Source organism: Trachemys scripta, chromosome 8, assembly GCF_013100865.1.
Source record: "Trachemys scripta elegans isolate TJP31775 chromosome 8, CAS_Tse_1.0, whole genome shotgun sequence".
NCBI lineage: Eukaryota > Metazoa > Chordata > Testudines > Emydidae > Trachemys > Trachemys scripta.
In genome coordinates, this window is record NC_048305.1 from 61,087,814 (window position 1) to 61,159,902 (window position 72,089).

At 39.3% G+C, this 72,089-nt stretch overlaps 1 protein-coding gene across 1 annotated transcript; it reads left to right on the forward strand.

Annotated features, from left to right (window-relative positions):
- The first annotated feature begins 19,101 nt into the window (after positions 1 to 19,101).
- On the forward strand, positions 19,102 to 37,033 carry RGS21 (regulator of G protein signaling 21). Its single transcript, XM_034779632.1, has 4 exons — positions 19,102 to 19,112; positions 24,676 to 24,752; positions 30,922 to 31,088; positions 36,830 to 37,033. Exons 1-4 carry the CDS (start codon positions 19,102 to 19,104, stop codon positions 37,031 to 37,033), a joined length of 459 nt encoding a protein of 152 aa, XP_034635523.1.
- The last annotated feature ends 35,056 nt before the right edge of the window (positions 37,034 to 72,089 follow it).

The window sequence follows — 72,089 nt, forward strand, 5'->3', positions numbered from 1 at the left end:
CTCGACAGGCTAAGATTGTGCCTTTAGAACAGTTATGCTATAGATTAATTTGGACTAATCTGTCTGTTAAGAGCTGATGTAAAAAAAAAAAATCTGAAATCTCCCTGGCCCTCTTTCCTTCTCACCTCTCCATCAAGGTTTGTACCTTCATTATTCTCCCTGAGGCTTACAACCCAAGAATCATATTTTCCTCTTATCATTCAGCCTCCAATCCCAGGCTCCCCCTACAATCTCCTTCCTTTCTATCCATCCCAATTACTAATAGTCTGGTCCATACCTTGATTGACACTTGCCTTAGCTAATTATCTTCTCTTTTAGATTCTTTGCCTCTCATATCTCCAAACTATCCAAATACCTTAGCTAAAATAAAGAAATCACTCATCTCATGATGGTCTGTCTTGACTTCACTCTGAAAAAAGATGTGTTCTTAATTCAAGTTAACTAACATGAGGCAAAATTCTAGGGAAGACAGGGCAGGTTGTAGTTTTCACTTGAGTGAGCAGGTCAACATTAGAACACACCAAAGACAAAGCCTTTACAGTTTATTTTCAAAGATACATCTCTACCCCGATATAACGCAACCCGATATAACACGAATTCTGATATAACGTGGTAAAGCAGTGCTCCGGGGGGGGCGGGGCTGCACACTCCGGCGGATCAAAGCAAGTTCGATATAACGCAGTTTCCCCTATAACGCGGTAAGATTTTTTGGCTCCCGAGGACAGTGTTATATCGAGGTAGAGGTGTACATGTAAAGGGACATGAGTAAGAACCCTCCCTCACCACACACACACCCTGCATAGACTACTTGGTTCTGGGCCCACAAGAGAAGTCAGGAGTTATATACGCACTGTTCCTTGGCTCCGGAGCACATGGACGGGGAAGGGCAGGGAGTGGGTGGAACCTTGGCTTTACTCTCCCATATATTAGCTACTACAGCCTGGCCTGTATAGACCATCTGCAAGGTACTACCCCTGGAGCAAGAGAGAAGCAGGGAAGGAATTGTGGCTCAGCAAGGTTTCTAGGGCACAATGCTTCCTACAGCTACGCCTGGGTTGGTGTAGTTTTCATCTTGCTCAGAACTGCACATTCTGGTCCTAAATATTTGTATTGTGTTGAGGTTTCTGTGCAAATTGCAAGTATTGTTAAATGACATCCTATATAAATAACAGGGTATATATCCTAGGCATGAGCTGTGCTAGCATTTTGATAGTTGAAACTCAATAAGAATTCTGAATGACATATGTTTTCCTGGGAAATTTTTCAAATTCTTTTTTAAAATGTGTTTGAAGAAAAGTATTTTGAAATTGTTTATTTTATTTATACACAGAGAGAAAATGCTACGCTATTTTTTTGAAATATTTTACTTGAAACCAGAGTTCTTTTCATTTGGCTTTCAAAACATTTTACCTGAAGGACATGCATTACTTGAGTCCAAAATAAGCGCTCATTTTCCTATGCAAAAGTACTTTGTGACATACTGAAGACAGGCAAATTATGCCTATAGAAAAAAAAATAGTTTTCTAAGTTGACCTTGCTCTTCCCAATCTGTGCAGTGCAACTGCAACGTGGAGATTTGCATAGGGTTTTGACAAAAATGTATTTGAATGCCACATGGCAGGTGGCTCCACATTGCTAAGATGCTAACTGTGTCCTGAGCATCTAGTGCCACTTTACTTTTCAATGGCATAACAAAGGCAGTGAAGGTCTCATGGTTCACTTGATCAGTCTGGGCAAACAGAACATTTCCTTTAATGTGAATCATAGACAAAAACAAAAATCTAAACAACCCTGGGTATGGAATGGATTCAGCTCTGGTTAAATGTTAAACTTGAACTAGATGGTTTATAAGAAGGCAAAGCTGACCTAGGCAAGAAGAGCACATTTGGACCCAAACCAAAAAAACAAAGTATACAGCAGCCTTGTAACCAGGTAAAGAATCAAAGCAAAGAGTAGAGAAGTGCAGATCCTGTCTCCAACATCTCATCTAGGTGAGTACAAAAGTATTTTTAGACATGCAATATAAATGCACTTGACTTAAAATGAAGATTTTTTAAAAGTAGTTGAATATTATACAGTAGTTGTTAAGTGGAGCAAGTTTAGAAAAGCTAAATATTTCATAAAACATAAGCCACCATGTTTTCAGAAAATAATGAATTATCGGTTGATATACTAATATCACTCTTTCTTTCCTAAGCTTGGGTTTTCCAAGGACATGAGACTCAAAGCAAAGAGAATCTCAAGCACACCTAGCAATGCTATAGAAATTCTTCTAAATCTTACTTTCATTTTAAAATATGATTGAGTTGGCATATTATAGATGGGCCTCACCTGAAAATTACTCCAAAGAACAGGGGTATTCAGAGCTGGGATTTGAATTCAACACATCTCTACTATTATATATTCATATTTTTATTTACCTTCTTTCTCATCTGACAGGCTTGGCGGGGTGGGGAGGTGCGGGAGGGGCGTTAAATCCTGATTGATCAAGCTATTAGCAAAGATACTCAGGGACATGACCAAATGCTCGAGTATCCCTAAAAATCTGACTGCCAGAAGCTGGGACTGGATGACAGGGAATGGATCACTCAATAATCGCCTTGTTCTGTTCATTCCCTATGAAGCATCTAGCACTGGCCACTGTTGGAAGACAGGCTACCGGGATGGATGGACAATTAGTCTGACTCTGAATGGCCATTATTATGTTCTTATGAACTATTGCTTCATAAATGTAACTTTATGAAGATACTGTGTATTATAAACAGGCATTATTCTCTTGCATTATTTCCATGCTATTCTACTAATAACAACAGTTGGGTTCTGCTTCATAAAGAATTTCAGTAAAGTCCTTTTCTGAAAAGTATTCATTAAACTCTGAATGGAGCAAATACATAACAAGGATTGTTAATGTTACTCTTCTAGGTTTTTGGATTCTAAATGTAAATAAATTTCATATTACTGATTACTTTTTCATGGGAGAAATTGATTAGAATTAACTTTGTCACTGTACACATAAGAGTTCTACTATAATAAAGTAGCCATATTATCTACTATGATATTTGTGACATATTAACTGATGCTCCATAGAGGAATTACAGGATCACCAAGAAAAGTAACTGAAAATATTCCACATTGCTATTTACCCTGAAACGCGATCAGATTTCTGCTCGTGGGTGTATTTCTAAAGCATAATCAGATACTGTACTACATTTTATAAATAATGGGAACTTCTGATGACTGTTTGGCAGCCTATGTGAATTGAGACTAGGATCCCAGTCCCAGTGGTGCTGGAACTGGGAATGCTGCTGCACCCCCTCGCTTGAAGTAGTAATAACAAACACGACTCCTGGGGGAATTCTGTGCCACTGCACATGCACAGAATTTATGTTCCCCAGAGATTTCTTTGTTTCCCCACAAAAAAATGACTTTCTGACAGGGAAGCAAAGGGAAGCCACAAAAGCAGTCATGCAATCCTCCCCATTAGTATGTTTCAGGTACCCAGGGCAGCCGGCAGAGAGGTAAATCACTGTGGGGCAAGGCTGGGACTGGGGAAGACCCGGCTGATGGTTTCTACACTGTACTGGGCTCAGTTGCTAGTCCCGGCTGGGGTGGGGAGTACGGAACTCCTCTTCCCCTGCATGGAATCCGGGGCTGTGTCAGACCCACCCCAGATTTCTCCCCCAGCTGTAGGATGCTCTGCAAACTCCCCCACCCCCAGCGCTTCCTGCACCCATTGCTCCTCAGCTGCAGGGGGAGGGATCACATACCGGGGGCTGCTCCCCCATCTGTCCAACCCCTGTGCATCCAGACCCCCTTATGCCCAGACCCTCCCACCAAGCCTCACCCACCCCACACCCAGAACCCCCCCCCAACAAGCCCCACTCCCCCTGAACCTGGACCACCCCGACGAGTCACCTGCACCCGGATCCCCAGCCTACTGACACCCAACCAGCCGCACCTGGATCCCAACCCCACTGAGCTCCACTCCCCCAGCATCTGGCTCCCCCTTTTGAGCCCCCCACACTCAGACCCCCACTGCTGAGCCCCAACCACCTTCTCCTGGACCCCCCCTGCAGGGTCCCATTGTTATGCTCATACAAAGCACATGGGATCTTTATAGAGGAAGGCAAATATGCAGCATTTATTGAAAATACAACAGTTAGCATATACTTTTCATTCACACACACATACACATACACATACACACAGAGTCCTGCCAGTGATGTTTATAGTTACCAGTCTGTTGTAGTTCAAGTCAATCTAATGGCCAGTTAGATTGAGCATGAGTGTGCAGCTGGGCTCTTGTTGGTCGTGAGCCGATTCTCCGAGGCTTTGCAGGCCTGAACCCAGAGTTCCATGGCAAAACACCCCAGCTTTATAGTTGTAAATTCGCATTTGAGTCCATGCATTTTGCAATGTCATCCTGTAATCATTAGTCCTTACGTGGTGTTATCATTTGATGGTTATTGTCAGGCTTCCCATCGTTATCTTCTATTTGTTGTCTCACCTTCGGGGGTGCCTGCCTCACCTTGAGGTCATCAATGCTGCTAACATGTTTTGCATCTGATACAATGGATGTTTTCTGATTGTCTCCTGGTCTTTCCAAATCTCTTACTTTTCTTGACTATCTGGACATTTGTGATGGCTTTCACACCTTATCTTTTCCTGATGCATGCATTCCTCATTCACACAAACAATCTCTTACAGAAACCTTCAAAAGTATACAGAGAGCATTGTATATTCAGCAGAATACATTGTAAATCAAGCCTTGCTAAATTTTATAACTAAAACAATTCACATTGGGGCTTCAGGCCCTCAACATTCCTCTAATCTCCTTAACATAGATACAATGCAAGATCCTGTCTCTTACTTACTAAAACCTTAAAACAAAGAAATGTATATTTAACTAGAGTGCCTAATTTGTAATACGTATAGGAAACCATAGTAGACATTATAACTTATCCTAAAACAAAAAGGTGACCATAATCAGTCATAAGGATTGTTCTGGTCTGTCATTCCTTTCTGCTATTCAAAAAGGTGGCTGACAGGATGAAATCAAATCATACATTAATTCTCATGGGACATTATAAAATCCTGCTCCTACACCATTACCGTTGCACCAAGAACCCCACAACAAGCCCCTGGCATCTAGATTCCCCCCGCACTCAGATCCCCCCACACAGAACCCTCTCAACCCATACCTGGATCCCCCCACACTAAGCCCCTCCACACTTGGATCCTGCCTGGTTGAGCCTCCCTGCCCATACCTGGTGCATCTGGTAAAGAGGGCGGGGCTCTGGGGTGTTTCTGGGCCAGGCCCAGTCCTTGCACTGTGTCAGGATTCGGTGCAGCCTCACCACTGTGTCCATGTCCTGGGCGGGATGGGGAGCTGCACAGTGAACTTCCACCTCTGTGCAGCCAGTTTCCTGTGCTCCCCAATGCCATGCTGGAGCCTCCACATGTATTTGACAAATAAAATTTGCAGAATTTTGCAGAATTTTAAAATATTGCAGAATGTAATTTTTTGGCGCAGAATTTTTAATTCTTTGGCGCAGAACATCCTCAGGAGTAAAACACTGAATGCATGGTTTCCATCATCAGCACCCTCACTATAAAAATTGTTCCAGCACCTCTGCCCAGTCCAGTTCCTGGTGGATTCGTACCTACTGCCCTAAACCACCACCACAAATGGTACTATTGCCGACAATCAGAGCAGGGTCAAGGACTAATGGGCTATGGATTCTGAACTATCCTCTTCACACCAGAAATGTCCCTCCACAATCAGGGCTGAGGCGCTTAGCACACTGGCAGATAAGATGGGGAGGCTTTCACTGTGCTGCCCCTGCTATATCTGTGGAGTGAATAAGTAAAGTACTTTACTCTCTAGAGCAGTCAGGAAGGCACCACTCACCAGCACTAAGTACACTATAAAATGTAACAGTAATCTGATTATATACAATGTTGCTAAATAACTAGTTGTACACTATACAAAGTGTTTGTGGTTATTAGCATCTCACCATGGCAGCTATGATGATTTGCTGTGCAATTAATTTCATTCACAGTGGAAGGTGATGCTTAGTGATGCTTGGAAGGTTTAAAAACTATGCAAAATCATGTGATGAGAAAGAAACAAAATTAACATGTCTAAATGCTTTTAATTCCAAAATATCTGAAAAAAATCCATTGTAGGCATCTTGAATTATAAAGCCAGTATTTTAAATTGGGGTAGGTGATGTGGTGCATTTAAATCTTGCTACAATCCCAATAATCATTAAGACTGAGTTTGAGAATTTACATACTTTTAAAGACTATAAGTAATGCTTATATCTCTACCATTATGGCTGTAAGATCTCTTTAGAAAAAAGACATTTATAGTGCTTGTGTCCATTTTCTTTAATTCTTCCAATTCTTTCAATTAAGCGTGTGTTCGCATTTCTTTTTTTAAAAAAAAGATAGGGGCAATTCCTGCAAATTCTTCCTCACATGAATAGCCTCTTTGAAGTCAACAGAAATACTCCCATGAGCTAAAACTATTTACATAAGCAACCATTTGCAAGATTAAGCCTGGCATAGCCTGTTTGAAAATTAAGCTCTCAGTTGTGCCTGCACTGGGATTGGGAAGAAGCACATTCACTGATTGCCAAAGGTATTGTGCCTTTCAGAGGCATAATACTTCTAGAAGCCTGGGGGGGTAGCAAGGGGAAGGATACCTCTTGCTACAATTGAACCACAGGTATAATCAGCCCTTCACCAATGCAGACATCCAGTGTGACCTAACTCAGAGGTCTCCCCTCTCTGGCCACTCAGAACTTAGGCTGTATATCTGCACCTTTGAATGCCACATTTTGGATCATAATAAATATCAACTGCACTAAATCTAAAAGATCACTATTAGTGCCAAAAGTTTTTCATTCCTCTTTATTTGGATTTCCATGTGTTTCCCACTCTTAAATGATAATTCATAAAGAATGTGCAATCTGTTACATTGTTATTTGAGATCAAATAATATGTCTAGATTTTGTAACAAAATACAAGATTTTGTTCACTGTCCATCAGCTATTGAAACCAGGTATAATACAGTGCACATCCTCAAAAACACCAAATTAATTAATTTATGGTGTTATTAAGACAGGTGAATAATAAACTCATAATGATTTGACACAGTGGCTGAAATTACATTCAAATGCATGGAGAGGTGTATGAAGCAAGACCACAATTGGACTGTAATTTACATAGGCAAATTGGAATATACAAATATATAGGAATTTTGTTAATTTTTGCCTATTTCCACATAGGCTCTGTAAGACAAAATCTTGAAAATCAGTGCTTCCCATCTAAGCAAAAAGTTTTAGTTTCCTTTTGATTATGTTCCTTTTTTCTTTTCTTTTTTTACCTTGTGCCATCAACATAATAATGACTCTTTAAATTAAAAACCCTTCATTCTCCAAAATTTCAAGTCCCAGAAATTTTGTAATAACCATTGCTACTCAGAGCAAAAATGTAAAACGCAGATATTTTCAACAATAAAACCACTAATCATTGGTTTGAAGAATGACTATTGATTTTGGGTACCTTTGTTTTTGGTGTTCAAATTGAGAGACCAAAAACAGGCCCAATTTTCATGAAGTATACAGCCTCTACCTTCTGGAAATCAGGGCCTTTTAAGATGCTGGAGCTGGGTACCCAAAAACTAAATGATCCAAGATCATTCATAATTTGGAAAATATTAGCCAGGGAATTTGATTTGTTAGAACTCACAGGATAAAATTGATTATTTTTATGCATTTGGACAACTGCCTATGTATGCATGAAAATATTGTAGTCCTCACTGTGTCACAAATTCCAGCACAAAACAATTGTTTCACTGGAAGGATATTATTTGTTAGTCACTATTTGCTATGCTCCTGTTCAGAATACTTCAGACATCTGACCAGGGAGCACAAATAATATCATGCATTTTAGAGTAAACAACCACATAAGACTAAGCAAACAGTTTCAATGTGAGCAACTAGTGGATGATCTGCAGTCTGAACATTATTGATCCAAATTATTCAGCAATGAAGTTTATAAATTTGAATAAAATCAGGATCAGTTCACAAATGCGTCTAACCACACAAATCTAGAATTTTTAACAGATGTTATTTGTAAATAATAATAGGCTGGCAACCTCTAATAACAACCACTAAAACATCTCTGTTACTTTCCTTTAGTCATATATCTACAATAAAGGTACAGAAAATAATTAAATGGGAAAATAACATACAAGCAAAAGACTTACTGTAACAGATCTAACCATTGTTCAACTTGTATGGCATCCTGCATACAGCAATGATCAATGCCTTATGCTTTATAGAAAGGCAAATGCAAAATAGGCCCTAAGTGAGCTCATTTCTCACATTTCAGAAGGGTCGATGAAGCTTGTGACTTTATGGAGAAACTAGATGGCTAAAGTTATGCACTTAAATCCACAATGTGAACAGAGTTTCCGAGCACAGATCATTCTCCCAGTCATGGTGTGATCTCAGCATCTTTGGTAAAAACAGGCCTTTCATCTAAATACAATGGATCACATCCTCAGCTGATGCAAATCATCTTAGTTTGATTGAAGCCAATAGAGCTACGTCAATTTATTCTAGCTGTGGATCTGGCCTAATGTTTTAGTTCTTGATTTGCAAAGTTAGTCCATCTTCTTCTACTCCCCACTCCCATCCCCTGACTAGATACACGTTGACAACACCACATACTCCAAGTATACATTAATAAGTATTGGCAGATTTAAAGCTTACTTTGAATCCTGAAAGCCTGATTAAAGACATCAATGCTGCAAGCTTTTTCATGCAAGCATAGAGAAACCTGTTCACCAGATCTTAAGTCTCTGGGGAACAAGCTACACGAGCTACTCTGGTTCGATTAATTTTACTTAAGATGACCTAATTTGGTGGAATGTGGATATCCACTCACATTATTGGCCTGATTTTATTTCTTAAAATACATGTTAAAGTTAGACTGATAATTAACAATGAGACAGCCTAGATTCAGTTAGAACATATAACAATGCATACTTAACATTGATGTGGCACACAATTAAGGGAAATGACCATAGTTTTTAAAAATGGTGAAATATACCCATTTACTGTCATCAGTAATAGCAGTAGCATCATAGCGCCAAGGAGCGCCCATCATGGATCAGGACCCCATTGTGGTAGGTGCCGTACAAACACAGAAAATGAAAATTCCTGTCCCAAAAAACAATCTAGTCATATGTTTCTGTCATCTAGCTGTGATATTCAAAATGAAGTGTATAAAAGGTGCCAGAAAACACTATTATATTAGGAATTATATAGCTTGCTCAGGTATAAATAGCTGTTCTCTAGGTGAAATTCACCCACATTGGTCCTATGTACCATTTAAGACCTCAAAATAGGGCTTATATGGGATTTATATGGTACACAGGACATGTGCAGATCTTTTGAACTGGGATGAACATAAGAACGGCCATACTGGGTCAGACCTAAGGTCCATCAAGCCCAGTATCCTGTCCTCTGACAGTGGTCAATGGCAGGGGCCCCAAAGGGAATGAACAGACAGGTTATCATCAAGTGATCCATGCCCTGTCACCCAATCCCAGCTTCTGGCAAATAGAGGCTAGGGACATCATTCCTGCCCATCCTGGCTAATAGCCATTGATGGACCTATCTTTCATGAATCTATCTAGCTCCCTTTTGAACCCCATTATAGTATTGACCTTCACAACACCCTCTGTCAAGGAGTTCCAGAGGTTGACAGTGTGTTGTGTGAAAAAATACTTTCTTGTGTTTGTTTTAAACCTGCTACCTACTAATTTCATTTGGTGGTCCCTTGTTCTTGTATTATGAGAAGGAGTAAATAACACTTCCTTATTTACTTTCTCTATACCACTCATGATTTAATAGACCTCTATCATATCCCTCCTTAGGCGCCTCTTTTCCAAGCTGAAAAGTCCCAGTCTTATTAATCTCTTCTCATACGGAAGACATTCTATACCCCTAATCATTTTTGTTGCCCTTTTCTGAACCTTTTCCAATTCCAATATATCTTTTTTGAGATGGGGCAACCACATCTGCATGCTGTATTCATGGTGTGGGCATACCGTGGATTTATATAGAGGCAATATGATATGTTCTGTCTTATTATCTATCCCTTTCTTAATGATTCCCAATATTCTGTTCGCTCCTTTGACTGCCGCTGCACATTGAGTGGATGATTTCAGAGAACTATCCACAATAACTCCAGGATCTCTTTCTTGAGTGGTAACAGCGAATTTGGACCCCATAATTGTATATGTATAGTTAGGATTATGTTTTCCAATGTGCATTACTTTGCATTTATCAACATTAAATTTCATCTGCCATTTTGTTGCCCAGTCACCCAGTTTTGTAAAATCCTTTTGTAGCTCTTCGCAGTCTGCAGTTAAGTCTTTGCAGAACTTAACTATCATGAGTAGTTTTGTATCATCTGCAAAGTTTGCCACCTCACTGTTTACCCCTTTTTCCAGATCGCTTATGAATATGTTAAATATGACTGGGCACAGTACAGGTCCCTGGGGGACACCGCTATTTACCTCTCCATTCTGAAAACTGACCATTTATTCCTATCCTTTGTTTCCTATCTTTTAACCAGTTACCAATCCATGACAGGACCTTCCCTCTTATTCCCATGACTGCTTATTTTGCTTAAGAACCTTTGGTGAGGGAAGTTGTCAAAGACTTTTTGAAAATCTAAATACACTATATCCACTGAATCTCCTTTACCCGCATGCTTGTTGACCCCCTCAAAGAATTCTAATAGATTGGTGAGGCAGGATTTCCCTTTACAAAAACCATGTTGTCTATTTCCCAACAAATTATGTTCATCTATGTGTCTGACAATTTTGTTCTTTATTATAGTTTCAACCAGTTTTCCCAGTACTGATGTGAGGCTTACTGCCCTGCAGTTGCCAGGTCACCTCTGGAGCCCTTTTTAAAAATTGGCGTCACATTAACTATCCTTGAGTCATTTGGTATAGAAGCTGATTTAAATGATAGGTTACAGATGACAGTTAGTAGTCCTGCAATTTCACATTTGAGTTCCTTCAGAACCCTTGGGTGAATACCCTCAGGTCCTGGAGACTTATTACTGTTTAGTTTATCAATTTTTTCCAAAACCTCCTCTAATGACACCTCAATTTGGGACATTTCCTCAGATCTGTCACCCCAAAAGAATGGCTCAGGTTTGGGAATCTCCCTCACATCCTCAACAGTGAAGACCAATGCAAAGAATTCATTTCTCCGCAATGGCCTTATTGTCTTTGAGTGCTCCTTTAGCATCTCGAGAGTCCAGTGTCCCCACTGGGGACAGGCTTTCTGCTTCTGATGTACTTAAAAAAATTTTTGCTATTACTTTTGGAGTTTTTGGCTAGCTGTTCTTCAATTTTTTTTTGGCCTCTCTAATTATATTTTTACACTTCATTTGCCAAAGTGTATGCTCTTTTCTATTTTCCTCATTAGGATTTATCTTCCACTTTTTAAAGGATGCCTTTTTTCCTCTCACTGCTTCTTTTACTTTTGAATTTCACCTCATCTGACTTACCCATCAGCCATTTTTACTATGCCACCAGAATTATTTTTATTGATATAAATTTTCTGATTAGTGGAGTCATGACACCATTTTATTTTTCAAAAAAATAAAATAATAATAATCTATTTGGAAGACTCCCTACATTAAGTATACCTGCCATTGCATCTGGGCCACTGAATATCACTATTCATTAACATACGGCTCTGGATCAAACTTTTTCAGTTCACTGCTCGTGAGAAGGCATTCTTCAGGTGCTGTGCCATGCTACATGTAAATGCATTGAGAAAGTAATTATTTAATGCTTGAGCAGTTCTGTCATCCTGTATGACTTCATTTCACATCTCATCTTGTATAATGTTCTAGCTTCTTCCTTTTTTCTCTTGCATTTAAAGACCTAGAAAACTTCTGCAGTTGTATTCAACATCTTTTGCTTTATTTCAAAGGTATGGAGGGAAATTTTTAAAGGCACAAAACACATGTAGGTGCACAAGCCTCATTAGACATCAGTGGAAGATAGATGCCAACTCCTTTTTGTGCTTTTGAAAATCTCCCCTATGGTGTATATGTATTGCAAACACGTATGTGCCTAAGATTGTTCACACACATTTAGCACTTCAAAAGCGCACTCTGCCCTCCCTGAATTTAATAGCTTAATATCCAGACTATGACAAGCTAACCATTTAACATCTTTTCATGAAAAATATATTGATTGTTGGAAAGCTAATTGGTCAAAAATAAATACACGTACAGCTTTGCAGAGTTTCCTATTTGCAACCTGGAAAAGGCCACTCAGGGATCACAAATCAGAAGATTAGAAAACCTAAAGTGGTCAACAAATGACAAAATCGATTGGAGGAGTTGTTACTGCCTGATTCAATGGAGTACTCTGACTTGATGACTTCCAGTCTTCTTTATAATGTTAAAAACAGTGAGCTATTCCGGCAGTAATTGACAAATTAAGAAAAAATCATGCTCATTCTGTCAGAAAATTAGATTTGTGACTATTTACAGGTGCCTAGCCAGAAACTGTATTCCATAAATGCAGTTAAGGGTTACTACCATATTATTTCTCCCTCTTTCACCGGAGCCTCAACCTGGAACTAGATCACCCAGGATTTAAAGTAAATGCAAATTTTAAGCCCTCCAATTGGGAATAGTTAAAGCTATTAGCATTGTCCCGCATGTTCCTTGTACTTTAAATAAAAAAGAAAGCAAAGCTTTTGGTCCTCTGTGACTGGACATTGTAGCCGTTGGTTAATTACTACCATATGGGGTGCCATTGATAAGAGGGGGGAAGATTAAGCAGAATAAGCACTACAAAATGAGATATCAGATCTTTTGTTCTGATTTGCCCCTTCTAGAAACAGAAATATGTATTTTTCATAGAGCACTGTAGGTCAGAAATACGTCAGTATTGTCAGGGAATGGACTATTTAGACTTAAAATCAAACTCTCTTGTCGGAGAAAGATTCTTTTAGATTTTGTTTCACAAATTATTTTTTTACTTAGCCGTACTTTGTTTTATATCTGCCACTTCACAACATTGTTGTTGTGATGCTACTACTTCTGCCAGCTAACATAAAAAGGAAGCTTTAAATCAATACAAGCAATTTTACAAAGTATACTTTTCTTTCAAAAAGCCTTCTGTGCCAGTCCATAATCTACTGTGTGCTCTTTTTGAAGATCCTGCGAAGAGGATGCCTGGTAGGTTTCCTTTCAGATTTCTTCTGTTACTATTCCAAAGCCACATTTCTGCCTTTACACAAATTAATTCTGTCCTTTTCCTACAGAGTAGGGCTGAAGCTACTGTAATGAGAATTTATTTACAATGTAAAACAGGAATCAGATAATAAATAAAACATTAATTGTGACATGATTCTGAAACCCTGACAGTCACACTGAGCTTACTTACTTATTCACACAATTAGTCCCACTGAACTCAATAGAATTCAGACACACATCTGATAAAGGTTCAAGCTCCGAGGTCCTACATGCAACCCAAACTGTGTGATTAGTCCCACTCAAAGTTAACAGGGTTGTTTGCCTACATAAGTATTCTTTAATGTGAATAAGGATTGTACAATTGCTTTTTCCCATTCTGGTGCTCTGTTAATGATATTTTTAGCAATTGTATCTTTTGGAAAGAAACACAGCATACTTAGTATAAAGAAAGAGAAAAATAAACGTAAAGGAAAATAGTAATGCTTAGATGTAACAGAGATCATCATAATTTAGTTATCCACTATATGAATAAAATCAACCCATGCAGCAGTCCAGTACAAGGCCTATACACCATTTAATTACCCATTTACATACTAGTTGAGAATTTAAGTGGTACCCAGACCTTATGTTAGCCATGTTGCCAGGGATTAATTTACCTATTAAGACTATATGAATGAAACATGAAACCCTGAACTTTGAAAATACTTGTCACCAATATAATAATTACATGACTGGGGTCGCTCCATTAACATCATCATTATTGTGAAAATGTGCTGAAAATGTCCCTTGTGCTGACATACCTTTGTGACAAAGGAAGTGCTGCTCTGCAGAAGAATGACTGAGATAGGATGGGCTTAAAATGAAAACCCCTTTTGCAACAGTGAAACATTATGGGAAGCTGGGGAAATGTGCTCATTTTATATTTTTTTTCTTAATAATTTCCAGAGCAACATCTGTGCATGCTGTAAATATAATAATAATTTATTGAGCACCCCCAGTGTGGTTGAGTCTGAATAAACAAAAAGGAAAATACAGTCCCTCCCTAAACAGATTGCAATCCATATCAAACTCTACATTTTGTGATACACCTGATAAAGGTCCAGACTTGGGTCCCTGTCCTTCACATGAGAGCAAGGTATGAGAAGAAGGAGGAGATCTCAAGTGACAGTGTCATTTTTCTCCTATAAAACAGCTCACATTAAACCAATTATCACTTAGATTAAATCAACCTATCGTTAACAAAAATGTCATTCTAATAGATAATGAAACGCTCCAGACTGTAGTAATTCACCTGCTGGGCAACACTTCCCTTGTTAGAAACTATTGGGAAGAGTTCTTCTCTCTGATCCTTTTCTCCCAAGCACTTTTACTCCTACATTTACTCTTCATCATTGTTTAGCTGGATAGCTCTAGTTTCTCAACATCCTGTGTCAATTTCCCTTTGAGAATACCTTCAATGTATTTATTGTATTCATTTTAATTTTTTTCAAAGATTAACAATTCTAATTAATTTTGCTATGTAATGTTGCAGCTGTCTGCTTAATTATGGATCCTTTATTTAATTTTTCAAAAATGATTTAAACAACAATCATTAAGGACTTATACATTTTTGCAGATGAAGTGATTGTTTATTTTATTAAATGTTATTTTAAAAATGTTGGGGATAATAATGCACTTTGCCTTTTGATTTATTTTCCAGTAACTTAACATTTACAGGGGGTATCCCCAAGTTTTGTGTAAGATCAGTAAGAGTTCCTGTAAAGGTCTCTATCATGTTCTATTAGCATTTACTGTAGTTACTGAGCAAAAAGATCATTAAGAAACAGTGCTATACTGTGAGCAGAAATCACTGGGCCAAAATCAGTTTCTCCACTTCAGTTGAGGCTCATGGATGTAAATGAGGAGAGAACCTGGGTTGAAGTGATTTTTTAAATCACAATGATACGCTTCTGGTATAAACTTTTCTGCTCAACAATTACATAAAAAATACATTGAACAAAATATAGACCTTTCTATTGTCTGTTTGACCTGATGAAAGCTTTTGAGATAGTTAGCTGGCCTTGTATTGGGAAGGACTTGGGTCCTGAGAAAATTTGGATGCCTGGATAAAATAGCCACCATTATCCAACAGCTGCATAATGGCAGCATTGGAGAAGACTGTACAGAGGGATTATTCTCCAATTCTTTTGACAATCTGAATGGTGTTAAAGAGGAGCGCTCATCTCATCACTATTTAGACTTTTCATTCGTGTCAATAGAATTATCTTATTATGTGCTCTCCATGCAGAGTATTATCACGTTGAAATGCACAAACAAAAGGAGACAGAACTCTTACTAGAGGGCTAAATCTTGATTCACTTATATGATAAGATTGTCTAGCTTAACTGGCCAGTGCATAAGTGAAGACTTAGGTGGCATAGAGCTGACATAGTAGCTCCTACACCACTTATCAATCCTGGCCACCAGCACAGGATTCATGAATAAGAAAAGGAGACATGGTCATGGAATCCCGGTGAGCCACTGATGCTATCGCCATACCAATAGCCAATGAATTTTATAGCAGCCCTTAGGCTGTTCTAATTTATGTTGGGATCTGTCCAGGGCCCAGACAGCTCCAAGATCAGGAAGGAAAATCATCACACAGACCCTCCCTTCCCTCTCCCCCACCCCCCACACACAACCCAGCAGATTCCTAACAAGCACCCCTCAGAGAGATCAGACAATTGGAGGGCTAGTATGTGTGGAGGACTGTGCATTTGTATCTCATTCTGAAGAAGGCCTGCTGATAGTGAAATCTCATTCTATTTCCTCTGCAAACTTAGGTTTGAGAACTAGCATTTCAAACACTGCCATCTATCTCAGCCTGCACCTACATGTACAATGAGCAAACATTAGGATTAATGGCCTAGTGCTAAATGAAGCGACAACATTTACTTGCAGTTCACTGGAACTGTTCTCCCCTGTAATGTGTTCAATAGATGGCTTTTGTAAGTCGTGCATATATAACGCTAGCTCTACATTTGGTCATGTACATATTGTGTATGGGAGAAGCAGAACATTTATGCTGGCACAAAAATCCCACCCTATCACAGAACGGTGGATGTGCTGCCAGTTTTACTTAAAATTCTAAACAGCTTCCACGAGAGATCTCCCATCATTCAAAGTGAAAAAGAAAGAACCAATTAAAGTACTAAAGCATATTGGCCTCCACAGAGTGCAGACTACAGGTAGATGAGCTGCAGCACAAGCTAAAGCATTGCACTGTGATTTCCCCATCTTGACCATGCTACCGAGAAATCAGTCTTTCCTAATGTACATTAATGTAGTCCTGTATGAAACAGGACTACAGTAATGTGAACTAGGTACCCTTTTATTTTCTGCTAGCAGGGTCTACATAGGGCAGTCACAGTGCAATCCTTTAGCGCGTGCACACTGCAATTCACATGCCTCTATTCTGCACTGTGGGGCCATGTAGACAAGCCCTTAGACTGTTAAAGTCCTAGAAATTCAGAAAAATTTTATAATAAAGCAAATCTATGAAAAACATAAAACTAACACAGGAATTGCTTTGAAGGTATTCTCAAAGGGAAAGTGCACTTCCGTAGCATTGACACAGGATGTTGAGAAACAAGCGCCACTATCTAACTAAACCAAGATGAACAGTAAATGGAATAAAAAAAATTTGGGGGAGGGGCAGGGGAGGAAGCCATAAGTGTGATGATTGTGAAACAAAGTATCAATGACAACTGAAATAATCACATCAAGTATATTGGGCCATTTATATATAGGACTTAGAAAGCAAAAGAAAATCCTTGTTTATCAATATAATTTTAATACATTCCTTACAATTTTGGTTGTTTTCCCTAAATACAGACTCTCTTTTTCTTTATGTATGTATAATAACACAAAGACATATTGAAATGATTTTTTTCTATTACACCAATAGCCTGTGGGAACCAAGCTACTTTTTTCAAACAAATGAAATACTTCAGAATACTCTTTAAGCTCACTAACGACCCACTACTTATATGATCTTGGACTGATAAAATTGCAAAGAATTTCTAAACAATGTTGAATTTTTAGATTTTATAATTATTTTTAGATAAGATTTTGTTGGTGTGTGTGATACATTTGCATTTAACTAGCATTGCCATCAAAATGACAAGAATCTACATTTTCTTATCAACAAAAATATCTAATATCTTTGTGCTGAGGGTCTTGTTAAGTATTGCTGAAGTACTTAATACAAATTAAATTAGCTAAAGTCATTTTTTAAATTTTGAGATCTTAAATTTTCTTTAATAAACAGACATTAAGAACTAATAACATTTTCAAAATATTGAAATACTTCTAAGGGGAATATTGAATCAAACTTCTCAAAATTCTAAACTAATCTCTGCCAGGGTAAGTTATTTAAGGCCATCCTACAGTTACCCTTTAAAAGCCAATACAATAAAACTTGTCTCAATTGATTTTCTAGGATACCAGCAAATATTGGTTGCCTAGCAGAATCTGTCTTTGAATAAAGGTCAACCAAAATTGTACTGGAAACTGAATAATATTACTTTGAAGTGGTCCCTAATGCAGGGAGTTACTTATTTAAGACAGTCCTTAGTGCAGGTCTCACTTGATTAAACATTGCCCAAAACAATATTAATTCATACAGCTCATATACCTAGGAAAACCTATCACTGAGCATTCAGCTGGGCAGAATGTGTAGAGGACAACACAGCAGAAGAACATGAGGAGAGAAGAGAAGGAAAGTAATCTGCAGGCCAACATGTTCAGAGGAGTGGGGGAGAGAGAGAGACATGAAAGAGGACACAGAAACGTACAGGAGATGGAGGAGAATCAGGCTGTACGAAGCAAGTGCTGGGAAGGTCAGGGATAAATAACAGAGGGAAAGGAGAGAGAACATGAAAATCAGAAGGAGACAGTGCAATTAGTTTTCCCTGAAAGAAAATACACTTACAGCATTGAGCAGCATTGAAAATACATCAAGAGTTTATATCAAAAAGAGATGTATTCTGAAAGAATTGCTGTAGCTGCCACTGGGATGTTGCATGATCACATTACTAATAGTAGAAGTAGTAGTAGTAGGACTAAATACTTATATTATTATAGTATGCAAAGGCCCAGGGCCCCATTGTTCAAGTTGCTGTACAAACACACAAAAGGAACAATCCTGTCTTGGAGGGCTTACAATCGAAAGATATACATAGAAGGAGGACAGGAGTTGTAGATACAACATAAAAGTAAATGAATTCGGAAAAGAATTGGCACAGCTTTGTTAGTTGTATGCAGTGTAGGGTTTGTTTGTTTTGTTTATTGGGGAAAGAATTAGGCAAGCAGGAAGTAGGAAAAGGAAAGAGGAGCAAGAGGAACAGGCACTGCTTGCCGCCTTTCTCGCCATGATCGGCACGCTAGTAACAACATGGGTTCAAGACCAGGAAGTGGCCCACAAGATGATGTCTCCTGAAGATGTTGCTCAGAGTATAAAAAAAGTTTGAGAGATGTTTCCATCTAAACCATGTTTAATTAAATAGCTATTCCTTGCGCTGGGGGGGATTAAATTAGGCTGGCTATGATCAAAAACAAGCCATGTTTGTGAAACAGAAATAATTTGAAAGAAAGTGGTAAAAACAGAATGTCAATTTGCAACCCGCTGTTTGGTTATTTGCATACTAATTGTAATGTTCCTGCTGTCACATTACCTTCAGCTTGAAGATCAGTCAGAAAGAAAAATTCTGCATTACCTGTGTCAGTCTGACAGTGGAACGAAAAATGCCAGTGAAGTGAGTTGTTGTTTATGGCTATTTTTATCTGAGAAGATGTATGGAATCGGACAGTTGATGTCTGATTAGCCTGGACAGTTTTTATTTCCTTCCTTGATTATAATTAATATGCTGATTTTGGTCCTTGGGGCAAATTCTGCTCACGATACTCATGAGAGTAATCCGATTGAAGTCAGTAAGATCACTCTGAGTGAAGCAAACAGCACTACTCTCATGAGAAAAGTACGCAGGATTAGGTCCATTCTTTCTGATTTGCCCTGGTCTGTCATTCTGCTTCCCCAGGAGATTTGAAAGCAGTTAAATATTCACTGAACTTCCCACTTATTTGTTATATATTTGATTAAAGGTGTTACATTTACTGGTCCAATTTCTCTGCTGGCATAACTCCACCAAAGGGAGCAGAAAGCTGACAGGCTCACAGATTGTCAGACAACTAACAATGTCACAATTTCATATAATATATGCTATGGTTTTTATTTGTGTTTTAATATATATTGCCTTTATTTAGATTCCATTTATAGATATGCAATTTTATTAATTTTGTGTCTATAATTTTGCACAGTTATGATGCAAGTAAATTGACAGCTATTTCAAAATAATGCTTGCAATATTATAGTATCAATGCACTAACCTTATAGAAATTCCTCTGAAAACAATGGCACTCCCATGATAACATATTAATGCTCCCATGTTGCATTTTGATAAATATACAATTAATGAATTCTATTATTGTCTGTAACATACTTTCATAACTCTATGTGGAATATAACTCGCAAACTCCCCTGTGCAGCTCAGTAATAGCTGTGACAACCTCGCTCTCAGTGAATATTTAAGAATACCAAATATATTTATAGTACTCATGACTGAGTCAAAAATTTTATAAAGCCCCTCAATATATTATTCAGAATGAAGAGTTTGACCAGTTTTAGCCATTACCAGTTGTTTAGTCTCTGGAAACACATCTTTTTAAGTCAGTATATATAGGAGCATCAGTCCCTGCTAGGGTCAACGACTGGCATAAAGAACATTCCTTAGATGATTTCAGGAGCAGATTTGTCAGTCAGATAAGAGCATCATAAACTTCACGTTAAAGGTTCCTATAAAATTCTCTGACAAATGTCCAGTCAACCCTGAAAGAATCTGCCCTTGCATTTCTACTCCACAGAAAGAAGCAGCACAGAATTGTTCATTGGGTTTTATGCAGCTGCGGAGGACAGAGATTCCTCCCCATTAAGAATTATGAATAGCCTCCATACCTGCTAGACACAGGAGGCTGGCAGTGCTTTGGTGAGACAACAATCACCAAGTCTAATTTTAGCTGGACTGAGCTCCTGTCCTCATTAGAGGCCATAGCTTCATGGTCTAAGCATGAGGTAGGAAATAACTAGACTTGCATATTTGGAACCTAGCAGGGTCAATTTAGACCCTTCATTGTTCTGAATAAAATGAGTGATTTCCTTACCCAATTTACCCTGTGGGAGTCTTTCAGATGAGAACATTTTTACCAACAATCTCCTCCAACTCACATCTCCTCCTTGGTCTTTTGATTTCCCACCGAGGGTAAGTCTTCACTGCATAGTTAACCCAGGCTCCTACCGGGTTTAGCCCAAACTTCCTTACCATGCACACTGAAGAACCTCTGACCATGCACACAGAAGAACCTCTGACCAGGGTTTGGAGGTGCTTAAGCCCAGGCTAGCTTACCTGGGTATAGGGTAGAACTTGAGCCCCGGCTATACCTTGGGCTGGAAACTGCCCACTTTGCAGTAAGGACATAGGCTAAATCACTCAAGTGCTGATAGTCATACAATGCCCTTCCCACAGTTCTCTGGAAGGACATTTTGTGTCTCCCACAACTGATATAACTGACTGGGAAAGAATACGAGAGTATCACAGCACAAAGAACCGTGAGATATGTCCCCTGACACACACAGGCAAGTGCAGAAACAGTGAGGATATAGTAACATGGACAGTTTTCTACAGAGGTACTCACACCCAGCCTAAGCTAACCTAGATGCTCAGAACTGGGTGCTAATCACGGTATTACCAACTTCAAGAGATCAAAAATCATGAGTCAGATGGCCAAAAAATCTTGAGGTTTTTTTCTAAAGATTATATTGTGGTTTAGTTTTTTTTAAATGTTTTTAATACACCTCCCCTCCTCCGAGTCCATACCCTGTGTATGTGTGACAAATTGTGTTGCCTGTTATCCCAGATATATCAGGTACAGTGAATTTTGCCCCTGCTGCATGAGCTTGCCACATCTGCCCATCCCCTGCCCAGCAATTACTTCTGCCCCCAACCTCCAAGCCAAGTCCTGTCACCCTGTCTCCTCCCCCCATCAATTCACCCCCACTCCTCCCAGGGTTTCTCTCTCTCACACACACACAGGCTTGTGGGAGCTAAAGCAGGGTCCCTTCCACCCATTCCAGGCATCAACACGGGATGAGTGTGGGGTGGACTCACTCTGCAATTCTTTCCCCAGGCCTCCCACCATCCTGGGGGCAGGACCCATCCCCACTTTAGCCACTTGAAGGGTTGGTAGGTATGAGCATCCCAGGGTTGGGGGAGGTGCAGGGTGCTGTGCCATCCTTGTTGGTCCCAGGAGGGAGTGGGGATTAGACAGCAGAGCTACCTGGAGCTACTGGGTTCTTTAGCTCCCTGCTTCACCCTCTCCTCTGTAAGAATGGCTTTCGGGAAGGGGAAAAGAAAGGAGGTCTTCGAATAGCTGTTCTGACTGGTTGCTCAGCCCAAGGAGATGGGCAAATGGGACATGCAGTGAATCAGATGGGGTTTTTCAGAGAGTTAGCAACTTTGAAATCATGCAGGTTAACTGTGCACTGAAAATATACTCCTAGTGTTTGCCAGCGGTAGCCTAGTATTAATACAAATCTTTGGAATAAAATACTTCTGTCCAGACTGAGCCAGAGAAGAGTATAGGTTCAAGAAACTCATCACCCTTCAGCACCTTTCCTTAGAGATGAGGAGTACTCTTTTCTCCTGTGGACATGAGAGTGAAGTTACCCATACAACAATAATATTAAACAAATTTGTAAATAATTTTTACAAAAAAGGAGAGAAAATGGAATTAAAACAAGCTGTTTGCTTAACATACCTTGATTTACCCTTCTGATAAGCTACACCAAATATAGTCATCTCAGCTTAGCTACAGAGGTAAAAAATATTTTATATGACTAAAGAGCAAGTTCCTGCTCTGACACCTCCTTGTCAGTGAGATCCTGCTGTTGTGTCCAGAGGTAGGCGAGTGACGCCCCACCTCACTCAGCCAGCTTATTAAACCCTGCATCTCGGTCAACTTGTATGTCCAACAAGCCCTCCTTGATCCAGAGCAGCTACCTCGGCTTTGCAAACCAGTAACCTACACAAACGAGAGTTTGGACACTCTGCTTTCTCTAGGAGCCACTAAGGATACCAAAAACCTTTAACAATGCCAAATAATTGCTTTTGAAAGGCTTAAGAAACTAGCTTACATACTATACTTCACACACCAGACTGCACATGTCTGCCCCAGCCAGTTTCTGCATTGTCCTTTCAAATAGGCAGACTGGCATTTTGCTCAGTACAACACACCTCTCCCACTAATTTTTGGTTATGAACTATGAATTAGAGAATGAGGCCTAGATCCTCTCTCATAATTGCTAAAAATGGAGCCTTTACAAATGTCATGGAAGTTTTAGTGAGTTTTCTCTGGTGCATGTAACCAAACTCCCCCTCATGCCAATGTGATTCTGTGTGCTGGTGGTTTCTCTTCATCTTACGGGTCATCTACTCCATGAGTTCACCAAGATTTTTACCTTGAACTTATTAACTCAGAACACTTCACACTTGAAAAGGCTCATACTGACACTGCCCAACTGTTTGTTTGTCATCGTTTACCTAGGCTGATCCCTTGGGCAAGCCACAAACATTTGCCATTCGCAATCAATTAACTAATATAAAAATACTCTGAGGCTATGTCTACACTTAAAATGCTACAGATGCATGGCTGTAGGGCTTCAGTGTAGACACTCACTACAGGGTTCTCCCACTGCCGTAGTTAATCCACTTCTCCGAGAGGCAATAGCTAGAGCCTTGGAAGAATTCTTCTGTTTACCTAGTGCTGTCTACACAGGGGATCGGGTCAGCAGAGCTATGTCTCTCAGGCATGTGTATTTTCAGACCCCTCAGAGATGTAGCTATGTCAATGTAAGTTTTCAGTGTAGATCAGGCCTAATTTACACATATCCTCATCTTCACTACACATAGCGTGGTCTTCACTAGGGGGAAAATGGTGTATTTAAAACACGTTAAAATGCTATTTTAGACATGGCAAATTGTAGTTTTAACATGTTAGCTGAATGAAGAAAACCCTAAGGACAACTAAAGTGTTAAATCTACAACTTGCCTTGTCTATGCTAGGATTATAACATTTTAGTTAACAATAAACGTTTTTTCCTAGTGTAGACATGGCCTTAGTATAGACTTGGCGGTACATTTGAATGGCACAGTCATTCCACTCTGTATATCAATATGTAAAGCACATCTTGATGAAATGCTAAAATATAAGTGACAGGTGGCTTAAAATGATCTAAACTAGACAAATTGTGCTATAAATATTGCTGTCCAGTAAAATCTTCAGAATCTGGACATTTTAAAAAAATGGAGCCAGCCTAATAAACAGAACATATAAACAAACAACCACTTGACTGCTCTGTATCAGATACCCCTTAGGGTGGAAGATTTACATAATAAAGGGTTTTATTCAATGGAGAGACAATGGATAACAGTTCAGATGTTCAGCAAGTCTGTTTTAGACCATATTGCACATGCACCAAGTCTGGAAGGAAGGAAGGAAAAAAGGAAGGAGCACTTAAAATTATTAACTAGTTTGGAAAAGATCTTATTCTGCCCTGACAGGTTCCTAGATGTAGATACATCAGCCCAGAACTGAAAATGTCTTGAATAATTGTATTCTTGTGCTTTCTTGGGAGGGGGGAGTCTCCAACACCAGTGGGAAACAAAAAAGACAGATTATTACAGCTTTAACAAATACTTAATCAAAACCTTGTTAAGAAGCAAAACTATGAATGGATCCAGATTTTTATACTGTAGGAAACTGAGAAATAGCCCATTTATCACACCATTGCTAGTGTGATAACCTTTTAGATAATTTTAGTCATTGCAAGCAAAAAGTGTCATATAAATTAATGGTTAATCCATTCAAAGTTGAAAAGAAATCCAGCACTCCACTACAGAAAAGTGACTAATATCTCTCCTGCACCTTTATTATAGTTCAGACAATTGCAAACATTATTACTACTGTCTCTTAGATTAATAATCAAGTTGCCAGTGTCAAATTACATTCTATTTTGCAATACTCTATGGTTATCTGTATGCTAAAAAAAGTCAGACTTCCTTTTAACCTTTTTCTGTGATATATGGTGCAGTGCTGTAAGTAACTCATCTTGCTTTGTTAATGAGGTGATGATGACATGTTCCAAGCAACAGAAAAACTAACATAGACTGCAGAGGCAAAAGATCACAATGCTATTTTCAAGGGTAGATGTTGTTTCCACAGGTCAACCCCTAGGGAAACAATGGCATGGTCTGAGTCGGTGGATACACTACTAGCAAATAAAGGTAAGAAGTACCTGTAACTATAAAAACATATCTACTGACCCTGTTTACCTGAGGTCACTGAGAGCTTTGGCACCAACTTCAGTGGGAGCAGATTCAAGCCCAAAGATAACAAGGAGTACTTGTGGCACCTTAGAGACTAACATATTTATTTGGGCATAAGTTTTTGTGGGCTAAAACCCACTTCATCGGATGCATGCAGTGGAAAATACAGTAGGAAGATATATATACACACAGAGAACATGAAAAAATGGGGGTTGCCATACCAACGCTAATGAGACTAATCAATTAAGGTGGGCTATTATCAGCAGGATAAAAAACTTTTGTATTGATAATTGGGATGGCCCATTTCAAACAGTTGACAAGAAGGTGTGAGTAACAGTAGGGGAAAAATTTGCATGGGGAAATAGTTTTTAGTTTGTGTAATGACCCCCACTCCCAGTCTTTATTCAAGCCTAATTTAATGGTGTCCAGTTTGCAAATTAATTCCAGTTCTGCAATTTCTCGTTGGAGTCTGTTTTTGAAGTTTTTTTGTTGAAGAATTGCCACTTTCAGGTCTGTAATTGAGTGTCCAGGGAGGCTGAAATGTTCTCCGACTGGTTTTTGAATGTTATAATTCTTGACATCTAATTTGTGTCCATTTATTCTTTTGCATAGAGACTGTCTGGTTTGGCCAATGTACATGGCAGAGGGGCATTGCTGGCACATGATGGCATATATCACATTGGTAGATGTGCACGTGAACAAGCCCCTGATGGTGTGGCTTATGTGATTAGGTCCTATGATGGTGTACCCTGAATAGATATGTGGACAGAGTTGGCAATGGGCTTTGTTGCAAGGATAGGTTCCTGGGTTAGTGTGCTTGTTGTGTGGTGTGTGATTGCTGGTGAGTATTTGCTTCAGGTTGGGGGACTGTGTGTAAGTGAGGCCTGGCCTGTCTTCCAAGATCTGTGTGAGTGAAGGATCGTCCTTCAGGATAGGTTGTAGATCCTTGATGATGCGCTGGAGAGGTTTTAATTGGAGACTGAAGGTGAAGGCTAGTGGCATTCTGTTACTTTCTTTGTTGGGCCTGTCCTGTAGTAGGTGACTTCTGGGTACTCTTCTGGCTCTGTCAATCTGTTTCTTCACTTCAGCAGGTGGGTATTGTAGTTTTAAGAATGCTTGATAGAGCTCCTGTAGGTGTTTGTCTCTGTCTGAGGGATTGGAGCAAATGCAATTATATCTTAGAGCTTGGCCCTAGACAATGGATCGTTTGATGTGGTCTGGATGAAAGCTGGAGGCATGTAGGTAAGTATAGCGGTCAGTAGGTTTCTGGTAAAGGGCGGTGTTTATGTGACCATCACTTATTAGCACTGTAGTGTCCAGGAAGTGGATCTCTTGTGTGGACTGGTCCAGGCTGACGTTGATGGTGGGATGGAAATTGTTGAAATCCTGGTGGAATTCCTCAAGGGCTTCTTTTCCATGGGTCCAGGTGATGATGTCATCAATGTAGCGCAAGTAGGGTAGGGGCATTTGGGAATGAGAACTGAGGAAGCGTTGTTCTAAGTGAGCCATAAAAATGTTGGCATACTGTGGTGTTATGCGAGTACCCATAGCAGAGGATGGTAGAATTTGGCCAACTTTTTCTAGCGTGTCCTCCACTTGGACTCCAGTTTTCCTATCCAAGGAAGTGGGAGTTTTCTGAAATTACAGTCTCACACCTGAGTACAGAAGAGTTTTTCTACATTTACAGGATTAGAATAATGCAATTGATAAGTAGTCTGTTGCTGTCCATTCACATGTGCAAAAAATATTTTAAACAATGGCACCTTGAAGATTTGGGACTAAATTCTCTGGAGATGTAATCGGTGAGTCATGTTCCATATTAACTGCAGGGGTCTGATCCAGGAAACAGTTATTCACATACATTGTCTACAGGTGAATAAAGGCTACTCACATGAGTAAGAATTTACAGTGTCAGGCATTAAGTTGGTCAGAAAGATGGTGTAAGTGCAGTGGTTAAAGAAGATTCAGATTGGGTGGGGAGCCATGCTGGAGCGCTCCAGCAAGCCAGGGAGAGGAGAGGGGTTTTTCCTCTGATTTTAGCAGAAGCGGGAGCTATGCTACCCTCATTCACCTCCCCTACACACACGCACACACACTCAGACTCCCTGTGTAAGTTTTAAAGTAGCCTAATTTCTGCCAGCTTGGAACTTTGCAATTATGCAAAATAAATATGTCTCCATTCAGATGCCCAGAAGTTAAAAGACGAGTTGGGAAAAGAGGTGAGGCTGGTCATAAAGGGACAGGTCAAGGGGAAAGTCCCACTAAGGTGTGTAGTCAGTGATGCATGTTGCCAAAAGATGACTAGCATTAAAGCACCCAGATAAAGCAGCCTTCCCCAACACTCACACATTAACTTACATCTGCACCATAGGTATAATTAGATGATCACATAATATGAGGTAATACCACATCATTTTTTGCTCTCTACAAACTTAGCTATTCCTGTGGAATTCTTGGTTTTGCTCTCTGGGAGGTATTGTGGTTTGTTTAGGCCTTTCTGACAATGAAAATATTGTAGAGAACAGCGTGTCTTTGTCATAGGGCCTGAGTCTCATTCGCACAGAGTGACAGTTCTATGGGTACCCAGGACTGAGAGTCACCTTGTTACTCTCCTGCCTCCAAAGAGTGGGAGACTTGCTTGTGCTTAACTGGGTGTTGACTCCCTGACACCACCAGCCTACTAGCTATCCAAAATCTCCTCTGGGCTATGCCAGCCATCACTCTGCCTTGCAGGACAACAATAGGAGCACCCCAGTCCCCAAGTCCCTTTGAAGCATTCCTCTGTAGTGTACAGTCCCTTATCCATTGAATGCCTCACTGAAATACCAGGTCTTCTGTCCCCAAGGGAAGAGTTTACAGACCAGGTGCTCTGTTGATTTCACAGCCCCCTGTTGACTTGGTATGTAGATATGTAACCTTACACTGCTTAACATGCTGGCACAGAGATAGGTCAATAAACATCTTTTGTGTGACAGAAAGCCTGTTTGTCAACTCTGCCTTGATACAGACTTCAAAACACATTTTCATTATACATACATAACTCCTTACATAGTACCTGTACATACATTTCACAATATTAACAACCAGTGTGACCCTGGCTTTCATTTAAGACTTTACATTATAGTCTTTGGTGAACCAGAATGTACATACCAGGATCAGGATATTCTTGTAACCCCCTTGCTAGATGGTACAGAGCAGTTTATAGGTCACAGGATCCTTTACATAGCCAAAATGATGTAAATGTAAGGACTTTTGTAGAACTGAGATTTAAGCTGTTAAACTGTTAATGTGATATATTCAGTTTTCCTGAGGTCTTCTTTGTAATACAATGCTTAATGTGCAGTAAGCAGCTATATACTATTCATTTTCTTTTCAACCACCCTTCCTCAGGTACCATTGAAAGAACAAGGCAGTTATATCACAAAGACAACTTAGGCCCTGATCTTGCGAGCACACGAGCTTCAATTTATACACTTCAGTAAGACTACTTGCATGCTCAAAGTCAGGGCCGGCTCTACAGTTTTTGCAGCGCCAAGCAGCGCGCCGAATTGCCGCCGCGGACGGCGGGGGCAGTCCATGTACCATTAGGGTGGCACGTGGGTTTCTGCAGCGGCGGCAATTCGGCGGCAGCTTCTGTCTTCAGCCGGAAGACAGAAGCTGCCGAATTGCTGCCACGGGCAGCTGAAAATAGAAGCTGCCGCCGAACTGCTGCCGCCACGGAAACATGCATACCATCCTAATGGCACACAGACTGCCCCCGTCGTCCGCAGCAGCAATTCGATGTGCTGCTTGGGGCGGCAAAAACACACGGACTGCCTCCCCTTGCAGATTGCCACCCCAAGCACCTGCTTGGAATGCTGGTGCCTGGAGCCGGCCCTGCTCAAAGTTAACCATATAAGTTAACTTTGGATTGGAGCTTTCCAAGATAATTTAGGTGGCCTAAATAGACCAACTAATTTTTCCTGTTACTGTTATTTCTAAACTGGGCTCCTAAAGTAGCCATGCATGCACAGAGAATCTTCTCTTAACTGCTCACTTTACAAGCTAAGTGGAAGAAATCTGTGCATGCTCAGTGCATTGATATGCACTGGTAACTCCAACCAAACCAATTATCTTTGGAACATGCAAAGGCACTTTTCCTCTGACAGGGCTATTTCCACATCAACTTTAAACCCCAAGCCATTGTGACTGTTGAGCCATTCAAAAATTGCTTGCAAGTTGTTGTTTTTTAAACAAGAAAGGATGTTTTCCACTCTCCTTGCCCATCCTCCATTGCAGCTGAACTGATTTTACTCAAATCTCCCTTCTAACCATACCCCCCACACACACACACAGTTCATCTTCATGCAGAGATAGAACAAAACCAAAACATTCAGCCAAAAAGGTGAAAATTTAGGGAAGTTATCAGTGACTGAAAGAAAGAGGATAGGCTGGAAACAGTTAACTATAGGGGTAGCGCTGTCACTCCTGCTACATTTCACCCATATGTTGACCTATGTTGTTCCTGGGTTGTGTGTTTTTTCATGGGGCTCCTTTGTTTGGTGGCTTCTTTGTATGTCAGGTGGAACAGGTTTTTGTTTTTTGTTGGTTTTTTTTTGCCTTAGTTCCTCAGGATTTAACTGAATGCCTCAAGTGGTACATGCTGTGTCAAGCAGCAGCTTTCCAATTGGCCTCTGCAATTCAGATCATACACCATTCATAACTTATCAGTCATTGTTTCTGGCCATCCTCTCCCTTGGCCCAGGACATACACCTGATTTAGTCCAGATAATGAGAAGTGCTATGTGCTATCCACACAGAGTAAAAGACAGTTCTTGCCCCCAAGACCTGCCCTTTTTGTACCTTCCTGGCCCTTCCACTGTTTGTGACCTAGCAGAGGGTTTTATTTTGCTCTCATTGAAGTTAATTGTAAAAGTCACATTAACCTCAGTGGGAGCAGGATCAGTCTAGAGTTCTGTAACAAGGAAACTACTGATAGACAAAATTCCCATCATCATTCCCATCTCAATGCCAATTTCAATACAAATCCTGTACAGCTTTCAAGAACATAATGAATTTCTCTGCATTTAAAGTACAGTTGCCAGATGGAGTTTTCAATTGAAAGGCATAAAGTCTTAAAACTTGAATTTAAATTGCATTCTTAAATATTCCCTTTTCATTTACATGGGCTTTAAATAAAATTATAGTTTCACTTTCCCAAAATAAGTTTTAAATTTCCACAGACTGTCTCAGGATCAGTCTGAAATGGATTTCCTGAATGGGAGAAAATTGTTTTAAAATGACAAGATGTGGAGTACAGGATTATTACTTCTTATCTGTATTACCTACTAGTACCTAGAGGCCCCAACCAAGATTAAAACTGCACGGCAGTTGGCACTGTAGAAACACAAAGAAAGAGAGACTCCCAACCCTGGAGTTCTTATTATCTAAATAGACAAGATTAACTGGATTTCCTGGATATCCCCGGTCTACTATTGGGGAATAGAGGCAAAGAGAGATTAAGCGAGTTCATAAGGCCACACTGGAATTCTGTGGCAGAGCCAGGAACTGAACGGGCATCTCCCAGGTCCCAACATAGTGCTTAAATCCCAAAACCTTTTCTGATGGTGTATAATTTTCATATGAACTACAGTAATACTGTAAATAGTGGAAAGTTAAGATTTTTCATTAAATAGTCAGTCTTTCTAATATGAGTAAATATCTTCCCATTAAAATTACTTTTCACATGTCAAATTCTGCAGTTCTTAGTTGGAAAAAAACTCTTTTTGATGACTTCGAATATTTGAAGGGAAGCGGGGCGGAAACTAACAGAAACCAACTATCTTTCTTCAACGGGAGTTTGTCTGAGTGATCAACCCCCAAATATTAACATTTGGTTATGCTGATATAGCGAAATCCTGTGGTCCTTGTCAGACAAAGTTCCAAAATCAGCCCTCTATTATACTTGTACAATTTCATTGAAATGAAAGAGGTTTTGTTTGAGTCTAACAAAAGGCTGAATTTGTCCTAAGGGTTTGTAGACTGAATAAGAACAGAAGAACTGAGATTTTGGACCCTAACATGATTTATCCTCTGGACTGCTACATAGGTTAGATATGTCTTCTAATTTATTTTTCTATTTCTGCAGATGGCTTGGCTGCCTTTAGAACTTTCCTGAAGTCCGAGTTCAGTGAGGAGAACATTGACTTCTGGATGGCCTGTGAGGACTTCAAGAAAACTAAGTCTTCTGCTAAAATTGCCTCAAAAGCCCAAAAGATTTATTCAGAATTTATCCAAGCTGATGCTCCAAGGGAGGTAAAACAGTCATTTTTACTTTCTTCAAATAGTTTCCAGGGATAGTCCTCAAGTTGTAAAGCTCAGATCCAGAATGTCATGATATTCAAGATCAGAGTGTGTCTACAACAGGACGCATTTATGAAAGACAAATAACTACAACTACAAATAACCAAACAGGCTTCCAAACAGCTTGAGTTCCAGCTTTGCTTTCCTCATTTACTAGGGAATACACCCTTTTTTTAGAACTCTTAAAAGCACACAGAGACATCTAGTGTCTGAATATACACTTCAAGTAAACATTACACAGGGTTTGGGTTCAGTGCTATCTCTTAATGCATGCATTCTCATTTTGATGCATGGAGAGGTATGCATTATTGCCAACTCTCAATTTTATCATGGGTCTAGCAATTTTGGGGCTTTTTTTACCTGTCTCATGAGGTTAGCTTTCATCATGTTAACTCGTGATTTTTCCCTTACTCAGAATGACTGTCATTTCCCATTACTCTCAAGGGGGTTGAAAAGAGTATGATCGCAATTTCCCAGAAGTCTATCTGCTTGTGGAAGGGAGGCTGCCTTTAATAAATGTGGCTGCCACCTCCCACAGGCAAAACGGCTCCCACTCTAGATCGGGCTCTCGACAAGACAGTTAGGAAACAGACTGTGAGGAGCATCGGAGACCCTGTAAAAGGTGCATGTGCAGAATGTAGGAGGAGCATGTGCAGAAGGGGAGAAGCAGACTTCCTCTGCAATTCTAATGGAGGGTAAAGGGAGGCTGAAGAAGGTGGAGTGATAGTGATGGGGTAGGAGAGAGATTAGATGGCAGCTCCCTCATCTTAGGGGTGGAGGAGGATAAGAGGAGCCCCCTCCGAGTAATCACGGGAAGGACACATTTTTGCATGTGTAGCTGAGGCTGAATTTTGACCCTTAAAAGCTCTCAAACACTTTGGGGGCAGGTGGAATCCCCCTAAAGCTTCAAAAACCCATAAGGCACATAAAAACCCTCACAAATTTATTAGTTTATGCATCTCATGATTATTAAGCCAATCTCATGATTTTTGAATGGTTGGGGTTGGCAATAGTGGCTGTACATTTACTTTCCTTGGCTTTTCATTGACTATATCCTTCTTTATGGTATGATAAACTATATTCCGTCCACAAAGTAAATTAAAGTGTGCTACTGGCTAGTATTTGTTCATTTCCTTTAACACAGATATTTTTGATATGATGAATATTGAAACATTCCCTTAGAAATACTCCTTCACAATGTTCAATTTGATCACGAAAGAAAAGGTTTTGTGTGAATGAAGAAATATGTGAATTAACTACCTTATGATGTGTGCTCCCTCAGTGGCCTTTGCACTGATCCCTCTGCTTTTGATAGTAACAGTGTTTTGAATGTCCTGATGTCTTATGATTGATCAAAGCTCTTTTACATTAATTATTATTATTATTACTACAAACAAAATTACAAAAATTAAAGGCCAACTCCTATAATTTTTGTCTTGCTGAAGTCAATGGGAGTTGCAGGTACTCAATGCCTCTGGATTTGAAGCATGTAAAACATGAGTGAAATTATCTACCTGAAACTGCAGATGATAGCAAAAAGGATATTATTATAATTAAATGCTGGTAGCACCAAGTAGGAGTAACTAAATGGGAGGGACTCTAGTTTAGTACTTATCTGCTCATGAATCCCCCTTTTTAAAAATTATTTTATGACATGTCATTTCTTCTGCATTAGGTAAAGTAACACTCAGACTTTATTTTTTTAAGCAAAACAAAACATTAAAATGTCCTTAAGACTACATTATATATAAGGTCCTTCATTTTCATTTTTTACCAATTTTCCCTGAAAAATTCCTGGGTTTAAAAAAAATTATTTGACTTTTACTAATTTTCACCCAAATTTTGGACATGACAGAAGTCCCTGGACCCAACTCCTCACTCTGGAAGGGGAGATGGTGGCTTGGTCCCTCCATGCAAAGTCCCTGCTAGATGGCACAGTGTGCCGCTGCAGAGGACAGATATTCTGGTCGGTGGCACCTGCTCTGCAGTGAGTAAGCAAAATGAGCAGAGAGCTGGGTCCTGGCAGCAAAGACCATCTGACCTGACCTTTGCAGCAACAGGTCCATAAGGAACAGAAGGCTTCCTTAACTGCTGAATTGTGGTGAGTAACAGGCACCTCTTCTCTGATGCGCACCTTGAGTGCTGGGCACCCCTTCAGTACCCTCTCTCATCTGTTTGCTGCCCCTTGTGAGTACCAGGTACTCCCCTCCCCTTTGAGGCACCCCTCTCCTCTCACCCACTATCCCCGGGCACCCCACCACCTTATGCCCCTTATGAATACAGGGTACCCCTTCCTCCTCCGGGTACCCCACAGTCCCTGCCCACTGGCTCTCCTGAGTACCTAGCACACTGTCCCCCTCCAGACACTCCCCTACCACCTGCCACCTGCCTCCCATGAATACAGGGCACCTACCCCCTCTGAGCAGCCCCTGCTTGCTGCCCCCACTTGATTGCCAGGTGTAACAGAATGCTAAACTGTATTATACTGTTCACTAGGAGGTGTCATGTGTAACATACCTTCATTAAGCTCACAACAGTCATCCTTCCTAGCAGTGCAATAGAGAATCTTATAGTGAACACATCTCTGGTGTGTCTCTCTAAGAAGGAAACTCTGTAGCCAGTCCATATCTGTTACAAGAGTCTGACATTCTAGTAGCAGCCCTGCAGCCTACTCAGTACAAGAAGCACATGACATTGTGTCAGAAGTAAAGGTAGTCTAACTAGTGCCAGAGGAGAGTACAAATAGAAGAAAAATAGCAACAAAGGTTGCAAACAGAAAGAACAAAGCAACAAATATTGCAGGATCAATTAAATCAACAAGCCACTCTTCAGTGCCCCTGAGAACTTCCGTTTTCAAGACCTTTAGAATGGACAGACTGGAAGCAGTATTTTGCAAGATTTTGAACTGCTACAAAACTCCACCAGGAAACTGAAGATATTCAGGTATCTTTGTTAAGTTATGCTATGGGGAAGCAGGCTAACACATATCTTTAAATCTTTTGCCTTTACTGAAGATTGTCACAAAGATTATTATGAAAGCGCTCTGTATCTGTTTGATTTCATACTTTATATCTCAGAGAAATGTGGCTTATGAAAGAGCACGTTTTCACCAGAGAATTCAAGAATGAGGAGAAAATGTTGACTCTTTTATAAGAATTCTGCATGCATTGGCTGAAAACTCTGATTTTGGGACTGCAAAACATGAAAATATCAGAGACAGTCTAATCATTGAGCCTAGAGATAAAACCATTTCACAGGAACTACAATTAAAGACAAATTTAAATCTACAAGCTGCTACCCCATTAGCAAAGCAGTCTGAACTAGAACAGAAGAAGAGGCAGGAGCAACTTGAAAAACCTGAAACGAGCTTAGAAGCTGTAAACAGACACACCATGAGAGCTAAAAGTCATTAATATAGAAGCCCTGAGGCTATGAAGGAGTCCCAGGCTACAAAGAATTTCAGAGTAAATGCAAAGGATTTGGAAAAATTCATAGCTTAAGACATGTGTCATGCTAAACATGAAATATGTAATAAATGCACAAAATATGGACATTTTGCAGCTGTTTGCCATACCAAGGCAGTCAGGGAGTTGACTAATATTTCAGACAATCAAGAGCCATTTTTTCTGGGATCTATCACATGTGGTGACACATAGCCTGCCTGGAGAGTGAAACTGAATATTCCTGGGAAGACTACTAACTTTAAAATGACTAAGTATCAGATGTGACAATCCTCTCAAAAGGGACTTACAATCACCTATAATCTCTCCCAGAGCCAAAATTACCTGATATCTCTTTAACTAGCTCTGGAGGTAATCTGAACTGCATGTGTCAGTTCACCAGAGAAACAATTTACAAAGACAAAAGTTTTGTATTCAAAATTTACATGATCAAAGGATCAAAGACCAACAATCTTCTCAGACATCTCATGGCAGTTGATATATGTTTGAGTTGTGTAATTAGAAAACCAGTATGATTCACAGATACTTAACAGACTGATCTACTGAACTCTAAAGATAGCGTGATTTTGTAAAATAGTAGAAATATAAAACTTAAAGGAGAGATCTAATAGAATGTTAGATTGTGTTTTACTAGGTGGCACTGTGTGTAACATACATTAAGACTTAAGTTCACAACAGGCATTACTGACAGTGCAATAAAGAATTGTATAGTGAATATATCTCTGGTGTATCTCTCTAAGAAGGAAGTGCTGGAGCCAGTCCATATCTGATACAGAATCTGACCTGTTAGTAGCAACCCTGCAAACTACAAGTAGTGCATGACACCAGGCACCCTTCCTCCCCCTCCATACCCACTGAACCCTATGAGTTTTGGCCCCCATGATAACCCCCTCTGAGTAGCTGGGCCTTTCAGCACAGCCCTGGCTAGATGATACTACCCAGACAGGAGTCCCAGAACACAGAGGCCAATGCATTTCCCCTACTGGACAGAGGCCCTGGCACTCTCCTTACTCCCAGCCCCTGTGTCCCACCTCTGTAACAGGAGAGATGATTATTTGGGGAGGGGGTTCTGGTCAAGTAATATTGGTTGTCTAGTCTCTCCAGTGGCTGTCAGGTGATAGTGACCCATTCTGAGTGAGGGAGGAGTGTAAGTCACCAACAATAAACTGTTTTAAAAAGAAAAGTTTTATTCCTGTAATGGAAATTAGAAATAATAGTTTCATAAATATTTGAAGAAAAATACCTGCCTGATGATAAAAATATCAATAAATCTTCACACTGATAAATACAAGAAATGCATAAAATTGTGATAAAATACATGCTTTCATAAACAGAAAAACAGTTTATCAGTCCACATTCAGAAGCATATCGATTATTCAGCTAGTGTGTAGTTCAACTACAGTCTGGTTCCTGGCCTATCAAGCATTCAGCAGATAATAAAGCCAATCTATTGTATTGGCCTAATTTTACATTTCTGTGGGTATAATGGTGCAATAACTATGAACTAGACAGGGACTTGGACTATGTGCTCACACAGAATGAGCACCCCCTCAAACGCCATACAACTCTGAGCAGACCGTTTGGATCTTGGTCCAGGTGCACAGTAGTAAATGTTGCTGAACACCACATTACACCCTATCCAGAGCCAGTCCTGTGTGATCATCCTACTCTCATGTATCACAACTTTATTATTATTGTTAATAATTAGCCAATTAAAGAACAAGTAGAAAGTGTATTTTCACCTCAAAAGACACTTATTATTTCCCTTATGATTAATAAGTTACACATTTGCAATTCATCGGGAGAACAGAATTCCCTTTAGTTAATAGTTAACATTCAAATAGCCCTAGAATGGCTGGAGAATTAAGGTATCTCGGTTGATAGAGTTGTATGTTTTATAGAATATCTTTTGCAAAGGGTAGGTCTCTGAAAGGAAATGCAAATACTTTCCTTTCTGTATTATAAAGAGTTAGAATTTCCTGCCTTGATCTATACTTAGATAATCAAAGGCATTTTTTATCTTCTTTCTGTGATACCATCTCTTTAATCCCAGGGAGCCAAAATAAACTAATATTCAATATGCTAGAAAATAAAGGCATTAACTATGTGCTAGTTTGCATCAGACAGCATATTCTGAGAAAAAATTCAAATAGTATTTGCATCATGCACGAATACAAACTTCAACTCTCCAGTAAAATTTAAACTAATTTTATTACACCTTACTTTCCCCAGATTAATATTGACTTCACTACCAGAGACCACATCTCTCAGAATATCTCGGAACCAACCCTGAAATGTTTTGATGATGCTCAGAGACTAATCTATAGTCTCATGGCCAAGGACTCTTTCCCTAGGTTTCTAAGGTCAGACGTTTATAAGGAACTGGTACATAAGCAACAGAATGGAAACCAGAAAAGATGGCTCCCATTTTTGTGAATAAGGTAAATATCAAAGACACAAGGATTATGAATCTACTCTATACCTTCCATTGCAACTTAGAATAATATATTATTAAAGTAGTTATGCACACTACATGTAAGAATTCCCATTTGCTTTTGAAATACAAAATGCAGTATACTAAAATTTATAACAATATTACTAAGAGTTGTTTGGGGATTTTTCAATGAAATGTTTTGCATCAAAAATGCTGATTGATCAAAACAAACTTTTCATGGGAAAGTTTCTCAACTCTTTTTTTTTTTTTTTTTTTTGAAAAAGTACAAAATTGTCAAAATGAAAAATTCCAGTTTTCCAGTTTGAAATGACTTTTCATTTTGAATTGTATACTAAAAATAGCTTAGTAAGACACAAATAGAAAAATGGTTGAAATCAAAATAAACCAAATATTTTTGGTCAGTTTTGATTGACCCAAACCAAAATTTGGGGGATATTTGGATCAGGAAAATTTTCAATATTTTGACTTTTCATCTCAACTTGAAGACAGGAAAATATTTTGAAATCTCAAATTTTTTTGCAGGATTGAAAAATGTTTCCTGGCCAGCTCTAATTTATTATTTTACTCCAAAAAGTTTAAAAATCTAGTAAAATATGTAAGTTCACTAAACCCTCTCAATTCATCAACATTCTGTCTGAGGTCGCACCCAGATCTGAAGAGGACTACTTGCACAACACTGGGAGCAACCTGGATAGAAATTGGCTGGGGAAGGAGGTACAGATGGAACTGTATAAAAACAGCCAACATATTATATATAATTAAGAGCTTGTGTAAATCATGATTTCATGGACTGCATAGAAATTGTAAAATTAGCTCAATACTGCAACTTTTTCAAGCTGTAAGCAAGCATCCCTGCTTCCTCCTCCCTGATGAGGCCACAGGGGCTCATGGGGTGGTTAGCAGAGTAGTTACAGAAGGAAGATGGGCATGGGACAGGTCAGACTTATCCCGGGAGTAGGTGTGCATGGACCAATCCTATCCTGATGTGATCCATGCTCAGCTCCAGTCCACGTCCCCACTGCTGCTTTCTGTCCAGCTGGCAGGAAGAAGGGGGTGGTGCTGACAATGCAGTGACTAGGAACCCCAGCCCACGCCACAGGCCTAGGGGCAGACACCAGAGTGCTGGCTGGCAAGGAGCTGAGCCCAGGATCCACCCCCACTGCTGTAGCCAGCACAATAGCCAGACCTGCTGCTGTTTGAAACAGGAGCAGGTGTGTGAGGGGGGCCCTGCCCTACTGGGGGATGGATACTGGGCTCAGCTCCTTGATAGCTGGTGGGCCTGTGGGGACTGCTGTGAGGCAGGGCAAACCGAGTTTCTGAATCACCAGGTTGTCAGCACCATCCTCTCTCCCCACCAGCTGGGCAGGAAGCAGCAATGGTGGCTTGGGCTGGAGCTAAGCATGAAGTGAGTCAGGCTCAAATTCCTATCCCGGGCCAGACCGGTCAGAGCCACATGGTTCATCTGCATACTGAGATGCCTCTGGCTGTTCATCCAGGTGGTGTTTGTCATCCTGTCCGTTGGTGTCTCACACCCCAGCCCATCCTCCTTCCTGGGACAGGACTGGCCACCACTTCCCCACCCCCTCCAGGATGGAACCAGACTCCTAACTGCCCAGGAGCAGCTGTGGCCTTCCTGCTGTTGGGAAAATTGAAGCAGTTTGGAGGGAGGGGGACTCAGCAGTCATGCATACCCTGTGAAATACAAACATTTACCCATAAGGCTGCCATGACTTTAAAAATAAAAATCAGCAATTTTCTGAGGGCCTTATCTATAATTAGCGATCCAGATCCTCAGTCCTGTTAAGTCTGCTTTGTGCCAAAAATAGTCACGCAACATGTTTAAACAAAAATAATTGTATGTGTTTCAAAATACAGCATGTCACTAGAGCGTATATGTAAAACAATGCGAATCCTTGTGATATGTTATCCAAATGATTTCCATAAATGGTTGTTTGCCTTACGATAACATATTCTGATATTATCATTACTGGCAACAATTCTCCTATCAGCTTCCTCTTACTGAATACATCCACACATTCACCCACATGATCTTCAATGCTAAAATGAGGTCACGCGCCACTGGAGGAAAGGAAGGCAGTGACATTACAATTATGAGCAATGCTATAAAGGCTGAACCCTGAGCTCATCCCAAATAGTAAGGCTGGAAGCTGGCAGGTGCTTAAGTAGCAGAAAAGCTGCAGAGAGGCTGCAGAATCATTCTGCAGTAGCTACTGCACTCGACTAGCCTTCATGACCGTCTACATGACCCCTATCCTCCCCCCCCCATACCCGAATGGTGTGTACCCTTTTTGTGGCCTGAATCCCTGTCCCTTTGGTACAGAGCTCATCAATTCTGCTACAAGGACACCTTCTATGATGTATTCCTAAATTAGCATTAACTCTATTATCCCAATAAAACAATGGTCAGAACAGTTTTAGAGTCCTGAGTTTTAGAGTAAGAATACACATCTGACACTGTTATACCAAAGAGAATATTATTAAAATAGGGACATACCAGTGGAATACTGGGTAGTTATTTCAGCTCTTATGTTCCCTTCCCACAAAAACGAAACAGTCAAAAAGCACCACAGCTTTTGAATTACAAAGCTTCCTACCTTATTAGGAGAATTTGTCTATCACCATCACACTGCAAGAACCCATAGAAATGCAGACAGCAGAAGCTAGTGATTCCACAAGAAATCATTGCCACAGCCCCAAAGATAAACATTAAGTGCACAGAAGGTCTGTGATATGTCATAACATATACCAAATAACTCAATGGTCAACCTTGAAAGTACATGAAATATGTGCACTACAAAATTATGTTTGAACCCAGAATATTCTCTGCATTTTGTTTGGTAAGAAACAACAATTAACCGTCCTATAATGATTATTACTTCGGCATCATCAATCCAGCTGGGATTTCTGTCACACATTATTGCTGTTTATAGTACAAATTTGAAAAACTACACATCAATACTTGAATAATATATGAGCAAACATACCTGAATGTTTCCAAGCAGAGCAGATGGTGAAAAAGTGCTTAAACAGAACATAGAGAAGGTGGCATTAATTTTGTGTGGAAGTATGTACTGTAATGGATTTTATTTCCTGTTTTTTTTTCCAAGAGGTAAAAATGAGATTGAATGTACTCACAGCAAACATGCTCACTGATAGTTTAGCAAGTCTGTTGTTTTAGCACCTGTATATTTAATGTCCTGCACTATATCTAGATTAAAATCATCTGCATCTGCCGACCAGGAACAGTCCTGTTGCTATTCCCATTTTTTTCCCAGTAATGATTGTTTAATTAAATGTGCTTGTACTTTTCACATTTCAAAAAAGAGACAATTTCAATCATTTATATACTTTACAAATAAGAATGTTTTGACGTTGTTGAATTAATGTCACCAAAACTTTTATGAATTATTTTCTCTCATCTTTTTATTGTTTTTGTACATTTAGAAAAGAAGTTTATAAATGGTGGATAATATATATTGTAAATGATAATGAGTTATGGATAATATTTAATAAATAGCTGCTCTCTAACAACTTTGTATTAAGAACAAATGAAAGTTTAATGATAGCTTGTCTAATGTTCTCTATTTCATTTACATTTTTCACTGAACTATCTCACTAGTTTATTAATTGTTTGGGTGTTTGGGGAAAAAAGGAAATAATTGTGTGTGCCATTTCTATTAGTAATTAATTTCTCTTCTCCTTTCCAACCATTTCATGTGTATTGTGCACCTATAATCAAAAGTCACCCTGCCAATTTTCACTAATTCTTGTGATAATGTGGAGAATGCAGACAGGGGGAAAAGTATACATTCTATTTCATCACGAAAATGGGTTTTTAAAACGTAACAGTTTAAATATGGATTTGTTATTATATGAATGTATATGGGCTGGAGTCGCCAGTGTATAATTTCATTCTCATGGTGAAAGGAGTAGGAGGAAGCATGTGAGGGCAAGTTTGGAGGTAATGTACAGTAGAGGCAAGGACATAGAAGGGAAAGCTTCATTACACCTGATCCCATACTGACATAAAACCCATTATGGCCTGATCAGGGGTAGTGGAAGTTGGAGCAGAGCAGCAAGGAACCTAACATCCATTGGGGCCAAACAACCAGGGAGCAGAGAGTCAGAGCTAGTTCCTAACAGCCACCACTGCCCACTACATCCTAGCACAGCTTGGATGTAATGGAGAATGTGGACAATACATGTTCATAGGAGCACGGAGACAAGGTAGGTGAGACAACATCTTATATTGGACCAACTTCTGTTGGTGGAATGTACAAGTTTTCAAGTTACACAGAGCTCTTCTTCAGATCTGCTGAGGAAGCAGAGCACAGACAGATTTAGGAAATTGTTAAAAATGCCTGATCCTCCTGCTGTGTACCTTTAGGTCATTATTTAACAAGGCATCTAAGCATCTGCTTAACATAAGCATCTGAGTAGCCCCATTAACTTTAAAAGTTTGTGGAGCAGGGATTGTTTGGGTAACAACAAACAGCTTCAAAAGGAAAAAGTAGACTGTTAGCCATAATTTGGGTACATGTTTGCTTGGGTTTGCCTGGTCATCAACTAATCTATATTTTCCTCTTTGTAGTTTGAAATATTTGAGACACATAGACAAATCTTGTTGGCCATCTTCAGACAAGTAATCCAACTATCATCAACAGGGCTACTTGTGTTGTTAAGACCAGTTGGATTTGTCCCACAATGTTTTCATCCACAACATTGAAAATGCATTAAGCCACACAGGGATATGCATAGGGTGTTTGTGCAATCCTGAGGTGACTACAGACATACACATACTGATGCAATTTATTACTATTATTGTATGACTAACTCATTTTTTTCTGAAAATAAGTTCTAATTTTGGGGGTGTTGAAGAGACATGCAAAGTGTTCTTTCACTATGAAAAACAGTTCATAGTTGACAAGACAAGGGTAAAGTTTTAAATACCATTTGTTTTGAACATATTTAATGTAACGTGATTTTTAATGCTTGTTTATTTTATTTGAGGTTACATAAACTATTTGAACCCCTACTTCTTTCTCCCACCACCCACCATGTCCTCTGGTGCACCATCAGCAAGTCTGTGACCCAAAGAGCCATTTCCTATTTATAAAATTAAATTAGGGGTCCCATTTAGTTTTAACAATAGGAAAAGACACTGAAGTAGCCTGAAGGCCACATTGAGCTACCCAAAGAGTAGCCTGGGTTGGGGTAGAAGGTACAATTTAAAACTGACTTCCCTGCTGTTCTTCCCTCTACCCTATTGCCCCCATCTGTTTTCCTCTTTTGCCTTATCCCCCCCTTCTTTCACAGTGAAGTTTAACTGAAAAGCAACCCGGCCACTGATGTTGGAGTTCAAGGAGGAAGTGGTGGTTTCTCTTTGAAGTCCCATAGCTAGTGATCCTTCTGCAATGATACTCCAAAAGGAAACTGCAGCTTCCACCTGTAGCTCAACACTGATGCTGAGCAGTCTCCAAGGCATTGTCTACACCAGGGATTTGCCCTGATAGCAGCCATTAGGAGTCAGCAATCAGCATAACTGCACTGAAGCAAGCAAAGCTGCTATTTGCTCTAGAGGGGCTTATCCAGGGGGTAGTTACATGATTTTTCTGTTCTGGCTCTGATCCTGAAACTCATTACTCAGAAAGTAGAACTTCCACTGGCTTGAGTAGGAGTTTTATCTAAGTATAGGATTGCAGGATCAACTCCCCATTCTTATCAGGAAGAGTGGGAAATTGAGAGATTTTGCTATATGATGTCAGGGGCTTCAAGACAGAAACAGAAGACAAGAGAAAGATGTACAAGATTGGGGGTTAAAATGTGGCACAATACAAAATTAGCACATAATAGGCTTGAGATTGAATTATAATTGCTACAATATAGTGAGAAATTTTTCAATGGAAGTCCACAACCAACACACATACCATGATCAACAGTATAAGTATCATCAAAGGACTAGATCATTCTTAGACCTTCATTTTAAACTATTAAATGTACACAAGAAAGAATCAGTAACGGGTCTAACTGAATTCAAATACATTCATAATGTTTTACCTGAAATATAGAACGATTACAATTTGAATGGTGATTACTGAACTCACATGTAATATAATAATACTAATTTGTCTATAATCCCTTAATTAAAAATATATTCCACTGAAGGCCCATGATATGAATTTGGTGTTGAACGGGCCTTGCAACAATTTTACAAATTAATCTTTTTCAAGTCCATCATATGGGGTGGAAACCTGCACGTTTAAATAAATGAATCATTACAAATTCATGTGTAACAATAATAACTGGGTCTCACAATTAATTCATTGTAAAAACACTAAAACAATATCTGGCTATATAATATGCAATTAAACACAAGTATCTAACACATATTAAAGAGCTTCCAAGTTCTGAAAATTCTCATATGTATATAACTTATGCATCATTAAAGATAGGAATCCTAGAGGCAAGGGAATGCCTGGCAGAATATTATCAGACCTTAATCCTAATTTATGAGGAAAGTGTTTGAAAATAGCTAAGCGTGAAATCTGCATTAATTTACAGACATTATTTTGCTGTCAACAGATAAAACTTTAGGAGTATAGTTCTACCATCCTATTCAGGCAGAACACCCATTGACTTCAAAATGTTCCTAAAACATTTTTTTATGTTGTTTTATATGCAATTTGCAAAGCAAATCATTTTTATAATAATCAGTAAATCACTACTTATACAGACAGTTTTCAGATAAGAGGCAAAATCAAAGGGAGTTTTATTTAATTAAGGACTGCATAATTTGGCCAAAGTCTAATATGTTGCTACATTTCTGCCCTGGATATAGTGGGACACATAATGAAAGAATAAACTAAAATGGAAAGAAATGCATATATATTTTCAGATATTCTTTAAAATATAAAACTGCAGCTTTACACTTTTACAGCATTAGCTCATCAACAAAAATCATAAAAAACACAAAGTCAAATAAGTTCCTCGCTCACTAAGATATGATAAATTAATTGGCATAGCAAAAGTCTGTAGCGGAAGGGACAAGCACTGGATTGCAACTCAGGAGATTTGGGTTTAAACCACAGCTTTGCCATAGACTTCATGTGATTTTGGACAGTTGTTTAATCTCTCTATGCCTTATTTCCCTATCTATAAAATGGGGTGATTACCTCTTTACTTCACAGAGGTTCTGTAAGCAGAGATTCACTCATATTTGTGAGGCCCCCTAATACTACAGTGAAGGTCATATAGGCAGGTTGTAGAAGACTACTCAGCTATGGTATCCCTGTTCCACTATTCAGATTAAACATCCTCATTGTCAAGGACAATGAAGGTTTGAAAACTCTTTGGGGAAAGGATCAAATCTACCTACACATTTGTACAGCATCTAGTCCAAAGGATAATCCACATTTTGGAAACACGGCAACAGCTACTGCACCCCAATCCATGTCCATTTTCTATTGCAGAAACAAGGACATTTTTCTCCATGCTCATCATGATGCTAAAAATCACATTTGCATACACAGACAGAGAGAGCTTTGGGAGAGTCTTGTAAAATCTTGTTTCAAAATGTGCCAGCATCAGAGCAAAAAACTCCAGAACACTGAACAATCTGCGCCCTGCTTCTTTGCTTCCCTCAGTCCTAGATATTTTCGACTAGTGGCACTTCCTGAAACCTTCAATTCAATAATGTGACTGATTGAGGGAACATTCTCTCAGGAATCAGATGCCTGCAGCCACTTCAGCTTCTCAAAGAAGCTCTTACTGTCCAAATAAGACTAACGGCAAGATTGGTAGGATTGAAAATATCAAATAAATGTTTTCCTTCTCGAATGCCAAGCAGACAACTACTGGAATTTCTGAATACCTAGGGGTTTAAACTTGCTTAAAAAAATGCTTCATGTAATGAATTTTCTTCCTTGTCCACCCATACATACAGAGGCTTATATTCTCTGCTGAATATATTTGTTGCCATTTTAATTAATGTGGATTTTCAATTAGTATTTCCCTGTTCATTTCAGTATGATCCTTACATGAGCTAATGCTTTGCTGATTTGGTTAGAGAAAACATTTTGAGTGAAACTAACCAATGAAAAGGTCTATAAAAGATTTAAGAATAACTCAGATTAATGCGAACAATACTGGTATGGATGTCAAAGGAAACAAATAAACCAAATAATCAGCTGTGAACATGTAGGATAAATCCCAATAAGGACAACACACATAGTTCATTATGACTCAATTATACTCCATGTCTGTCGACATGCTCTGTCTAGCACACTTCTACAGGAACCTCCAAATTGTAAGTGTTTTTTGTGTACACTAGTAGACCTCATCCAATGCCTGCTGAAGTCATTGGAAAAGCTGACATTAACTTATACAGGCCCTAGATCAGGCTGTAGGTGCATGATGTATAATCCAATGTCTGTCAGAACAATTAAATAAAATTACTATTATATATTAATTTTTCTGCCTGAATTTTTAAAATTAATTACTTCCTATGACTCCTAGTCAACAGGATACTATTTCTCTGACCTGGGGAGGGGGGGGGGGAACCTTCTTTACCTTGCTCAAGTTTAGTCATTTGCATTTAAAATGAATAATGCTGAATTTTTCCTCCCACTCCAGGCCTGTTTGCATTTAGGTTTGCATGCAAGTTATATTTAGTTCTGTGAATAACTTCCACATTTTGCATGACAGTGCTAGAAACAAGGAAGCTACAATTTTTATAAAATGAAAAAAATCCCCAGGGAAACAATTTTTGCTAATGCACTGATTATTGCTTTTAGCGACACCAATATCTTCATCCCCTTCTAGAAACACAGGATCATAAAGAGGCTACAACAGCTACTTTCTATTAAACGATTTCAAACAATTGGACCAAGTGTTATGCACAGTATTGCCAATTCCAGTAATTTGATCATGAATCTCATGAGATTTGGTGTTTTTATTAAAACCTGAGCATCCAGAAGCAATAGACTACATAAAAACAAAAAAACAAAAACAAAAAGTCAGATTTTCAAGTGTCTAGCCCCAATAATTGGAAAGAAGGACCTGAGAACATTTTCTCCCAAATATGGAATTTCCACCTAAAATTACACTTGTTTGAATTGCAGTATGGGCAACATGTAACCATGGTCCACCACGAAACTTAAGTTCCATTATCCTATAACCATTCAGGGCGGGGTAGAAATGGGAACTTTATGTCGCTGGAGTGGAGAAATTTCCAACCACTTAATTGGAAACACAGGATTTGCTTTTAATCCTAGAAGGTTTTGAAATACTGGACATTAAAATCACAGATTTATTCATGGAACAACATGGGTCAAAATTTTAGAGGGTGATAATATATTACCATTTTCATTTCCAAAGCCAAAAACTGCAATCTTGCTACCAAACTGGCTTACCTTTTCCAACAGAGGGTTATGAAAAATAGTAATAACAAAACTTAGTTTTCTAGAAAAAAAATTCTGTAAAAGATATGCTATATTAAGATTATATGATGGTGTAGCACACCATAAAAGTTGTGAAGCTAATTTCAGATGACCTGCCTAACTCATATATGTAAAAAGCAACAGAGGGTCCTGTGGCACCTTTAAGACTAACAGAAGTATTGGGAGCATAAGCTTTCGTGGGTAAGAACCTCACTTCTTCAGTGCAAGAAGTGAGGTTCTTACCCACGAAAGCTTATGCTCCCAATACTTCTGTTAGTCTTANCCAATTGTGTCCATATCTCTGTTATTCTGGACAGTTACTATGGAGATGACCTATGAATTAAAGAAAACTGCACAAATATGGAATGATAGTTTGGGTGCTATGAAGGTTTAATTAGCATTTGTTTGGGATGCTCACATTACTCTTGACTGGTGAAACCATATATGAGTTAAGTATCAGAGGGGTAGCCGTGTTAGTCTGAATCTGTAAAAAGCAACAGAGGGTCCTGTGGCACCTTTAAGACTAACAGAAGTATTGGGAGCATAAGCTTTCGTGGGTAAGAACCTCACTTCTTGCACTGAAGAAGTGAGGTTCTTACCCACGAAAGCTTATGCTCCCAATACTTCTGTTAGTCTTAAAGGTGCCACAGGACCCTCTGTTGCTTTTTACAGATTCAGACTAACACGGCTACCCCTCTGATACTTAACTCATATATGGTTTCACCAGTCAAGAGTAATGTGAGCATCCCAAACAAATGCTAATTAAACCTTCATAGCACCCAAACTATCATTCCATATTTGTGCAGTTTTCTTTAATTCATAGGTCATCTCCATAGTAACTGTCCAGAATAACAGAGATATGGACACAATTGGAATTCAAGAGAAAAACTAACATACTCAAAAGAACTTTGTTTGCTCCACATTTTATGAACTAGTAGATATCATCTGAATGTAATAATCAGTCAAGATCAACAATTCAATATTTAAAAATACATGAAGTCTATTAAAAACAAACAAGACACAAGTAAAAGTTCTGTTAGCTGCAAATATGACTTTTAAATGGGTCTCTGACATTGCTTCTTTTCTGCTTGTTTTAAGTTTTACCGTTGTTATAACTATTTTTGTAATATCAACTCTGGAAAAGCGGTTCTCAAACTGTAGCTCAAAGAGCACTTGCTAGCCACAAGGTGCTGGGTCTTCCTTAACCCCCATTAATAGCAGTGCTTAGTGTGTGCAGAGGGGAGTGTCACTCACACCCCCACAAGATATTTATGAAGCTTAAGAGGGATCGCTGTGGAGAGCAGAGCATCTGCCAGAGGGCATGGGCCCATTAGCAGCCATTCCCTATTCACTGGCCTTTTTGCCTGTCTGTTGCACCCAGAGGTGTCTTGTGTCCTGGAGGAAGGGAGTGGAGCTACCTCTGCAGCTTCCGGGGGGCGGGGAGGGAGAGGGAATGTGCAACGGAGCCTAGAAGCTGTGGAGGGGATGGGGTAAGCTGCAGGGGATATTGACCCTCCTCCACCAACTGCCCAGCACGGTGTAGGGACAGGATCACTGCCAGGCCAGCAGGGAGGAATGGGATAGAGTGGGGAGTAGCAGCAACAGAGGTGGGGAGCAGTTGGGGCAGAAGGGCAGAGGCAGCACCCCCGGCAAAGGCCCCACGGATTCAGAGAGAACCCTGGATTCCCATTGTCCCCGCACCCCCATTCCCAGAGAGACTCTCAAGCTCACTGACTATCACTTCACCCAGCCACAAAGTTCCCCATCCCCAATGACTGTCACTTTACCCCCATACCCAGAGAGGCCCAAGCCCCACCAAATCTCACTTCACTTCCCAGCCTCCAATCCCAGAAAGCCCCAACCTCACTGAATCTCCCTGAACCCCCAGCCCTATATCTCCAGATAAACCCTCTAAATCCCAGAGATCCCCCAAACTGCAATGAATCTCACCCTACACCCAGACCCTTAACACTAGAGATTCCAAACTCCAGTGAATCTCACTGAACCACAGTGCCCAGAAAGACCTGCAACCCCACTGAATGTCCCTGCACTCTCAAACACCCCCAAAAGACCCAACAGCCCACTGAAACTCATTGAAGCCCCAGGCCGCTGTCCCAGAGACCCCCCAAATGCACCATATGTCACTACACCCCCCAACCCCAGAGACCCCCCCACCCCACTGAATCTCACTGTACCCCAACCCCAGCCCCAGAGAGATCCATGCAAATCTGAGAAGCCCATTGGACCCCAATCCCACATAATCTCAATGTACCCCTAGCCCTGTACCCCATAGAGATCCTCCAAGTCTCACAGAATCTCACTGCACTCCCCATAGCCCTATCTCCCAAACTCACAGGATGTATTTTAATATTTGCATGAGGTCTGTTGCCTCATTTTTAAAAAAACAGCATAAATATAAATAGGTTTCTGAAACTAAAAATTACTACATATATTACAGAAATGCATTTGAAGAAAATTTGCATTGTGTGTATCAAGTGCATAAACATTTACTTGGACTGTGGTTATGACAGACCTCCCATTTTTTTTTCAGACCACTTCAAGCACTGATTACAAGGCGTGTTTTTCCATGTAAGCAATTGCTGTAGTGTGTATAGGGTGTCATACAATCTTGAATGGGATAGGAGGTTGGTTATGGGGCACTCTGTTAAGGCATGGTCCATGCTATGAAAAGTTCCAAAAGCCCCTGTTTCACATATAATTTCTTAACCACAAGGCGCCCAATCCTGCATTTCTGCACTCTTTAACTCTCATTCTTTCAGTGGAAGATCTGGGGGCATACTAGAGGCAGAATTGTATCCTCTGGCTGAAATTCTGGCTGCATCGAAGCCTATGACAAAACTGCCATTGACTTTAATGGGACCAGAATTTCACGCAATGTATCATTCATTTTAGTTAAACACGTTAAGATAGGGGAGGTGATGAACTTAATAATTAAGACTGATCAAAAAAGTCCATCAAAAATATTTTTCAAAAGAAAATTGCATTTGACTTCAACTAAACAAACTATTTTTTCCCACAAAAGGTGATTGCTTTCCCCAGAACATTTTGAGTTTTCATCAAAAAACATTTTAGCAGAAAATTAAGGGTCTTTTCTCCCCCTAGAAAAAGTCAACATTTTCTACAAAAACATTTTTCAACCAGTTCTCTAATAATCCATCTTGAAGAAATGTGAATGAACCACACAAAAAAAATGTAGTCATAAGAAAGCTTATTCCTTAGGTAAAATACTAAGGCAAGCTACTATGAATAGTTGAGCTAATTTGCTATTTAAAACATTATATTCCATACAGAAGATGTATAGTCAAATGCAGAATGACTAGACTGACATCAGGAAATCTCTAAATTGCTTGATTTTATAAAATGATACTACTTACACTAGAGGATGACAAAAGCAATGACACTGATTGATACAAGGATTGTAATGCTTTTAGGGCTAAGATTTTTCAAAATTTGATGCTTTCTCTATGTATGTAGGCTTTTATATTGCACTCATCACTGTAAAAGAACTTTTCTTCCTGCAAGTCCATTGAAAATCTGTGCTGCATTATCACTTGCCTTGAAGTATTAGCCACTATACTATCTGTACAGTTTAAAATTTGTTTGAATTTAATTTTTAGAACACATGGACTGGACTTTGATCTAACTACTATCATTTTGCCTGTTAGAATGAGATAAAATGGCAACTATGAAACACCTTGCATTTACTGAATTTCTTAACATAGCTGAGCCCTTTAATGGAAAAAAACAATGTATGTTGTTATTAAACAACACATAGAGGTTTTTGTGGCATGATATATTTATCTCTTCATTTTAAAGGATAAGCACAACATTTTTGGACTAGGCAAACTCATTAATCCTGGGACCTTTTATATTCCCATATATATTTTACCCTTCAGAGTGAATAAATATCACCTGTACTGTGTTCTGATGGAGGAGTCAGCATAAACTCTTGGCTCAAACTCAGCATTTTCTGCTATTTGTGTTTCTTTTCAATTAGCGCTTACTCTAGAGTTTAAGTACAGCTCTGGTCACTCTGTGCAGTGATGTTTAAGACCCAAATCTGGAGTCATCCATTAACTTTGCTAATTTAAACTAAATTGTAGCCTAAATTCTGGAATGACTGAGTATTTGAAAAACAAATGGATGCTTTCTGGTTGCAATCACTTCTTGTCGGTAACATTTCAAGATAGGACTGTCAATTTAAAAAAATAAAGATTCATTAAAGCAGAAAAAAATACCTATCAATATGTTTGGGGTCATCCCCATACACACACACAAACTATTAGGAAATAGATTCTAACATAAAATAAATAAAGGAGATTCATGCAAAGGGTAACACAGTTGTTACAGATCATACTGGAGGAATTTTAAAAAGTGCTCAGCATTGGCCTAATGCTGCTTCCATTGAAATCAATGGTAAAACTCCTATTGACTTTGATGGGAAGAAAGTTAGGCCAATACACAGCGTTTTTTGAAAATCTCTCCCAGGTCCACTAATAGACTAAATAGTAGAACAGAGTAAAGGACAGATTTTCCAAAGAGCTCAGCACCCAACCCAGTTGGGATTGTTGGATTCGGAGTACTGTTGTAAATCTGGGTACTTCATTAAAGTGCCTAAATATGTGGTGGACTCTGAAAATCTGGCCCCAGATGTGGGTACTGAGCACTTTTGAAGGTCTAGCCCTAAGACTTTAATATCCATTTTGGTATTTTATTCTCTAAGATGGATATCCACATTTGGAAAATATGACATTAATTTCCCATGTACATCAGGTTCCTCTGCTTTACACACACACAATCCTCTCTAAAATCTACAATAGTTGCTTCCTTCACATCATCATTCCTAACAGTCAAGCTTCATGAACATTTCTAGATCATATTTGTTTATTTTATTGTTGTATTTTTTAAGGAATGATTGAAGTTGTGCTAGATATTTATATTCTTCTCTTGGACTGCTTATAAAAGGACTTCTTTTATCTGAAAATACAGCTGTAATAAAATAATGTGTATCATGTTACTAATAATTCTCTTTATTGATTGCTTTGACCTCTTCCTCCTCCTGCATATTTTATATATACGTATTCAGGAGTATTCAGACAAAAACATACAAATGTAAAAGGAAAGATCATAAATAGAAACGAAGGCTTCAAAAAGTTGCCCTTTCCACACACATATCCAAAGATAGAAATTAGCCATGTTGATTACTTTAAATGAAAAAATATTTTTAGGGTGGCATGTTCTCCCACATTTATACTCCAGTCATTTAGTTCAAGATTCTACTGTTTTCCATAAAACTGGCACATAAGAGAAAATGTTAGACTAGGTGCAGAATCAGAGAAGGATAATATACCAAACTGTGCCCTTTTTGAAAGCAAAAACTGTAGTAAATGTGACACACACAAACACGCTCAAGAGCAACTGTACTTTATTACCTGGCCCCAATCACCTGACACAGATTATGTTACAAAAGGTTAATACCCTATCATGTTGCAAGGGTCAGCATCCACAGACTCCAGTGGCTATTGTTACGCCTGTGTGCCGACCCCCAGCAACACAAATCGTATTTAATTAGTCTGGAAGCCAGAAAACCATGTCTGTGTCTAGTAACCTCAGCAAAATCTCTCCTTTGTGTTCATTATAAACAACCCCGTCTCTCCTTCACCATGAGGATCACTAAGCTCTCTTCAAATTCTGCCCAGTGCAGGCTGAAAGACTGTTAATCCCAAAGCTAAAATAATGTGCATTGCATTCATGTTGCAGCTAACATAGCTAGCCCTTGGAATGCTGCAAGACTCCATTCCACCTCAATGTCCAATATGTGATGACAATTAAAAAAGAGTTAAGGGGACTGTGTGTGCAAATGCTTCTAAGTATTAAATTCACAGTAAGGCGAGAGAAAAATGTTGGATGGGGGAGTGGGAAAATGTTCCCCAATCCTCTTGGTGACTGAGCCTATCCTCTCACACGCACCTACACAAAAATAAAAATTTTCTCATCATCATTTTATTGAGCATCTTGCATGAGGTGGGGATTTTGTTGTTGTTGTTGCTCATGAACTTTTGCAGCAATTTTGTGAAATTTTGCCATCATTCAAAATGGTCACCATCTCCCATTAAAGAGTGAAAGAAGGCTGTCCTCAGCTAAGGGGGCTGCCATTTCCCAATCCACCCTTTAATGTGGGACTAATGTTTCTCCTATTAAAGATGGCCACCATCTCCCATTGTTTCCAAAGTGAGTGAAGCCCAACTGTTCTCAGGGAAAATGGCTCTTTGGTTTGGAAATGGGACTGGAAACTGTGAGAGGACAAGAGAATGTTGCTTGGGTGCAGGTAGGAGCCTGAAGGGAGGTACCAGGAGACCATGGAATGCAGGAGGGAGTCTGCATGAATGGGGGAATGGGGGGTGTAAGAGAGACTGGAGGGATGCATTAGCAAGGCTGAGGGGCAAAAGAAGAGGGGGAAAGGAACAGAGAAAATGTAGTGAAAAAGAGACTGCAAGGAGCACAAATTAATGTAGACTTGCAAGTGGGGAGCAGAAAACTGAGATGAAGGAGGCGTGAGAGTCAGGAAACTTAATTGTACAGTGAGGTAGCTAAGAAGAGAATGAGGTAAGAAAACAGAGGACGGACACAATGGCAACTCCTAGTTCAGTGATTAGGAGAGGTTAAACAAATTTTCTTCCAGCAGGCTGCAGAGAGGTCACATTTTTTATGAATGCATTTACCACTGATTTTTTTGAACCTGAAATACTCCAATGATGTCACCCCTCACCCTTTTATCCACAGTATCACACTTTTAGCTGCTTTTCCTAAAGCCCCAGCTGCAGAATCAGGAGATTTCATATGGATATTTGCTTTAATTTAAAAAATAAAGTTTCTAGCCTTCGTATTTACAAAATAAAGCTTGAACTCGTGAAACAAGTGGACCTTAAAGGCTCAGAAACCAGAAGAGAAATAATGTCAACCCCCCAAACTCGTTATTTTTAATCTCATGATTTTAAAGCCAATCTCACGGTTTTTTGAGGTCTGAGTCATGATTTTTGGACATTTGGGGTTGGCAGTACTGTTAATCACACATAAATTGGGAGTTGGTGGCTTCCTACTAAAGGCTAAATATCAGAAGGCAAGTGAAAAATCATGCAATTCATTCTTTTATTTTTTCAGTGTTGTTCAAAGTCTCATATGAATTTGAATAACTGGGGTAGGCAACGCTGGGGTAGAGATATGCAAGGCAGGCATATCACAGAGGATTTTTGTCCTAACATCTGCCCTGGTGTAGGAAAGAGAGGTGGATGAAGCAGTCACACCAGACAGCATTAGGCCCTTACACTGGTCCTGCAGCAGGATAGAAGTGGATGAGGCCAGCATTTCAGAGGACTATGAGGTGAAGTGAGTGAGGAAGGCACCTCACAGCAGCTTTGCCCCTGCAGCAAGTTAGATATAGGTGAAGCCAGCACATCATAGACAGAGAGTATATCTACATAGCCTCCATCTTCCAAACTGGGTTGATGGACTCAGGATTGCAGAGCTCACACTAGTGTTCTAAAAATAGCTGCGTAAATGGTTCTTTGAAGTTGTGGCTCAAGCTAGGGCTTGGACCCTGACATCCACCCTCCTTCCTAGCTAGAACCTGAGCTCCAGCCTGAACTGCAGTTTTTAGAGTGGTAGCATAAATCCAGTGAGCCTGACTCTATCAACCCTGGCAGGAGGCTCACTGCCACAGGCTGTGTGGACATACCCTGTGTGTTCTGTGACCAGCCCCATTCCACCATAGAGGTCATGAAGTCATTCCTGGTCTGTTGCAGAAGAAGCTGAGGGATGTACCCAAAAGAGGTTTGTGATTAGCCTTACAGCAGGATAGTTATAAGTGCATTCCACAAAATGACCATGCTTTGACATCAGCTCTGGTCCAGCATTCCAGCAATTCCACGGAGCCTTTCCTTCTGAGGTAGTGAAATCAAAGCGGTTTTGTTACTGAAACTTGCTTTGGCTTGTGACTAGAATGTTTTGGAGAAATTAATTGTTCTCCTTTTCTTAACAAACAGGATTTGTTGTATGTATGAAACTTTTCATACACCTCCATTACATACAGTATATGGATTTATAGACAGTATTTGAGTACTGTAGAAACAGTCACAGCAACACAAATTCACTTAGGATTTTGAATAATAGTATTAATTCACCATATAATCATTTGGATGTCACATTTATTATCATAGGTGTTCAGCTGTAATTTAACATTAGCTAGTGACCACTTGAAAAAAGAGTAAGGAGTCTGGTGGCACCTTAAAGACTAACAGATTTATTTGGGCATTAGCTTTTGTGGGTAAAAAAACCACTTCTTCAGATGTATCACAAAAGCTTATGCCCAAATAAATCTGTTAATCTTTAAGGTGCCACGTTTTTTGTTGTTGTTGTTGTTGTTGTTGTTGTTTTCGTGGATATAGACTAACATGGCTTCCGCCTGATGCTTGAAAAAAGAGTTATCCTTATTTCTGAAGCTAGCCTGCAGTTAAGATTCCCTCACTGCTTCTAAATCAGCATAGTTATGTGCAAAATTTGTTCTTCTTCTGCATTTTTAAAAAAAAAAAATATATATATAAATCATTTCTCCCCTCCCCCATGTCATGTTATGCAAATTTGTAGACATATCGACAGCACATAACTATTTGAGAGAGTCTAATATAAACTAGGAACTTACCAGTTATGACTTACATCTGAAAGAAAGGTACAAAGGGGTTCATTAGTGAAACAGTTAAAGCTGTACCCCATTGTGCCTAGGTAGACATGAGCAACTGAGAATTTCCCTTTTTGTTAGCTTTCTCACAGCCTAAACTGCCTATGTTCTTTCTGTATGTGTTGCATTAGTGAATTTCCACTGCTGTTCTAATGTACTCCTCCTATGTCAAAGGCCTGCAAACTGTAATGAGTCATGGCTTGCTTGCTTTTATTGCACAGTGCTCTTCCCTGGCCATCCCTGTGAGAAGATTTGCAATGTGATTGTTCTTGGCTCATCAGGTATTGGTACACTCCTTGTTTAGTATGTACTTTACTGAATTTTAAATATAATAACTGCACCAATTACAATCTTTAAAATTCAGTATTCTTTTCTGAAAATGCATACTGATTTAAATAAATTGGCAAAAGTAGTGTCCGGGTGAAGACAGACAATGTGATGAAGTGAGGAAAATGGCCAGGGGGGAAGATATGAAAATGGTGGACCGCAAGTGCTTCCAGGGTAATGGTGTATACAAGGAAAATCAAAAGGTATAATTTGGTTAATGGGGAGGCTGTGATAATATAGAAGCACCATGACTATGGCACAAAATGCAGAAGAACCTTCATCCAAATATAAGGAGGTCACCTCCAGCATGGAACTGCATTAAGAGACCATTTGGACTGAGGACTACGTGCTCTGGTCTCCCAACCTCTGAAACACAGGCTGTAGGAGGCTAGCTAGCCAAAAGACAAGTGCTCCAGTTCGAACAAAGAAGTAAGAAGAGAGAGATGGAGAGGTTGAAGAAGGGTTTGGAAAAAATTATGGAGGGGGGCTGAGAGAAAGGATGCCAATACATTTAGGGCTAGGCACGTTCACTAAAGAAACTAACCTTTTTATTTCAATCTTCATCATGCTGTAGATAAAGGAATTTTCTTCATTCTCCACTAAAAAATTGGGTGGGATAGCTCAGTGGTTTGAGCATTAGCCTACTAAACCCCAGGTTGTGAGTTCAATCCTTAGGGGGCCCTCTTAGGGATCTGGGGCAAAATCAGTACTTGGTCCTGCTAGTGAAGGTGGGAGGCTGGACATAATGACCTTTCAGGGTCCCCTCCAGCTCTATGAGACAGGTATATCACTCTGAACCTGAATACACTCCCACTAAGAAAACAATTTTACATGTTTGTAGCAAAAACTATGCCCTTTTCTGTTTGGTCCTAAAATCATCTAGGCTTGTAACCAGAGGTGCCATCTGGTCACCACACTGGAGACCATGACATGCGCTGAAAACAAGAAAGCATCTCTGATTGCATTAGTTATGAATGCTAGAGCCATTAAGATCTCCTTTAACTCTGAACCTAACTTCAATGATTTCTTAGCCTTTTTTGACAATCTGGCTGCCAAATTGTCAGTCCACATTAGTACTGGTCTTGCAAAACACCTTCCTCTGAGGGCTTCTGGTGCAGTGAAGAAGCAGCCTCAAAAACATTAAGCTCAGTGATATTGCCATTGGTTTCTTTCAGGAGAAAGTCCCTTTCCAGTGGGATAGCAGAATCTGACTAGTGATGAAACTGCCCTGTCCACTTTGGGAAGAGACACAAAATCTACTTTGCTATGGTATATGTTGTAGAATTTTTTGGAAAATCCGGACAATCTCATAGACTTTGCTGGAGTTTCCCATTTGGTCTTAATTATTTTTTCCAGAGAGACAAAGACAATGTTTTAATGAATTAAATGATGAGGAAGATGAAGAACCAGCAGACATAATTCTATTCCTTTTATTATGCTTTTTTATTTCCATGTATGAAAACCTTGTGAGCAGAGCCTTTACCTCTGGCACCCTCTGGGGACAAGTCAGATGAACTTTTGGGGAAAGCATAGGGCAGTCTTTTTCCTACATTTCCAAAGTAATTTCTTGAACCCTTTTAAAAATTGTACTCCTATGGGGAGAGGGGGATTGGGAACCAGAGTCAGATGAGGTGTCCTGCGAATCTCTTCTGCTAACAGTTATCTCTTTATCTTTGCCCCTTTGAGAATGGATAGAATGCCTCTGAGCTGCTGCCTATAACTCACAAGACGGTAGCCTCCCAGATAAAGGTGGTTTTCATGCCAAATCCAAGAGCTCCCTAGCCCAAGAGGGACTTTATTCCTAAAGGGAGATTCCCTTCTTCTCCCCTCCATGCAGAATTCTTGACTTCCGCTGGGGCTCAGAAAAACAATTGCCCAGTGTGAGGGAAGGAAGGAGAGAGGGGCAAGATGATGAGACCTGTGTTGCAGGAGGGCACACACCCAAAACGGTCTCACCAGCTGCCCTTTACTATGCCTTTGGTGGATTTAGTCGCTGCCATTTATGGCTTCCCCATGCCAAGCCACTGCCCCTTGATGTAACCACCTATCGCAGCTGAAGGGCTCTCTTCATTTTCCTGCCATTCTTCGAGACATTCGCAGCCTGTCAGATTGCCCATTGGTGGAGAACTCCTGGGGAACCAGCTCCTGTGTCAGAGTGAGGTGGCCAAAGTGAAGCCCTTCCAATCCAGTAGTATTGGCAGCTGCAGTGCATAGGGAACAAACCTCTCCTTCTGCACCCTCTGGCTAGGTGGGCCAGGCCAGATGCCCATGGTCTGCGGCAATGTCAGCACCACCTGACCCATCTTGCAGGGATACAAAGTGGGCGCTGGGGCAGGCACAGTGGCAATTCCGGGCAGGAGACAAACCGCCTCTGCAGGGTTGGGTTATTTATTTAGAATCCTCTCTCTTGCAGCACGTGCTGGATTCCACCACTCTGCCTGCAGCACAGAACAAAACTGAGAGGGTCACTGGAAGGTGAGCCCTGAGAGAGAATTTGCCATTTCTTCTATTATCCTGCCCACAGTAATCCAGACGGTAGCCATTTATTCTTTGAAATACCAGTGCAAGCAATACTTCCACAATAGATATGTATTTCATGAAGACTCAAGCATAGGCAAAGAGACCTATATTGAACTGATGCTCATCAGTTCCAATGCCGAATTTAAGGAATTTCTTGTGTGAATCTTGAATAGGAAAAGAAAATTACTTAGCTAGTGATCTAGATGCATATTATCTCTTATTGGTTAAAAGTCAGATATCTAATATAGGCTGAAATCACCTGTTCTGGGGAAGCCCATTTTGTCTTTGACAGATCATGTGGAAATTAAGATGCAGATAACTAAGAGAATCTTCTACTGATTGACATAGAAGTGTGATATTTACTAGTCAAGTTAGAAGTTTACTTTCCATTCTAAATTGGTTGCTACTGACCACAGTTCATCCATCATCCCAGGACAGAGTAAGCTTTAGAGATGTTCATGCCTATATCTGTACTACTATTTGCTAATAAAATAAAAATGGAAATGTATATCAAGCAACCTGTGCATGATTGACTGAGTTTTGTACCACAAGATTTATTTATGCTTATCCAACCTATCCAGGTTGCTTCCCAGCAGGTTTAAATATAATTCCAGAATTCTCTCTGACTATTCTGACTATTGCCACGTTAAACCTGGAGTCAGTGACATGAACTGATCCAAATTGTCTATGTGTAAGAAGCCACACACTGATGGAATACAAATACTCTTACTGAAAATCTAAGATGCCAGAAATACAGTTAGGTATTTGACTTAAATGTCTACTTAGATAATAACCATTCTACCTATGAATTATCAAAAAGTCTGAGGGTACGTGGTGGTTTCATGATCCTCAGTAAGATTAGATGTCTGAAAATGTCATGTCCTTGCCTGGGGACTCTTAAGTGCATCAGTTCACATTTTAGCCCTTTGTCTAGTGAAATGAATTTGTTCTCTTGAAAGCTGAGGACATCAATCATGAACGTCTCAAAAATGGCAAGTAAATATTAAAGCCGCTATTCTCCTCTTTCCCACTTTGCTGATATGTCAGGCCTTGGCTACACTGGCGCTGTACAGCGCTGCAACTTGCTGCGCTCAGGGGTGTGAAAATGCCCCTCCCCCAAGCGCAATGAGTGCAGCGCTGTAAAGCGCCAGTGTAATCAGCGCCTGCAGTGCTGCACACTCGCTCGCAGTGCTGCAAGCTATTCCCCTGGGAGAATGGCAGCGCTGTGAATTCTCAAGTGTAGCCAAGGCCTAAGAGGTGGAAGAAAGTTACCAAGCAACAGAGCCCTCTCTGGCCAACTTCACAAGCACAACCACACCTATGTACATAACCGTAAGCTGAGGATAGATAACTTCCCTTCCGTTTCACCTAGAAGAAAAAAGTTTCTTTGTAAGACTTTATGGAAATTGTCTGCTTTTGCTACTTTGCTACCTGTAAATACAAGGTTCCATGCCTCTATCAAGGGAAATTCTTCTAGTGGAAGGGGAATAGTGTTTCATATAAGGGGTCTTAAGCATGATACTATCTACAAAGTGGCCTATTCCTCTGACATCATTAGTCGTCTTGAGAAAGATGCCATGGAGCTGATCTAGAATAACTTCATGTCCAAAAAAGAAAATTGATTTCAAAGCTAAACTAAGCTAGGCTATGGGGTTTAGTTCATTGGCAAGCTCCCAAAAACACATCCTACATAGTTGGAGTTGCAAAGCACACAACAGCAAACCAATTCAAACAAATATTCAGAAGGTGCAGAGAAGATTTTCAGTGGAAGCATTTTACCTTTATATAATTTAAATAAGAAAGCTAATTTATTAAGCAAAATGTTATCGGAATAGTTATAGAGGAATTTATTTTAGCCCAACTTCCCCAGTTGGGAACTTAATCAGCAGGCTGAATAAGTGGAAACATTAGATCTTCAGGAGGAAATTTTCAATGGTATACATAGGAATTAGGCAGCCAACTTCCATTGACCTTCAATAAGATTTGGGTGTCTGTACTACCCTTTGTGCCTTTGAGAATCTCCCCTCACCCAGTGTAAGAACAAGCCACCTCAGATTCTCTTACCATGCCTACTTTATTTACCAAAAGAATATGGCTTATTTTAAAAGATATGACCAGGTTTCTAGGATGGAAAGAGTGTGAAAACTGGGGGAGATGGGGTATAGACCAGAGTCTGCAGGCTTTGTTCCAGGAGTAGTATTGGTAAAGTGCTATATTTCCCTCCCCCCTCCCACCTTCCTTTCACCAGTTTTTGAAATCTCAAATCATAATTCTTACATAGTAAAAGTACCATGACTGAGCTTTTCCCAACCATATGGAATTGAAGCCAATTACCACAAATTGTTAAATATTGTTTTAACTCAGATTGCAGCATTACTTCCCACCTCTCCAAAACAAAATATATTTTTACTGGGGCTGTCGATTAATTGCAGTTAACTCATGTGATTAATACAAAAAAATTAATTGTGATTAAAAAATTAATTGTGATTAATCACAATTTTAATTTCACTGTTAAACAATAGAATGCCAATTGAAATTTATTAAATATTTTGGATTTTTTCTACATTTTCAAATACATTGATTTCAGTTGCAACACAGAATACAAAGTGTGCACTGCTTACTTTCTATTATTTTTATTACAAATATTTGCACTGTAAAAATGATAAAAGAAACATTATTTTTCAATTCTCCTCATACAAGTGTAGTGCAATCTCTTTATCGTGAAAATGCAACTTACAAATGTAGATTTTTTTTTGTTACATAACTACACTCAAAAACAAAACAATGCAAAACTTTAGAGCCAACAAGTCAAAGAATCATAAAATATCAGGGTTGAAAGGGACCTCAGGAGGTCATCTAGTCCAACCCCCTGCTCAAAGCAGGACCAACCCCAACTAAATCATCCCAGCCAGGGCTTTGTCAACTCAGTCCACTCAGTCCTACTTCTCATTCAGCCAATCACTAAGACAACCAAGTTTGTTTACACTTACGGGAGATAATGCTGCCCACTTCTTATTTACAATGTCACCAGAAAGTAAGAAGAGGCATTTGCATGGGACTTTGTAGCTGGCATTGGAAGGTATCTACATGCCAGATATGCTAAACATCCGTGTGCCACCATTGCTTCAGCCACCATTCTAGAGGACATGCTTCCATGCTGATGACACTCATTAAAAAAATAATGTGATAATTAAATTTGTGACTCAACAACTTGGGGGAGAATTCTATGTCTCCGGCTCTATTTTACCCACATTCTGCCATATATTTCATGTTATAGCAGTCTCGGGTGATGACTCAGCAAACGTTCATTTTAAGAAAACTTTCGCTACAGATTTGACAAAACACAAAGAAGGTACCAATGTGAGATTTCTAAAGATAGCTACAGCACTTGACCCAAAGTTTAAGAATCTGAAGTGCCTTCCAAAATCTAAGAGGGACGAGGTGGTACATGCTTTCAGAAATCTTAAAAGAGCAACACTCTGATGCAGAAACTGCAGAACCCAAACCAGCAAAAAAGGAAAATCAACCTTCTGCTGATGGCATTTGACTCAGGTGATGAAAATGAACATGGGTCGGTCCGCACTGCTTTAGATTGTTATCAAGCAGAACCCATCAGCATGGACGCATGTCTGGAATGGTGGCTGAAGCATGAAGAGACATATGAATCTTTAGCACAACTGGCATGTAAATATCTTGCAATGTCGGCTACAGCAATGCATGCAAACATCTGTTCTCACTTTCAGGTGACGTGAACAAGAAGCAGGTAGTAGTATCTTCTGCAAATGTAAACAAACTTGTTTGTCTGAGCAATTGTTTTTGAATGCAGTTATTTTTTGTACATAATTCTATATTTGTAAGTTCAACTTTCATGATAGAGATTGCACTACAGTACTTGTATTAGGTAAATTGAAAAATACTATTTCTTTAGTTTTTTACAGTGCAAATATTTGTAATCAAAAATAAATATAAAGTGAGCACTGTACATTTTGTATTCTGTGTTATAATTGAAATCAATATATTTGAAAATGTAGAAAACATACAAAAATATTTAAATAAATGGTATTCTATTGTTGTTTACCGGTGCGATTAATCGTGATGAATTTATTTTTCTTAATTGCGCTATTAATTTTCTTATTCACATGACAAACCTAATTATTACAATGATAATCATGATGAGACTTTTAGTCACCCTAAAACTCAACAATTGAAATTAATTATTTTAATAGAACCTACTGAAACATGCCTAGGGCAAAAGGTTTGTTTAACTCTATCTTTATTATTTGTAAGGAATTCTCAAATTCTAAGCTATGAAAAATAAATCTAACTTTTCTCTTTCAGCCTTAGCATAACTCCCCTTTAGCTTTGCTCCTTCGCTTGCTTATTCTGTGACCCAGAGCCCAGTGCAAAAAATAAATGTCCTATTTAACACAAACAAATAATTTAAAATTAGAAACTTGAAGTGAACTCCCTGCTCCTTTCTTCCTTGGTTTATGGAGAGGGGGGGAAAGCAGTTCGAGTATAATTTTCAAAAGCATCTATACAATATAGGAACCTAAAGTTTGGTCTACATTTTAAACTTATATCAACAAAAACCACACCCCGGACTGACATAGGTATGCTGCCCAAACCCCCACTGTAGACACAGCCTTTGTCGGCATAGGTATTGGGAGGTGTTGTGCCTGTATCTACACTGGGGACTATGCTTACAAAAGCTATGTTTACACTATGAACCCGAAATCTCATTTTCAAAAAGAACCAGATTTACAAAGGTATTTAGGCACCTAAAGATATAGGTAGCTGACTTACCAAAGTGTCTATTCTGCATCTTTAGTCATTGACTTTAAATGAAATGTAGGCCTGGTCTACATTTAAAACCTAGATCAACCTAGCTATGTCACTCAGGGTTGTGAAAAATTTTGTGACCTAAGCACTGTAGTTAGGTCAACCTAATCCTTGGTGTAGATGAGGCTAGGTTGATGAAAGCATTCTTCTGTCAGCCTAGTTACCGTCTCCCAGAGAGGTCTGTTACCCATAGACAGAAAAACCCCTTCCATCAATGTATGAAGCATCTACACTATGCCACTACAGCAGCTGTAGTGTCAACATATCCTTAAACTCCTAAGTGCTTAGCTCAGTTTTGAAAATGGGACTTAGGCTAAACCACATAGATGCTTTTATAAATTTCCCCCATAAAATCCTAAACTAGATTTTTGGTATTATTCTGTTATCCCATCCCATCATCTCTCAAACACACACCTCCCCTTTCTGCCTCACATTTGTTTTCTGAATAAAAATCCTATTAAATGGATCTGGAAAAAATGTTTTGTAATAGATCCCTGAATTAGGTTAAGTTTATTCTAAACTGCAGATCCTTTGAGAAACTGGTTCACTAAAAAGTTTACAGATTATTCAAACCAGCACCTCCCATTCTTTTCTGCTTAATTCTGGGTGCCTACATGGGAGATGAATGCTTTTGAAATTCTGGCCTTAGCGTTTCAAGTAAATGTTTGCAGAATTTTGGGTGCTAGGAGGGATTTCTTCTTCCAGGTAGAAAACAGGTCAGATTTGCTGATTTTGCATTGTTTCATATCCATGCCAGCCAAAGCCACTTTTCATCGTTTCATTTGGAATTTTGGGCTCTTGAAATAAATTTGCTGGGTGTTAGCTCGTGAATTGAAACCAAAAATAGTCAACAGAGCCTCCTGCTAACTGAAATTTCACACAGCTGTATGTTTAAAGTCATTTTATACCCTCCAGATAAGCATTTCCCCACTTCCCTCTATTCTGACTCATGAATGAGTCTTCTTTTAAAAGAAACCATCTAAACCCTAACCCTGTACTTGAGTGGAATTCACCCCTGTGCAAAAGGCCAGCAACAAGGTCTATTCACCACTTAAGCCCTATATTTGCTCTCAGATATGTGTACTGTATCCCACACAGATCTTACTGAAGTCAATAGGAGCCTCAAAATATGCATCTGAGAACAGAATGTGTCCTTTAGTAGTGAGGTCTGAGGCCCAGTCCTCTCAAATTCTTTTGATTTTGCAATCTTAATCCACATTCAGATATGCTATTGATGTCAAGTAGAAATTCCATGAGCATATAAGCCTGCAGGAGCAGAGGTCTACCTTTTGTCCAGAAAGAGCCATTCAGCATAGTAATTTTGCAGTTTTATTGTTCATTTTTCCTTTGTCTAGTTTCCATTTCCCTTTTACCTATGCTTTTCTCCACTCATGTCTACACACTAATAATGTGGCTTATCCTCAATTTATGCTACTGCTTTAAAAAAATTGTAAAAATTGCATCCCATACAGCCACACATTTTCTAACAGTTCAAACAGAAGAAAAAAAAAACTCTAGCAATGTACGTCTTTGAGTTATTATTTTTCTTACTCATACAGTCATGTTGCTCTTTACCTCTATATGGAGTACTTATTTTTATGGTATCTGTATCTATTTGTGCACATTACTATTACCTGTTTTTATTGTGAAGTCACTCTAATTAATTTCTGATGTATATGTTAATCTTTGTGCTAAATCCACAATTCCCACTTTAGCAGAGGCTTTTGTTAAAGGCCTGGACCTGCTGCTGTGTTCCCTGTTACATAATGATAGCTGTTTGGTTACTTGTCTTTTTATAAACAGTACATTTTCTGGTGCTAGAGCCATCCTGAAAATACAATACTTTTCAGTTCTCAATCTCAGCAAAGTACTGAGGTATTTCAGCTCCTGTATCTAGAGAGAGAGAAAAATAAATCCACAATATCTGCTATGAGATCATGGTAATTATTTCTCTCATTATCAACAGATCATGTCTCTAATTTTGTGGGGTAATATACGAAGCTATTTCTGGATGACACTGTTTCCTCTGTACTCATTGGTAAGGTCCCTTGAGGGGGTGCATAAAGACCAAAAGCAGTTTAACTCACAAGTCTGCTGTGCCAGAAGACAAGAGAACCAGAGATCCTATGTTAGGAAATTTTGCACTCTCAGGCCACATGGAAGTGTCTGTTGCTCACTGTAGAGGATGGAATATGGAGAAGCTGATAGTGTGGGCAGATTCAATGCACTGTGCAGATCCACATAGCCACAAACACACAGGAAATAAGCTGCATCCTTCCCTATATTCAGCAGAAGCTAACCATGACCTGGGTGTGTGGATATTTATTTTCATTCAGCACTAATAGGGGAAATGCTAAACCACTATGAGAAAAGCTGTTTTTGAGGTTTCTCTAGCTGAACTGGAAACAAGAACTACTCAGACATGTTGAAGAACACCCTATTCTCACAAACTTTTAAGCCCAGTTTTGCCATGTTAGTAGATATGGATCATTCAAATGAGGTTTCAGTATGTCAACTTTTGATGTTTGTCTGAACCAAACTGAGCCTCCAGAACTTTTGATGTTCACCCATCACTAATGTAACTTTGCCCCCTATCCTGGGTCAGAAAAGAAAACAGTTTTTAGGCCAGATCCTCAGCTAGTGAAATAAATGTGGCTCCATATAAATCAATGGAGCTACACCAGTATATACCAGCTAAGGAACTGCTTCATGTTTCAAAATTCCAACAGTCCTGAAGAAAGGGAATGTGCATCAGGGAAAGATTTTTTTACTGTTGTTTTTATTTTTACAGTAGCTCACTGTTGTTTAGTATAATTTACTTTAGAAGGCAAAAAAAAAAATTAAACACTAGGTCACATTTCAAGTCTCCAAGACTATATAGCACATGTATACAGTGATACCAGACAGGAGGATCTAGTTTATTACTTTTCATGTAAAACTAATAGAACACTTAGCTCCTATAGTGGACAGGGACTGGGACTCAAAAGCTCTGGATTCTATTCCCAACTCTGTTACTGGTTTCCTGGGTGGCCTTGGACTAGTCTCCCATTGTCTTCAGCGGGCTTTGCATCAGGCCCTCGTAGAGGATTTTTCACATAATAATAAAATATTTCCCCTGTGTGTGGGTAGATAGTAGATACTCATATTTGAAAGCAGTAACAAACTTGTATTTGGTTACATTTATGCCCAACATAATTTCTAGCACTTCTCTGTGAAATGCCTCCTTTGTAAAGCGTTCGGAGATCTATTGATGAAAAGTTCTACATAAGTGCTTGGTATTATTATTACATCCTAAATACATAAACACCCACTTTTGCCCTTCCCATTGCTTACTGAAGCTCACATATTGGTATGGAAACTTCTGTATTCCTAGTTTATAAAAGAAAAATGACACTTAGGTGCAAACAAGATTCTAAACTAACTTTCCTACTTTATTACTTCAGGCTATAGCACTCAGTTTCCAATAATACAATCTTTAAAGTTCTGTTTGTAATGTTTATCAGTTTCCTTAATGCATTCCAATTATCTGCTTAGGAATTCACCAATACCTTAGGACGTCTGTTGTGTTTTTTCAGATAAGCTTATAATAAAAAATGTTAAACTTAACAATGTTTTCCCCTCTGGTCTAGCTCTTTATAAACTCTCAAGTGTGCAGTGATGAATGCAGAATGTCATTGCAGCTTTTAGTCTCTAATTATTTTCATGCCTATCATTCCTGTTTCCTACATCAAATATAAAGAGTGGAATTACAAATCATGATGCATAGTTTCTCTTATTTTTAAAGGCACAAGACTATTCCATATGAACTCTTTGACTACGTAGCTGAAGAACATGCACATAATTTATGAGGGAACTTCATCCACTCATCTCAGAGAGGAACACAGTTTCTCACAGTAAACACTACTTTTCTGGCTTATTAACTTAGTCCATAGACAAAGACACACACACACACACACACAAAAAGCTAGCTCCAAAAGTGCAGCTAATTGAGAGCTTTCCAGAATGTTATTTTATTAAGTTGTACCCAGGACTGGTAGATAAGGACATAGATAGCAAATGATCTTACTCCCATACTTCAATACAGAAGTACAGAACTTCAGTTGGTGTAAATGGATGTAGTACAACTGAAATCAATGGAGCTGCATCCATTGACACCAGATGAGGATTTGTCCCAGATCCTTTAACTCAGAAATGTGTGAATTAATTTGGAGGGGGAAATTAAGAATTCCCATCACCTCCACACACAGCTAAACCCTTCAGATATTCTTGATCCAATCCCATGAGGAAAAAGATGCATGTGAAGTTCTATTCACATCAGCTCAGTTAAGTACTACAAATTACAGTGCCTGTGATGGTGCCCAAACTCTATTGAAGTCAGTGAAAAGTCTCCCATTGACTTCACAAGGCTTTGCGTCAGGCCCTTGTAGAGGATCTTTCGAGTAGTAAAATATTTACTCTGTATGTGGGTAGATATTAGGTACTCATGTTTAAAAGCAGTAACAAATTTATGTTGGATTACATGTGGTGGTTAACATAATTTTAACACAAAACATGTAGAATCTAACACAGTTAGCAGCCCACTGAACTACCTGAATTTTGGACAATTGTCCCATTGCTATTACGTCAAACTATCTTGTTGCCACTCTCAAAGAAGTTAGATTGGCTCAACGAGTACCCTGACAACCCAGGGCTGTCACTTGAAAACCTTGAATAACACTTGAATACCTTGTTTTTCCCAACCCTGTTGGTAGGTACCCATATTTCCCACTGCTGAAAAGAAATCTGTCTAGACCACTTTGTTTATTTACCTCAGTGGTAAGAATCCCCGACTCATTTAAGAATAGAAAGGAGATTTTTCTTCACTTCTAAGAGTCACCACTAGATTGCGCCAAACTACTAACAAAAATCATGACACTGGGCTGCAGATTCAGGGTGGCAGTTTATTGTATGTAGGCACTAGCCTCGCAGACCCAGCTGCCCCTGCAGAAAAGCCAGAAAAGCTACATCTTAGTTTACTGGATCTATGACAAGCTTTCCTGCCCTCCTTGGAGACAGAGGAAGTTAGGGTTATTGGAACCACAGAGCAGTCCTAGTAATAGGAGGAGAGTAAATGCAAAAGCTTTTTGTGATGATGACACCTACTAGGTGACTAGGAACTGGACTAATGATTGCATGTCTGCCCCCTAACAGTGTGGCTTCCACAGCCACCATGGATTTGTGCCTCCTTTGACCTGTCACTGTATAGATGGAAGGTGCTCTCTCCCATGGCCAATTCTCTCAGCCACCCAGTTCCCAGCAAGCTAAACACATTATTAAACAATACCTACTCTGATCTGTCACCAATAAACTTATGGAAATTGAATAAATTAAATACAAGCCAGGATGGCTGGAAGAAAAAAAATAATCTCAAAATTACAGGATAGCCGATTTTAGAAGTGGAGTACTTATTTTCAAATAATGTTTTCTTCATGATTCATAAGAAAATCCACAGAGGAAAAAGCACCTCATTTACTGGAGAATTTGGTAAACAACTGCCGCAGTTACATAGCATTCATTGGAGCAAAACAAACAGAACACATAGTCAAATTACCCATCTAAACTTCATGATGCACATAATTCACAATTATTGCTAGCCTAAGACGCAGCAAAATTCTTAAATGTATACGTTTAAGCCTAGAGAATCAATTTATAGTGGGCTATATATTTCTGTACCAATATATTTCTATGACTAAACCATTTATAATTTGATGAAATTGCCTAAAACATTGGTCTTGTTTGGTGTGACTCTCCCTTTCCCAATGAAATACACAGATGGTGAGCAGCTCAACCTATTTACAACAGTTGACTTATAATATTTGGAAAGAATTGTGAAATTACCCCTTCACAAAAAAAATTAAATCAGCACTGAAGGGAAAAATAACCCTGTAAACTTTATTACAAGTATATTTCAGTTTAATTCCTAATGTTTATAGTACAATAGCTATCAAACATTACCAGTTAAGGTAGCACAGAAAGCTGTTTTACTGATATGGAATTTTGGAAGAGTTAGAATTTCTGGTTTGATATATTTAAACTGTTCATTTAAGAAAACATATTAAGCAATATGATATATCAAATGCCTCTCTCAAGACAAATATTCTTCATTAGTTTCATGAGAAGATACAGAAGCCCTTAATTCCTTGTCACTCCCTAAATAAGCCAGTGGGTCAAATTCTGCCTTTATAAGCTATGGTCTCAATGAGAACCTCACCTATGCACTAGCAGAGAAATTTGGGCCAGAATCAATAAATCCACACACTCCTAGCCTTCAAAGCACAATACAATTATGTAAATGTAAGCCTTAAAATGAGGTTCCACGAGGACATAGGAGTCCATCTATGTGGAGCTCACTGCAGGATCAGGACCTACAGTAGCATTCACCATGTCACTGTAATCACCACATTGTAAATAAATAAATAAATAAATCACTGGACTAGGAAATTCCGACATTTTACCAAGTTACTAAAACAGCACCTATTGTGCTGTGTAACTTAAGTACTACACTTTTTGATGTAAAGCTAACACAACCTAGCCCATAGTTGGTGATAAATTTGATTTTAGTAAAGCATCTGGAACAGTGTTTCTCCCAATCTGACTTTCAAAATTAGAAATGATTTGAATAGGGATATCCTGTGGATTGAAAACTGGCAGATGGTCATATAAAAAAGCATAATGATAAAAGGAAACAGATAAGCATGAGAAGAAGCACGTAACAGCCACTATAGTGATCAGCATAAGATCCTGTCTTACAAAACATTTTCATTAATAATATGGAAGTCAGGGTAAACAACATGTAAATGAAATCTGCTGATAATAAATTGGGAGGCACTGTGAACTCCAATGAGAACAGAGAAATAATACCTGGAGAGAATAGAAATGTGCAGAAATAGCATATGAGATTCAGCTTGACAAACTGCAAGCAATTACATTTGGAGGAATATAATATAAAACAGATATTAATTGGTAGGGAAACACCTAGAAATCAATATTGCTGAAAGAGACCTTGGTACTGAGAACTATATAATGCTATCATCCAGCCCCTGGCTGCCTTACATGTAAAGAATAATCATATTATTTCAATCAAAATGCCTCCTTTCAGCTAAAATGCCAGCAACAAAGTCAGCCAGTTCCTCAACAACAAAAATCCAGCACCTACTAAACAAGTTCTGAACAATCATGCTGAGTTTAATCCCAGGAATAGAAGACAAAATCAGATTGCCCAAATGTAGGGCAAAATGTGACCTCTCAGATATTTGGGTCCCAGACTAATTAGGACTTCTATAGATTAGAAGGAACTCAAATGTGAAATTGCAGAACTGCTAACTGTAGTTTGTAACCTATCATTAAAATCAGCTTCTGTACCAAATGACTGGAGAATAGCTAAAGTGATACCAATTTTAAAAAGGACTCCAGAAGTGATCCTGGCAATTATAGGCCGGTTAGCCTGACTTCAGTACTGGGCAAACTCACTGAAACTATAGTAAAGAACAAAATTGTCAGACACATAGATGAACGTAATTTGTCGGGGAAGAGTCAACATGATTTTTGTAAAGGGTAATCATGCCTCACCAGTCTACTAGAATTTTTTGAGGAGATCAACAAGCATGTGAACAAGGGGGGATCCAGTGGATATAGTGTATTTAGATTTTCAGAAAGCTTTTGACAAGGTCCCTCATCAAAGGCTCTTACGCAAAGTAAGCTGTCATCGGATAAGAGGGAAGGTCCTCACATGGATTGGCAACTCGTTAAAAGATAGGAAACAAAGGGTAGAATAAATGGACAGTTTTCAGAATAGAGAGTGGTAAATAGTGGTGTCCCACAGGGGTCTGTACTGGGACCAGTCCTATTCAACATAGTCATAAATGATCTGGAAAAGGGGGTAAACAGTGAGATGGCAAAATTTGCAGATGATACAAAACTACTCAAGATAGTTAAGTCCCAGGCAGGCTGCAAAGAGCTACGAAAGCATCTCACAAAACTGGTGACTGGGCAACAAAATGGCAGATGAAATTCAATGCTGATAAATGCAAAGTAATGCACATTGGAAAACATAATCCCAACTATGCATATATATAGATGGGGTCTAAATTAGCTGTTATCACTCAAGAAAGTGTTCTTGGATTCCTTGTGAATAGTTCTCTGAAAACATCCACTCAATGTGCAGCGGCAGTCAAAAAAGCAAACAGAATGTTGGGAATCATTAAGAAAGGGATAGATAATAAGACAGAAAATATCATATTACCGCTATATAAATCCATGGTATGCCCACATCTTGAATACTGTGTGCAGATGTGGCCGCCCCATCTCAAAAAAGATATATTGGAATTGGAAAAGGTTCAGAAAAGGGCAACAAAAATTATTGGGGTATGGAACGGCTGCCGTATGAGGAGCGATTAATAAGATTGGGACTTTTCAGCTTGGAAAAGAGACGACTAAGGGCGGATATGATAAAGGTCTATAAAATCATGACTGGTGTGGAGAAAGTAAATAAGGAAGTATTATGTACTCCTTCTCATAATATAAAAACTAGGGGTCACCAAATGAAATTAATAGGCAGCAGGTTTAAAGCAAACAAAAGGAAGTATTTTTTTCACACAACACACAGTCAACCCATAGAACTCTTTGCCAGAGGATGATGTGAATGGCCATACTATAACAGGATTCAAAAAAGAATTAGATAAATTCATGGAGGATAGGCCCATCAATGGCTATTAGCCAGGATGGGCAGGGATGGTGTCCCTAGCCTTTGTTTGCCAGAAGCTGGGAATGGGCGACAGGGCATGGATCACTTGATGATAACCTGTTCTGTTCATTTCTTCTGGGGCACCTGGCATCAGCCACTGTCAGAAGACAGGATACTGGGCTCTACCTGACACTTTAACTTGCTCTCAGAAGTGAGCAGGTTGCCAGTGCGGAGCATCTAGCCCTAGTGTTACCAGCTCAGGGTATTTCACAAGCCTCAAGAGGCTGGCCACTGCACTAACTAAAACAAATGGATTTTCTCAAGGGCACCCTAAAATAGAGTGCAGAGTGAATATGCCATGAGTTGTCAATGAAACACAACCACAGAAATGGCCAGTGTAACTTCTGGCCCAA

What these genes read in the sequence shown, in the direction of transcription:
- RGS21 (XM_034779632.1), top strand. An exon ending in TACACTACTAGCAAATAAAG is followed by an intron (nt 24,753 to 30,921) that starts GTAAGAAGTACC and finishes CTATTTCTGCAG; the next exon opens with ATGGCTTGGCTGCCTTTAGA. An exon ending in AAGCTGATGCTCCAAGGGAG is followed by an intron (nt 31,089 to 36,829) that starts GTAAAACAGTCA and finishes TACTTTCCCCAG; the next exon opens with ATTAATATTGACTTCACTAC.